This window comes from Hetaerina americana, unplaced genomic scaffold (genome assembly GCF_022747635.1).
Source record: "Hetaerina americana unplaced genomic scaffold, ioHetAmer1.1.p SCAF_3, whole genome shotgun sequence".
NCBI lineage: Eukaryota > Metazoa > Arthropoda > Insecta > Odonata > Calopterygidae > Hetaerina > Hetaerina americana.
Genome location: NW_027286874.1, coordinates 70,346,456 through 70,418,544, shown reverse-complemented (window position 1 = coordinate 70,418,544; position 72,089 = coordinate 70,346,456). Strand labels below are relative to the sequence as shown.

Here is a 72,089-nt window from a genome sequence, read left to right as displayed (position 1 = left end):
CAAGCGAGCCTTCCCTCCTTTCGTTACCGGTCGTCGGCTGGTCGACTTGAAAAAAAGGACAAATCGTTCGTCACGGTTTCATTTCGCCCGCGAGTGCGCTGGCTCGTGGCGCGCCACCCTTGGGCTGGGCGTTTCCATTCTGCAGTCCTTGAGACCGAGAGAGATTCCTTTGGAAGCGAGGAGCCCGTTCCGGGAGCCTTTCCCCGCCCGACTCTCCTACTGTGCAATATGTCACGGGGGGCGGGGGGCTTCCAACAAAACCCGAATGCTTCCTCCACCACACCCCCGCCCCCGTTGAAAAATCGCCCAACCCTTCTCGTCACTCGTCCCATCCTTCGTGACCCTTACGCCAGCCCCCTTTTATCTCTCCACGGGCTCCAGTCATCCACGAAAAAAATAAAACAATTTCTAAAGGTCAGAATCAAGAGGTGAACCTCTTTTTTCAGGGTGGGACTTTTCAGGGTGGAAACAAAACAGCTCCACTCATCCAACCGAAATAGAGAACACTGAATGTACTTTTCTACGTATACATTCTCGCCATCAACCAACCTCGATTTCAAAAGCTATCGCGTCATTTTCAAGGCAAAATTCAAAAAATATAATTTATGCGGCAATTTATGCTGGAGGATGGCCTTTGATAAGGGAGGGCGGAGGAGAAAGGTCGAAGTGGGAAGTAAAGAATGTAGTCAGGAAAAAAATAGAGTTATTTAGTGTGAAGTCCATCGGGAGGAGGATGATTGAGGGAAGGTGACGCCGTCTTTCGTTCTCTTCTACGGTCGACGCTGTCATCTAAACAAAAAAGCATGTTTACTCACGGGATTTGCGTGCGTTCATGCTGACTCTTAAGAGACCCGCTGCTCCTCCCTGAAATACCAAGCTGTGCCCATAAAGAACTGAAAACGCAACAAATTCAATCCCAGCCATGGAAAGTGTGTCCTGCTATTTTTAGTCATTATTTTCTTAGGTAGAACCATTATTCGAGCTATTATTTATTTTTCAATTAACCAACTCGACTTACCTACTAAAAATTCATGCTTTGACCAAATATTTTTGTTACCTATTGTATGTTGCATAAATAAGGATTTTAATGTTGATTTTTACTTTTGAAGATATATCTGATCATTCAATATTTCTGCTAATGATGACAAAAATGACCCCATTGCTTGTAATAAGGAGGACGACAAATTCCCACGAAATTGAAACATCAAATACGAACTGTTTAAGGAATTGAAATTTGACTGGCCTCCTCACTTGATTGAAATTAACGCATCAAAATTTCCATCGATTTACTGATTGATATTTTGAAAAACTGTGTCGAAAGGTGATTTTCACAGTCATTTAAGAAAAGACGTGGTAATGCCCTCATTTAAAAAATGCCGATTAACCCAAAAATCACAATTATGGACCAAACTCGTTATTTATTAATATTTTCCAAACTCATAATAATACTGGTTTAAAATAAGATCGCGGACATATTTTTGCAAAAAAACGGGTTTTAAGTTCTTTTCAATTAGTATTTTGGTAAGAAAAAGGAACAGATTGTGCTTTTGAAAGTCATTTCTCATAATACTCGAATATAAAGCAGCAAATGTAGCGTAATCCATCCCAATTTTCGATTGAATATTGATATTAAAATGGTGATCTATACACTTAATCACCACGTATTTTTGCATAAACTACAAAGGGCGAGGTTTCGTGGAATACCGATCTGTTCATTGCGATATCAGTGAGCAATGTTTGAAAATAGCCATTGTGAATTTACATTTTTTGAAATTGAAATCACTCAAAGTTCGGTTTTGAGATTATTTCTCTCTTATCTGTGTATCTCATTGTCGCAATAATACATAACAGCATTGAGGTAAATGATTATCAATTTAAAAGACGTGCCATGTACAACCTTTGTCGATGAATTAACATTGTGCTAATAAAGGAAGAAAGTACCCTTAATAAGTAAAGTCAGGTACCCGATGACGATATTCAAGATGATTCGCGCAAGTTGTTTGCTCACAAATACCTCGAGTTAGGCGACAAAATAAAGTGTGTGAGTCTAGGTAATTATTCTCGTCCAGATTTTATAAAAATTATCCATCATTCCAAAAATAGCGTAAAAACACATGCAATTGTTTAAAAATTGAGATAGAGATTAATATTAAGTATTTGGAAGAAAATTTAGACCACTCATTGAAAAGTATTTATTATGTTGCTTCTGTTTTTTCAGTTTTAAGGAATTGTTTTTTCAAAATTCTACTTCATTCTCACAGATTTTCACCATCTTTCCAGGACGTTATTAATTATGCATTTTTCAATCCGTTAAGTAAAGAACTCGCTTATTGAAGAAATCGTAATTAATTTCACAAAAAAGATAATTATAAGTATCATTTGAAAAACTCAGTTTACCCAGAAGTAATAATATGCGGACTCTTTCTGATTGTTCGTATAATTTTTGAAGAGAGAATGAGAAACTTATCGAACCGAATATCAACATATTAAAGCGTTAAAAATATGTTGGGATGTCGTAGCTATTCTTGACAACAATAATATTGAATAATAATAAACAAACAATAATGTTAAATTATAGAAGCGAGGCCCAAGAAAACTTAAAACCGTTGGAATATCTTATTTATACGTTAAATTAAAATAACCGTAGTTATGTTTTCATCCAAACTGATACATGGAGGTGTGAAACAACGATACACATTCAATTTAATATTGTTTCCCAGAGGCAAGAATGCCAGCCTCTCAGCAAATCCAGGTTCCCGAACTTTCACCACCCATGATTGCCACGCGCGCACTACCCGCTGTTGAGATCATGGAAATAATTTGTGCCTACGCTACCTCGAAGCCTCTTCAATCATCCCACAGGACATTTCATGAAACCTTGCCTCAAACCAAATACGACTGTAAGATATTGCATCAGTATCAATGTACATGATACTCGTGTGAAATAGAGTTGCACTGCGATGCGTCAATTAATGAAGTAAAATGAATGTTAATATTAAGGTTGCGTAATATTACATCATAAATGTCTACTCTCAATTTTGAACATTTACCGAGGAGGTAAAGTTGAGCATAATGAGCAACATCTAAAATATTGGAATCGAGAGTAATAGAGTGCTAGCCTATGCATCGTAAAGTGTCCAGTCTAAACGAATATGTACAATATTATGTACAAAATGCGACAATTCTTTATGACTCTATTCTCAGAAGAATGCTTGAGAAAATTTGGAAGATTTTAGACTTGTGCTACGATATTCCTTTATAGCTGTCCGAATTCAATGGCTTAACTGCTTCAAAACCTAACGGGAAACGAACTGAAAACGTCCTCTGTTACAAGTCGCGGCAACTGGGAGTTTTGCGTGTAACTTATTGCAAAGATATAACGGGACCTATCTCGGCAATCCGGAATGTTTCCTTCATAGGTTATTATACGGAGAGGCAAATTAATGTATGCGTATAATAATGAGTTCATTTCAGTCTATATTTTCCCTATATTCCCGTTACTTATTTTTCTCAAGGTCCAAATAAATTTCATATACACACTGTTTAAGTACAAATAGTGAAAGATAATATTTATGGCTGAGCTAACCGCTTCTATGATTTTAAAACACACAATTTAATCGCCACTAGCGTTTACCTCAAGCTACTAGGCAAAGTATCTTCACAAGTTGGAGTAGAACTAATTGTGTTCAGAGGCGTCAATCGATGACGACCCCGGTATGCCAGTGGCGGCGGTAGGAAGTCTAATCTGTTAAACCATAACAACACTTCACATGAAAAAAATACCAAATATCTCATTCGTATTTATGATTTTTCTTACTGTTTTTATGCTCATTTTTTTTGTTTGCATTCGTACGTCGAAACTCCATCAAGCATATTCAAGTCATTCTTATATGTATAATCACATGAAGGGTCGTTTCTGTGAAAAAGAACATTGTGTGCAATGGAGTATGTACAATGGCATGATGCAACAGAAAAATATTAGTAATAATGGAAAAGACGAAATAAAATGCGTACTTAAAGACATTTCATTATATTTTCGATAAAATTTTAATATTCCTTTGATCAGATCATCGCTTTAGTGTCGATCATTGCGTTCTTAATGGCTGAAAGAATGTCTTTTATTTTCACCTGATGTTTACGTTCCCCGTCATTGTCCGAGTATAAAAGATACCGCAAAAGGAAGGATAAGATGTATGCATAATATTTCGTTGTTTTCATAGTCGGCTACTGCGTTCCGTTTCATGCTATCGCGAGTTGTTTTATTTCTGCATAACCATACTACAGGTATTCTTCCTTACATCCGATTTGCCGGAGTCGATAATTGAGTCTCGTGTTATCCAAAGAGGAAGCAGATAGTAGATGAAAATAGCATGTCTGTTCAGTTGCAGTCATTGAGGTTTCATGAAAGTGACTTGAGGTATTGAAGCCATATTACTAAAGTAGACTATGCCTAGGAAGCGGAGAAGTGCACCAGAAAAGCAATACAAGTTTTCTATTTTGAGATACATGCATTCTTCTTTCCCTTCGTTGATTTGGTCACAAGTTCGCTTCCACAGTGATAAAGAAAAACTTCTCGTATTCCTTTAAGTGCAATGAATACAACTTCTGGATATTTTTTCGATTCCAGGTGGGAAGGTAACGTCGCTGACTGTGATGACAACTGAGTAAATCGCATTTGACGCAGAATGGTAAACGTTCAAATCGTTTCCTTCGGACGAAATGCGTGCGAAGAATACATTTTTCAGGTTTTTTTAAAATTCGATTTATCGCGGATGAAAAGCATATTAAATAATATAAATTTATTAAGTTTAAATTTCCATAGATGAGGGCCCGGTATTCAGACCTACCGTATCATAAAACCCCTAAATCAGAATAAGGAGGTGGGTAGGTCCTTTTCCTGCATAGGTATCCAGTTAATCACAGCTAATCCTGGAACCCTCTTCCGGTCAGCATTCGGAAGATTGGTCCAGGCTACCATGCTTCAAATTATCACTTGTGCCTATGATATCGGTTTATAAAAACGAGAGGTATTATTTGATATTTTAATAACCCGCAAGCCACCGCTAGGGTGTGTGGCAGAGTGAAATACACTCCAGACCAATTTCGACCCGAATATGTCCCTGCCGCGGTCTGATTGGTCGTGGAAAAAATGATATCTTAAATCTACTACTCTTCTACACTTAAAATGCGATCCACAAAGTAATTAGAAATTTTAATTTTAAACAATTGCATCTCTCTTATCACCAACTCTTTCCTCCTCGTAAAAGCTCCTTCAACTAGCGCATCTATTTCCATCCGTTCAAGAATTAACGTCAAACTTCCCGAATGCTATCAAGTGCATTACTCTAATGGCACGTGACCTAGACCTCCCCTGCCGAACCCCCTCGTCCCGGGCCTGCTGGTTAAGTCGGAGATGTTTCGTAGTATGAAGATATAGTAGTCGGAACATTCCCTTATTTGAGTTGCGAAAGTCGCAGTTAATACCCTTCTGGCTGTGCTATCTGACAATGTATCGAAACCCTGTTTAATCGGTATTGAAAAACATCGACATAAAAATGAAAAATATATTGATAAATATCTATCGAAAGGGCAATGTCGCTGGGCCACAAAATTTTATTGCTTTCATTATAAAATCACTGCCTTCCTGCAATGAGAATCCGGATCTATTTCCTGTGTAAACAGGAATGTCCAGCAATATTCCGGCCTGTTGCTGACGTATTTAGTACACTTCACTATACCACTCGGATAATTCTTTCAAATATGAACGCCTCTTGTTTATTCTGAACTAATACAAGGTCTGTCCCAAAAGTAGTAGGTCTGAGTCGATTAAAAATATGCATTGCCAGAATTGATACATTACTCAAATGTCTTCGAAGTAGCACCAATGTGCGTCCAAACACCACTGCTAGCGGGTTTTCCACGCCTTCTGGAAGGTGGTGCCTTGAATGCTACTAAGCATCCCTCGTAACGGCTTGTTGTAACGCTTCCGCCGAACCGTGGTGACGTTATTTCGGCACAAATTTGAGACGGGGGAAGAGGAAGAAATCTGGCGGGATATTGTTTAAAAATTTGGATCCTCACTCACATGGCGGAGAAGGTCTTGGCAAATCTGCGTGCTAGTTTCCTTTTGTTCCGAGAGCACTCGCGGCACTAACTTCGCACACACCTTTCTCATGCTCATGTTTTCGGTCACAAGCCGATGCACTTTTAAGGATGTCAAGTTCATTACAAACCATGCAAACACTAAATCTCTGATCCTGGTCCAAAAAATCCTTCACTCGTGCAAGATTTTTGCCACTTTTTGAGGTCGAGGGACATCCTGAACGTTTGGGTTTTCAAAATATTGTCTACACTTCCGAAACAACTTGCGCCACGCAAAAACACCAGAGCTAACTATGGCGCTAAAAGCACAGCAGGCTGTCTTAAGCATAAAATGAGTCTCTTTCCCGGTTTTGCCCAGTTTCACGTACAATTTGAAGGCGTAGCGCTGTTCCAATAACCGGTTCATGACGGAGCGAAACGAGGTCACGTTATAGATGTTTCGCAAACGGATGATCCGCACTTCGCAAAGGCTGGGAGCCAACTGCCACCGGCCTCCAACCTTTCCTGAGACTCTTCCCTCGAACCCAGCCAGAGAAACCGCCACCCGTCCATCCGTCTAACCGGGAAAAAATTAGTCCTACTTCTCTTGGGACAGACCTTGCACATCTACGCCGAGTTAGTCTTTACGTTTCCTACTCTCGCAAAATCCACACATGACCATCTGTTCTTACTGTCGAAAATGATCATAACATTGACCTTAACTCCTCATAATTATGAGAAAACGAACCCTGGGAGGAATAATATTTTTTACAAGTGTTTTGCTTTAATATTTACACACACAAACATATATTTCGAGAAAACGTTTCAGAGGAATTGAACGCAGTCTAAACACATTTCGCGGATCGATTGTCATCAAATCAAAAGCCTGTTTTCAATGTTATTATGCCTTCTCTACGAACACTTAAGATTTGCAATATCACCCTACGAGTCAGAAGTCGACAAAAAGTTAAAGTACGTTTATGAAAAAATGTGTACGCACAATAACTTTTGATGTTTGGACGACATATATTTGAGCGCAATTTTACATTAAAGCTGGGGCATCTAATACGGAACTTTTGGACCTAATCGTTGTCACAAGATGTCAATATTACTTCTGTACTTCGTGGCCTTGGGATGAAGGAAGATATCGGTGATTATGGTGGAGTATAGATTACAATGGACCCCATTTAACTCTATACTTGTAGTTTGTAAACTTTCATTATAGACGCTCAGCTGTTCTTGGCTGCAAGACAACCAATGTTTGAAGGTGCTAGATAGGTTTCAACGTGTTCATATCTCAAACTGCTTAGGCATGTGTGGTGGGTAGAGAGTCGGCATGGGCAGTACTAGGAAGAAGGCTAAGACAGGTGTGTCCATCATCAGCCGGGCTTTCCAAACTGTGTGTGGAGGAAATGGTAAAAGTTCGAAGAACTGCAGAATAGAATTAAATTCGGTGGGGAATGCAAAAAATTAGTTAGGTGTGCAGATGGCCAAGCCATAGTAAGCCAGTCAGCCAAGGAATAGGTTGCATGCATTGCTGAGCGCATTGGATCAGTATGATAGGCATGGGATGAGAATCAATGTAACAATACAAATTCAGAGGTTTTTGAGAAAGAGGAAAGCTATATTTAACGTTAAAATTGGAGGAAAAAACAAGAGCAGATGGAACAGTTAGCCTGTCTTCAGCGTGTTTTGAGCCACGATGGTTAAATTAGCAGGGGCATACGAAGAAAAATTGCGTTAAGCAAGGAAGCTTTCACAAGTAGGAGGGAACTGATGACAGGGATGGAATGTTGAGTAGTTATGTTCAGAAAAGACTAGTTTAAACTTTGATGTGGAGCGTGGTCTTGCACAGTGCGGAAACATGGTCATCGAAGCAAGACGATGGGCTCAGATTCTAAAATGTTGACAAAAGGGTGTGGAGAAGTATGGAAAATGTAAAAGAAACGGAAAGAAAAACAAAGGAAGAAGTACTAGACATGGTGGGTGGGAGGAGAGTGTTGCTGGAAAAAATGCAAAGGAGATTGGAAAGAAGGATGCAGAGTATTTTGAATGGCGATGGAATGCTGAAGACTGTTCTACATCTACATCAATACCCTGCGAGTCAGCAAAAAGGTATGTGGCAGGGGGTGCAGCACCAGGAGGAAAGGGTAAGGGGTGAGGGGGTAAGGGTTTTCCAAATGGGCGGGGCAAGGGGGGGGACCTACAAAAAAAATATGTATATAACCACGCGCAGTCCCTACCTTGTAGGTTAATACTTATTGTGTCGAACTGACTCCTGGGGGATTACAAGCATTCTGGTCTCTTATCTTTCTTGGAAAAAATGACTATTTTAAACCTGTCAGTCTTGCAGTCTCCCTGTCTAATCTTATATTCGTGACCCCTCCGACCTCAATACGTTGGGGTTCGTATTATGTTCTTGATGTCATCGGAAAAGGACCCATCTTTATAAATGTTTACAAAAAATTTAATCTATACTGTAAACCCCGCTGTGCACGGGAATCAGCCTAAATTTTCAAGCAAAGTAGGTACGCTTCTGCGTTGGACATAATAATGTTTGACAAATCTTTAAGACGGGAGAACGTTGTACAAGCGAGGTAGGGGGAAAAGGATAGGAATGCTGGATGGAATGAAGGAGCTAGAATGTATGGGGATTTGAAGTAGAGTTAATTGTAGTGTGGCGCGCCACATTGTGTCTTATTAGCCAAGAAATATTGACGTGTTCAGTCTGTGTCCATTGAAATCCTTCCCAAAGACGGTAGTTACTACTTTTAATGGAAAAAGATAAATCTAACCAAACACTTTGAAGAACCGAACCCTTTCAGGTAGGGCCCGCGAGGCATCCGAATTCATATCCTGGGTTAATTTTACCTTCCCCACAGTGAATATATTGGTATGCTTTTCCATGGTTTGCTTTCACTCATTCTACTCGACCCATTAGAAAATTGAGCCACTTCTATCAAATCAGAATGCATAGTTTCTTCTGTCCTACTCTTTTTAAGAATAAAGACATCCTTCTCCTTAGAGAAAAATGCGAGCTCATTACGCATCAGGGTGGTCCACTGTCACAATTGGTCTTTTCGGCTCACCGTGCCTCCAAAAATTCTTATCCTTTAGGGATTCGTGTGATGCTGGCAAGAAACGTGCCTGACCCTGAAACAGTTCAATAATTCAAAAATGAAGGTAGTTCAATTCATCACGACGTTTGCCTTTTTCAGATATCTGGCGGCGATTGGAATCATGACTGCAAGAGTGAAAGATAGATTCCGATGTATCCAAGGTTCATTCCTGCGCAGGATGTCCCGCATAGATATGAGGGAATACCTAATTACATAAATTGCTAAGCCATTGGGTTTAAACTCTGGGGTACCATCAGTGGTAGCCTCAAGCACCGAGAGTTACACTTAGACCCGTTATGGTAAAGCAGTAAAACCGTAAAAAAAGGTCAAGTAAGGTAAAGTAAAAATTAAGATAGGTAAATTTCCAATATTTTTACCAAAATTTTAATACCCATATATGCTACAAAGTAATAAGAAATCTCTGAATCATCATTGAACAATCATTTCCGAGAGTCCATTTGAATTGGATCTAATCGAATCGAGTTGCATCATCGGATTGGAATAGGAATTCATCGTTTAATTCTGAATCGGGACTGTTTTCTACCATTCGGAAGATGATGTAAATCGAGGATTGCTCGTCACGCTCTGATCTGGGTCGGAATTGGTTTGATTCAGAATTCTTGGAGATGGAATCCGAGTTTTTAATTAAAACAAAATGGAATATCGAATGAAATTAAACTTTACCGAATACGTGGTCGTCCCAATCAAATTTTAACGATCAAGTCAATTCGAAAAGTATTTTTAGATTCGTATTTAAACAATCCATGCCCATGCGTCGACGAAGCAGCATAGTAGGTAGAGCGTTCGTCTACTGTTCCGATGGTTCAGGGTCCACATCCCAAAACGGATCGGGTTGGTGCGATGGCTTGTGTCTTGCCTTCCCTCCCCTCATAGGCCCTGGTTCAAATCCCGGAGGAGGGAGAATGTTTCCGATGCATCCTGATCCCTACTAGGGCACCGTGTGGAGAGCACCTCAAAGTGGAGAGCGTCGTCCGTCGACTGGGATGTTACATTGAGTGACCTCTTGGCGTTTTTCGTTAGGAGTAATCCAATGCCGACACCCGGTTTCTATCCACCCTTCCCCATTCCCTGTAAATCCTTCCTCTGCCGCATTGCTCAACCATCTCCAAAGGTTTCAAATACCTCAACCATCGGTCGCCTCCCCTGATACTACTGCGATTTCCTGAATTGTGAAATTTCGCGGGGAATGGAATGGTAAGGATGCACAAGGAAAAGAACTGGTTCCATAACCCCGAGTACTTGAATTTTACATACCTCAAGGTTTATTTCGGAGTGAGTTCTACACACCCTTATTGAGACCAACCTTGCGGTTGATTTTTAAGGATAGATAAATAGCATAAGTGCCAGAGTGATGAAGTTGGCGGAAAAATCAAACTATTTCTATGCAACTCACGAAAAACTCAAACCCTACCATCAACATTTTCCTAGCACTACGAGTATACCAGTCGTTCAACCCCTTTTTGCTCAATTCCTCCCGTTGATCATAGTTTGGACTTTCACTTCCTCTTCTCAAGATATCCAAATTCAAAAATGCATACCAAATAATAGGCATTTATATTGAAAGTATTTTTTTCAACCTGTATTAGTACATATACATTTATTTTAATATTTTTCTGGCAGAGTATTAAAATTTAATAAGAGTAGAAATGTTGATAATATATCACAAACTAAAGAACATCACATTTAGCTGAATATTGGTCCTAACTCCCTACTAAACCTCCAAAAATTTCCCCTAGGGTTAGTTTATTATTAGTTGAGAACCCCTGGGCAGTATCTTTTTAAATATTCACTGCCTGTTTGTGCACGTGGGCAAATTACTATAAGAAGTAAAAACTATTCGTGGAAAGTGAAAATGTGTGGAAAAGAATTCATTTCTTACTTTCAGAGATCTAAGGAGGTAGTATGCCAAGCGATAGTGCAGTGGCATTCAATTCGTTTGCGATTGCGGGACGAGCTCGGCCGCCGCCTGTGCAGATGATTCGATAGAGGAGATCCCGAGCTATTCCAAACATTGACAAACCCTGCACCAACCTTAGAACAACGCTCTTTCAGAGCCCATGGGTAGGTCGCAAGCGGAGCGAGATGCTAATTCATCACCACTGCCCTACAAAGTCTTCCCAAAAAAACCTCACCCCCCCCCCCCCAAGCAAAAATATACGTATGATATCCCTGTTGGAATTGAATCCAGTAATAGCAATTTCAACTTTACTGCCCGACGTATCCAGTGCCATATGCGTAAAAATGTGAAAATCCTCTTCTCAGTAGAACATAGCAATCAGAATTTAACTAAAAAAAGCGCGTAGTGATGAATTTTTGGAAAATGAGCATTTCCCTCCCGAACGCCTACTGCATTAGGAACACCGAAATAGAAAGTATAGATCGATTAAATACTTACATTACCCTCACTAACGACCTCTCCTTGGTGAAACATACAGGGAATATGTGGGCAAGCTATAAAAAAATTAGGAGTTACGAGTATTAGAAGAGTGTTGGGGAAATGTGATGAAAAGTTTAAAGAGTAATGTTATATTTCGCTCGTTAGGCTTCATTTAGAATATGGTGCTAGTATATGGGGTCTTTATGAAGATGGATTAATAGCCAAATTGGATCGCATGCAGCGTAGAGGAGATAGATTTGTGACACGATGTTATGACAAACTGAGTAGCGTATCAAAATCATTAGATGATCTAGGTTTGGAATCATTCACGAAGCGAAGTTTTAAAGACAGATTAAATTTCTTGCATAAATTGGAAGGATGTCTCTCCAGCAATGATGTTGAAAATGTATAATTAACCCAATCGTACAACAATAGATAGACATCTTTATTTTGGGGCAGTTTCAGACTATGTAGTCTCTTCTACCACCTAACCCCTAAGGAGAGATCATGTCAATAGAATTTGAGCGATTAAGAGCAGAGCAAATAGATTTAAGATGTCATTTTTTCCATGAACGATAAGGGATGAGAATAACGTCCGACCACATTAGGGGTAAAAATATTAGAGTTAAAATTAATCTGATGTGTATTCACCCCCTGCCTCAGACCCTTGCTTGCAGGTTACTAAAAAAATACTAAAAATAAAGGTTTTTTTTGGATCAATGATAGTCTGGTAAGTAATCACCCCCTACCACATACCCTAGTGATGGCTTGCAGGGTACTAAATAAAACTAAAACTATAACATCTATTGTGGCCTTCCACATCCCACTATCTTTCAGTATTTTCTACATCCAGTTTTCTCTGCCTTTTTTCAGATTTCCCCAGGAACTTCCTCCCTTCGCCCACCCTATTCCTAAACCTCAGCGTTTGGCTCTCTCTCTCTCTCTGTGCAGCCTATTTTCCCCTCTTCACCCACATCTCAAAAGCCTCAAATCTATACTCATTCTCTTGCCTCAAATACCAAGTCTCATATCCATAAATTACTACCCAATTATAGTCATTACAAATCTTTTCTTCACATCTTTATTCAGTGTACCCATCATAAATTCTCTTCATCTTGTACATGCGTCTATCAATAAGGCTATTCCTCTCCTAATGACCCAATTGCAGCACTTCCATTGCTATAATAATAATTGCCCAAATATATTTACTGCTCGACCTGTTCTAGTTAATTTTCTCCTACTGAAATATTTGACTTGGCATTCGTACTTCTTAAGGATTTTGTTACTTTTGTTTTCTTGTGGTTAACCTTTATCCGATGCCTCTTGCATTGTTTCTTTCAAGCATTCAATAATATAAGCTGTCCTTCGCTGTCAGATGCCATTGTTCATTCATCTGCAAACTTTGCAAGTCCATTATATAGTTTCAACTTAAATTGCCTCAACAGAGTAATACTATAATAAATTATAATATACTTATTAAAGTATAGAATAAATAAACATCCTGCAGTTATTTTCCTTTAATTGTTGTCTAAATGCCACGCACTATCACATTGTATTGCGCACTAATCTCTTCCTCCTGTTTACATTTGTTTCAGTCCATTTTCCTCACGCTTCTTACTTAGAAATGTTACAAGAAAGGCAATGAAAAGAAATAATACATAAGAAAGTAATAACATTTGCTTACATCATCACTTTCACGTTAATTTTTCATGAAATTCTCCCTCGCCCTAATTATTTCATTTATAATTGGCACATTGCTAGTTTTTAAGCATATATTTTCTCATAAATGGCACGCTAAAACACACAATGTTTCACATCACGCAATAACTTCATGCTAACCACCCAACGAACTATACCCATCTAAATCTATGTATAAAAAATGGGGTGAATAAAGCTATGCATGATGCCACTTCTCACTGCTGGCAGCCTGGGAAGAAGACCTCAAAAGCTCAAGAATTCATGCCCTTTAAATAACAAGAGAGACATAGCTTGCTTCGGTTGAATGTAGTGTGTAGTTTGTTTTATCATTGAAAATCTCAAACCTTATTATGTATTACTATTAAGTGTAACTTTTTATTCTACCATTCCCTCAACAAATCAAAAATTAAATTAAAATTCCAGTGAATCAAAGGGAAGACAAACTTATGCATATTTATGCCACACACCAACTATACTGAAAAATTTTAAAAGAATAACATTTTAGGAAACCAAACAAAAACAATAAGATTCTCACCAATTTTTTTCACTCGTATCTATGACTCCAAAGAAGGAAAATTTTCCTAATAGATGTCGTTTCTGGGGCCCACTTCACATGGCCTTGATTATGTGACTTGATTGAATTCATTACCCTAAATATTGACACAATTCCTCTGCACATAAATTATCATTTTCCAAAATGATGCAACATGGATATAATAATACCTTAACTTTCATTGTTTCCAATAAAATTCGCATAGACAAAATGTGACCATGCAAATGACAGCATTATGCATTCAGAAATAATGGAGGAACAATTAGAAAGTACCGACAATATTCAATAATTTTCTTTAGCACAAATCTAAAGCATTTTAAATAAAATTAACTAAATTTAACCTTTTTGTGCGATTATTGTCCTGCATAGATTCATTACTTGTCAATTGTGTTTCATTCAACACTTTTGCATCAGGATGATGATTGATGAATACCAGCTAAATTATGTCCCTAATCTTAGCATCAGAATAACCAAATCAATGATCAACTTAAATACAGAGCGTAATAAAGCACTGTAGTGCACTTTTAAAGGGAAAATTGAATGATTGAGGGGGGATCGAGATGGTGAGGTGGCTATCGTACTGGCTTCCCACCCAGAGGGCCCAGATTCAAATCCAGGCAGTGTTGAATATTTTTCAGTGGTATCTCGATCCCTACTTGAGGTGTTTTGTGGAGGGCACTTTGTGTGAGTACGTCGTCCATTGGATGGGACGCTAAGCTGCGGACCCCTTGGCGCCTTTCACAAAGACTAGGCTAATGCCGATGCCGGGTTTCTCTCCACCCTTCATCCTTTCCTGTCCATCCCTAATGGGGCAAATGACCTCAGCTGTCAGTCGCCTCCCCTCAAAACTACTGCTTGAATGATTGATGTTTATTGGTTCCTAAAAGACATGTTTGAGACATGTATGGAACACTTCACATTGCTTGCAAATATTCTAGACAGACACAAATTCAGTTGGAGTTTTAATACAAATGATAGTCACAAATAGAAAAGAAAACAGTAAACAGGTGCAGTAACAGCGTATATAAATAAAATCATTTATCAGCTGAGAGAGACATGAATTCATCCCCAGTATAGAATTGAGTTCCCACAGGAGTTGATTTTCAAGTTTAGATTTTAATGACAACAAATTTTCTATTTCCTTTAGTTTGCTGTCACGTTTTCAGGAATTTGACACCAGTATAACAAGGGTTCTTAGCAACATAGCTGAGTTGTGAGTAGTTATCCTCAAATCATTACACCCTCTTGAGCTGTGCCATTGTACATCAGCATTGAGTTGAGTTGTCATACCGAGTTGTTTCGTTTGGCCTAGCCCAAACCTAGTTGATTGCAGTACTTTAGTTCACTTAATGAACTTGGTAGAAAGTTTCAAAAAGCAGAATGCAGATTGAAACAAGAACACAAAATTTCCAGGAGAGCATGTCCATTATCATTATGAACAAATGGTTATTTTGTAAAAAACCTTGTTAACTCTTGAAAATATTATCAAACCTAAGATCTAACCCCATCACCAGTTTTCAATATAAAGTGAATTACAGACAACCACGCTCATCAAGCAAATCTGACCTTTTCTTATGGCCGAGAGGCCCTCAACAGATGATAGTTTAAATGTGACTATCGGAAAAAATTTCCATATGTAGGCATTTTTAATTGAAGGTTAAAGATTTTTGTAGGGAACATGGGACCAAAATGCTGCTGAATGCTTGCTCAAATTTTCAAATAAATTTTTCCTTGTGAATTCTCTTCCACCACATCAAGGTTGTAGTCTATGTTTGTAGGATTTCTAATAATTACAACCTTTTGTTTGAATAAGAACCAAAATAAATGGGCACATACTATTATTTACCAATATCCAAACATGAATGTACAACTATTTCAGCACAGCATAATTTACTCAGGGTCTTTGTCATAATACAGATACAGTGAACTATGTTTGTTCAACAATAACAGAGACGAAAACTTTTGCAAGAGTTTTCATATCTGTTATTGTGGAACAGTTCCACCACATCACATCTGAATCTGTAATTTGTATGCTTGTTCACTCTAAATTCAATGTAATGTTCTTTTACTTTCTATTCTAATTAAAATATATTCCCTGATCTTTTAATAAATCATTCACTGAGGATCAAATGGGGCTTTTTAGCTATAACATTCATTATAAACTATTCATGCATACATCTATAATGACAACCAGATCATGTGAGATAGCTTCTAGTAAACAAAAAATACTAGAACCTCATGCCACTGTTCAGTCAGTGCTTGGGCTCACCCCAATTTCTTCTTTGAGGTCAGGACAAACCAAAGTCTTCTTCTATATTATTGTGGGAAATCTTGCAGTGGTTAAAAGGATGAGATTTTGAATTCAATCTTAACAAAGAAACTGCAGTGTAAAAGATATATCGCATTACCCAAATTAAGTTGGACGGAATGGAACTGAGTAACTGGAAACTTGAAATAAATCAACTACCTGGGTGAAACTTACCTCTAACCTTAGGATGTGCAGGGAAGTATAAGTAGATGTACATTCAGGAAACTTGGCCTCATTGGGAGTACGTAGATTAATACAATGAAAAATGATTGAGAGATATTGTTTTTCCACCTTAGCAAGGGCAACATTACAATTTGTGACCAATTGAGAAAATGTTAATAAAGGATATGGATAAAGTTAAAATAAGATTTACATTAACAAAAAGTCTTCCCCATGGACTATAATCTTGATGTGGTGGTAGGCCTCACATGTTCCGATGGTTCATGAAGCTGTGCTGGCAAGAGAAATGATAATTGCTTCTAGTGCAATGTCCTATGCCCTAAAGGTCGAAGGGTAAGAGCCAGACGAAAGGCAGTCCATCTGTTCCTCAGCGAGGCAACTGCTAAGGTGTGTGACCCCAGTGGGGCAGCCAATACAGTAATGGTGTCGTGTTCAAAAGAGCAAGATTTATGAGAAATTAAAAATGGCAAATAACAAGAAAAAATCTGGGAGGATAAAATAACGGGAGGATAAGAATCTGGGAGGATAAAAATCTGGGAGGATAAAAATCTGGGAGTATAAAAATCTGGGAGGATCATAATTAACAGTTTTTTCAACACCGCAGAAGTCGAAGGCACACATGAAAAAATGCAGAGAGGTACAGGAAAATATAAGAGTATATACAATGGCCAAGAATAGATTTAAGAATAGTGTGATCAGCTCGCATAGTTTCCAGGGAGCTGGATTGAAATTTAGTACCCATGAAGTATAAGTTTAGGGTAGAGTAGGGGGGATGGCTGAGCTAATCGTACCTCAAATCCTGTAGTTTTCCCATTGCCAACGAACCTTTGCGAGCAGGTGAATTGTCCTGGTGAAAGATGATTTTTCTTCTTCTTCAAGCCAGGCCTCTTCTCGCGAATTTTGGCATCCAGCTGGTCAAGAAGTTTGGAGTAATAAAAATCCACCCACTTCCTTGACTACTGTTTCGTTTCTGACGTATAGTGGTGTACCCATGTCTCAACATGGTGTCAAATCACCGCACAAAATCGGTCTAAACATTGCTGCGAAAATCGTTTGTACCTTTGCATTCAGCATATACGACACCCACCTTGCGCAGTTTTCGCATTTTTGGAGCAAGATGTTTCGCACCCTTTCTTCCGATAACCCCACGCCCTTAGCTATCTCACTCACCTTCACTCGCCCATCGTCCAACACGTTACCGTGCTACTTTTCGATGGTTTCCGGTGTGGTGGCGGTTGATGGCCATCCTTCACGTGGGTCATCTTCGAGGGATGTGCGACCACGTCTAAATCCAGCTGCCCACTTTTTAACGATTGACGAAAGAAGAAAGTCCCCGTACACTTTTGTCAACTTCGGTTGAATTTCCTTAGGGGTTAATCCATCCAAAACGAAAATTTTTATGACCAAATGAAATTCCAGTTTTTCTATTTTAACGAAAAACGTCTACTGCAACAATAGTTGTAAACAAACTTCTGGAGAGAAAAATTTGAAACTTGTCCTCCGAATTGATGAAACAGACACCCAGGTAAAACCAATAAATTTTCGCTGATTGGAACGCTATCTCTATGTCAGGCCGAAAACTTTTCACCTTACCCTCGTAAGAAAGTAGAAGGGAGAGGAATTCTGGGGCCAAAAGAAGGAAATACCACGTTGAATCTTGGGAAATGTTGCGAGGATAAGGCGACATGGTTTGGTAGAAGAAATACGAGAATATTTCAAACAAGGAAAACAAAAAATGCATGAAAGAATATGAAAGATAAATAGAAGGACTAAGAATTCATTGATTGAAGATGATATTTAGAAGAACGATGATAGACGAAATTTGGATGCGAAAATGTGAACCTTATAATTAGGAAGAAAGCACAGAGAACTAACCATTAAACAGGTGAGAAATTGATAAGGAAATGAAATTATGAAGGAAAAAGCAGTGCTATGAAAATGAAAGTTACACAGAGATAGGGCGAAATAAATACGCTTAGGAGAAAGCGGAAGGAAAGACAGGATCCAAAACTAAAATTATATTTAAACAATCAGCGTAAAATATCACGAAATACAGGGTACGTTCCGAAAGTGTTGCGATTATTTCTTTCAATGTTGTTTTTTGAACAGATTTGCACACACTTAAAATTCTTCAAAGTACTGTCCTTGGGACTCTACCATAACCGGTATGCGCCCTGGATGGCGTCTTCGGGGACCTCTCGCAAGGTCTGGCCACGGCTAATTGAATCTCCCGTATGGACGAAAAACAGGTTCCTTTCAGAGCTGCCTTAGTCCGAGGGAACAAAAATAATATATTCTATTGTTTCAGGCTTCACTTCGTGGAAGTATTTAATATCCATACTAAAAAGAAAGACTTGTACTTTTCCACAGATTTTATTATATGGCACAACGCGTTTCGCCGACTTGCGGCATCATCAGGTACCGGTACCTAATGATGCCGCAAGTCGGTGAAACGCGTTGTACCATATAATAAAATCTGTGGAAAAGTACAAGTCTTTCTTTTTAGTATGGAACAAAAATAAGTCCGCTGGGGCCACGTCAGCACTATAGATAAGGGAGGCGGGGCAGCGTTGGCACCTGGTGTTTGGCCAGGAACTTGCAGACTCGAAGCGCGCTGTGGCAAGGCGCGGTGCCGTGATGGAGTTGCCAGGTAGCGGAGATGTGTTTTCTCGTCCTGATGACCATTTTTCGGAGTCTTTTCAGCACATCCACGAAGTAGGCAGCGTTAAATGTCTATCCTTGAGAAACAAACACCTTATGAACCACTCCTTAAATGTCGGAAAAGACATTTAACATTGTTTCAGCTTTTGATTTGATCATTCTTGCCTTTTTGGGCTTGGGGGACTGTTCGGTGTGCCACTCAAAGCTTCAGCGTTTTGTTTCTGGGACGTATTAAAAAAACCCACGTTTCATCTCCAGTGATGACACTGTCCAAGCAATCAGGTTTATTTTCAATACGTTGTACAAGTTCTCTTTAAAGTTCCGCTCGGTTGGTCTTTTGGTCGTCTGACACCACCTTGGGCCCGAGCTTGGCGCACACTTTCCTCATTGCTAAATCTTCAGTAACGTGCGAAACACAGCAGTAGACAATAAGTTCAGTTCATTGGCAACCATCTTGATACTCAATCGACGGTCGGAGTCCAAAAATTGTCGAAGGCGAGCCACATTGTCGGCGGTTTTGCCGGTTGACGGCCGCCCAGAGCGTTGATCGTCGTGAACCTCTTCCCGGCCCTCCTTAAAGGCCTTTAACCACCTCAAAATTTGGGAGTAGGACAGAGCAGAGTCCCCGTAAGCCTCGCGAATTATTTTGTAAGTCTCTTCAAGAGATTTTTTCAGTTTAGCACAAAACTTAATCGAATAACGTTGCTCGATTCCATTTTTTTCGTGACACGACCGGCGCGCAGAGGTTTACAACTACTGACGTCCAGCCGCTTCCACCGCTTGAAGAGCACTGAGACCGGTTTCACGGCAATGCTTAGCATCCCCCCACCTACTTCAAGTGGTGTGATCCCACTCCGACCAATTTCCCCTGCGTAGGAAATTCAATTGCATTACTTTTGGAACGTACCCTGTAGGTAAAATATTTACTGCATAAGAAGGGACTCTGAAAAGATGGAAAAAAATATAGAGGGACCCTTGAAATTGTTTAAAACTTTATCTAATTTATAATTATTCCCGGATTAATATCAGACAATGTTTTGAAAATAAGGGAAGGACATGTTGGAAATAATAACAGTGTCTTTAAAGAGTCACATAAGAAATATAGGGAACTTTATTTACAGACCATAGAAATATTACATGTATTATTAGCCTCACTGTAATACAGCAGGAGAGAACACGTCAATAATATTAGAGATCAACTGTAGTAACAATAGATTTAAGATGCCATTTTGCCCCAAAAATATAAGGGATCAGAATAACACTAACCAACACTGCTAGGGGGAAAAGTGCTTTCCTTTCTTATTTCCAAGTAGCTTTGTATGTTTTCTTCATCTTATCTAGCTTTAGTTATAGTCCTCGTCACATACAGCTCCTCTCGTATGTGTAGAGAAGTGCATCACACTAAGATACCTGAATCATCATTACCTCCATTTTCTGAATTATCTTACAGAAATAAATCTATTACAACTTAAAATTAAGAAAAGCTTTTTGATATTCATGCCTAGAGTGTAATCACACCGTAATGGTCGCTCCACAGGGACCATGTAGATGTAATTACACATCAGGCATACAGGAGCAGAGGCAATAAAACCATCCATTTTGTCAATCACAAAAGGGGCAATAAGGCTCCACACTTCACCAATATGCCCATTGTGGTCACATGACATCATACACTGGCAAGAATAACAATTCAATTCATACCTTCCCTGCTCACCCTGAGAAGACAAACATATAATAATTACTAATGGTGCCAAATGCAAGGATGCAGCTCTAATGGGAAGCTTTTGTCACCATTCCTGTCCTGACCACCTAAGTCACCGAAAAAGAAGACATAAGATGGAAAGTGTGGGCATATAGGTGGGAAATAAGACTGCGAATGACAAATTCAAGAGAAGTAATTTGAGTACAGTGAAGACCACCTAAGCAAGATGAATGGTGGAAAACACTAATAGTCAGTTTGCAATAATTAGATCCTTTTAATACACACATCACTTTCATTCTCCCTTTGGACTGTTAAATTCCCTAATAATGCATCTTTGCCCTTGGCACATGGGCTCCTACAGCAGACCAAGACTATGAATCCAATCCTGATACTGGAGTAATGTCAAAATAAATCCCTCCATTGATGCAGTTGTTTTAAATTCACAAATTCTGGACCTTTTGTACTTTCATCTTTAAATTATCACAGGCAATACATAGGACAAGTAATTCAACATTTAATCCTTATTTTCCTTTCAATGTTCCTCAATTTTCTTCGATGAATCAATATGAGTATAATCACTAATATAGTGGCCATCACCATCCAAAAATGCTATCATCATAGTCATCTACAAGTAATATTACTATGGTTTACAGATAATTTGGATTTTGCTAACTTGCACTTTCTGATGCCACAGTAGGTGACAGGGTAACCCAATGGGTAGAGCAATTGGCTAAATACAAGAGGACTAGGTCCACAACCCATGACGTCAAAGCCAATATTTTAAATGCAAAGGTGTTTACCTTACACAAATTTAAAGAACTGTGGGCCAGTTCCTTTAAAGCTTCCAATATTTCAGAGCTTAAGAAGATGCCTCAGTGGCTTACCTGGCTAAACCAGCCGGCCAGACACCGAGGGATCCAGGCTCAAATCACCGCCAAGGTGAACAATTTTTATACTTTGAAAGTTCTGCATTTTAATGATATTTGCAGATGACTTACTGGCACAGCATCTCCTGCAGTTCATTGAATAATATAGTGTTGATACGATGAAACCCAAAAATCTTATCACAATAAAAGTTTGTCTTGTAAAATATAGGAAAAATTTCATCATGAATGGTGAATAAAATATGTATTCTGAAATCGGCATTGAATAGTTAGTCTAGATACAATAACAGCATTAGTTATAAGGTGCTGGTGATATGATTTGGTTCCATGCAATAACAGCCGATTATAAAGCTGTACTCTCTCTTAACTCCTGACATGGAGATTAAAATGGACCCAAGGACTACACTTCCACATAGCAGAGGGCCAGGAAATTTAAACAATTAGGTCCACGCAATAACAGCAATAAGTATGTCATTGTGTTGCACAAGCAATAGGTCCTGAGTTTCAGTCACAAAAAAATGGGAGTGACAGACTCGGCAAAAACCTGTCAGCATTACACCAACAGCACATTAAGCCTGAAAATTAGTCTTGCAGGAAAACTCCCCAATTTTAAAAAAAGGATTATCAAATGTATCTTTATTATTAAGTCTGTCTAATCAATATAAAAATATATAAAAATTACACATTCATTATTAAATAAAAAAATGATTAAATTGATTATTAAATCTCAGAATTAGAAAGTTTACTTTTTTCAATGAATGATTTTGGACTCATAGGAAGAGTAAGCTTTTTATTTGCAGGCTGAATAATCATTTCCTTGTAGTGCCTGATAGGGTTGGCCTTATGAACCATTTCTTTCCTTATGCGAGCAGCCTCATCTTCTTCCATTTGTTCCCTTTCCCTTTGCCTCTGTGAGGGAAAAGAATGCAATAAGCTACAGTTAAAAAATGTCTTCTGAAAACTCTCATCTTTTATATTAAAACACTGACCCAAACTCTAGTCAGACAGCACCAGCAGGACCCGTCGCTGTGGTTCACAGGTTTGAATAGACCCCCTCCGGAGGGAGACAAACCTAATGAACTGAATCTGCTAGTACTGATATTATAAAAAATAGTTTCTAACCAATACAAGGATTGGCTTTACATTATTTCCACATGTATTTTTCTTTAAAATTTACATAAAATGTCATTCAATTCCATTTGGGCTGTTGGGATAACTCATGGTCTAGTATAATACTCATCTCATGCCACTTTACCGTCTTCAGTTTATTGTGAATAAAATTATAACATATGCAGCAAAATGAAGAAAATAACAGAGAACTCTGCCCTCTGGAACCACAGATTCTATTGAGTTCATGCTAGCCATGATTTTCACTAAATTCAAGTAAATTACATTGATCTGCTTCATTCACATAATAGAAACAATAATAAGCACAGCCAATATTTCAAGAGCTCTTCATATTTGGCAGAAACTCATCACCAATAGAGAAATTATGGCAAAAGGGTACTTTGCTCTAAGATGATCATCTCTAAAAATCTTGGTTATATTAGAATAGAGGTGCTATGACCTCAAATGATCTCTTCAGGCATTTTTTTACTCTGTTATTTTAGTTAGGAATGGAGCAAATTTCTGTGTGTGCTACACCATGAAAAGGTTTGGAAAAGGTTGCTCGCCCAACAATTGTTACAGGACTAAAAAAGATGAGATTACTGTTGACATGGAACCACAGACTCAATTGCTAAATGCTACAGAAAAAATATTAAGTTCACAAGTACGTCGACATAGGAAAAAAGTACAAAAAAATGAAGGGTAAATTTTAATATATTAAACTTAAGTAAATAAAACAGTTTCTAGCGTCACTCAGTGGAAAATCTCCATATTGAACATGAAATTAAATCACTTGGCTTTTCCACATAGAAAAAATTTTTATTTACTACATAGGTTTCGTTCTTTTCGTTTCGAGTTCAATATTAAACTAAAGCTTGTTTATAAAAAAAGAAATAGATATCAGAACCGTGAACTAACATTTATGAATTTCCTTTTCCTGCACCATTATTTTTGCCACTTGATAGACTAGAAGAAGAATATTACATTCCAAATTTTGAGAGCTTTAATTGCTAATGCAAGAAAATAAACACTTCCTTGAAAAATGGTCACTCTCTAGAGAGCAAACAAAAAGGATTCAATGCCCACGCAATTATTATGAAAGTGATGAATTAATACTCACTTGCATCTTCAATTCCTCAATTTCTTGCAGCTTCATTTGCATTTTTAAATCATAAAGTGCTCTCTCTTTTGCCCGGATTTCTGTGTTGAGATGGATATCTAGGGTCTGGAATTCATGTTTTTCAGTTTTCAAAGGCACAAAAGGTTTCTTGGTCAGGACCACCGGAGGTTTGGCTTTAAATTCTGCTGCTTTCTTCATCATCATTTTTTCCTCTTCCAGCTGTTTTAATTACAGCGAATTATAAGACAATTTTTTTGGTAATCAGTTGACAAGTAAAATAATTCAAGGCATGGAAGTGCATTTAAAGTATGATAGAATCAATTAATTGTGATTGTGCACAATTTTGCATTTGACATATCATTAATGATAGAAAAGTACAGATAATGATGATAAGAATGAAGAAGTATTATCAATTAAAGTAAAATTATTAATGAATAAATGTGCATGCATGCAAAACCATAAATACAGTAATCAACCCAAAGGTCAGTTAGGTAGGTAATGGTAGAGTTTATCTAATACTAAGCCCAATGGCACGTGAAATTCACACAACAGGATAGGGGGGCCTGTTCCTTTCTTTTTTTTTACATAAGTCTCTTCTACTTTTAAATAAATACCATATCAATAAGATATTTTACAGGGTGGCCACTCATAATAGATTCTTGATCTACACTTCGTGCAGATGTTCTCCATAATCATCCCTACCTTTTTCCCTGATCTCTTATTTAAAATGAACATTGTTCTAATCAGGAATTCCTGTTTCCCATACCACATTCCCAATTTGGATGTCAAACTCCTAACTCATCCAAAAAGTCTAGCCTTTTTCCTCAAATTCAGAGGAAATTGAGCAATTCCATTTTTTTCTTGTTCTTTCCAACTGAGTGCTTTCAATGGATATAGTTAATACATTTCAACATGTAATCTACATAAACAATGCACCTTATTAAATAAATAAACCTTACTTTACTCCCATTCCCTAATTTATAATAATACCAAAATAACCAAAATTTAGCTGTAAATAACTTTGGTAAACATATATACTAAGAGCCTATACTTCAATGCAAACAAACAGGCCTGGATTCTCAAGACAGAGCGTCCAGGTTTTACATAAAATTTATTGATAAAAAATTCTTCCCATACCATTACTGGCCAGTAAATGATGACAGATATTATTTTTATTTTTTCACAACTGCCTACATTGTAATGTGTACAGGTTAGGTGGAAGAAGGGACTATGAAGTCTCAGTCACGCTCCAATAAATTTGTTCAATAAATAATCATTGTCACAGGACAAACAGGCCAACAACTTTATATTGAATTGCAAAAGAAAAATTTAGCCATGTGTATTCAACAGATAAATTTAGGCATAACAGTATTTAGTGAGCAGCATTGTCTTTGGAATTGAAAATAGGAGAAAATGGTTACATCCCATTACTGATGAATACTCTAGCAATCTTACCTTTTTTTCCCACTTTTCTCTGTTGGCTTTTCCTTTATCATCAGCACTTAATCGAAAAGGTTGCTGAATGGTTGGAATAATTGTAGCCTTTTCTTGGAAAGGCTTCTCAGGGAATTTTGGAGGAGGGTTTGCATGGAACGTATGTGCCTTTTTCTCTTCCTCCAGGACCTAGAAGTAATTGTCTTATTATACACAGGATTCATAATTAGTGAAACAAGAAAAGTAAAGCATTCATAGTTTTTCCTCTCACTTGTTTGATCTTCTCCTCTTTTTTCTTCAGCAACATCATATCCCGATCATAAAAGCTGAAAGGAGCAGTCGTGACAGGGCCTTTCCGAACAGGCTTCTGTGCAATTTTATTCTCCTTTTCGTTACGCTGTGGACAAATTTCAGAGTGATTAGCAACATATTTTCAGGTACACTATGGCAGAACAGGACATTTTACAGTTATTCCTTAGATCCAAAGCAAAAGACATCACAAACATTAGAAATATATTGGAACCAAATCTTGAATTCCAATCTCAGTCTCCTCTGAGAATTTAATGGCTATAGTTGGTATCTCAATGAAGTTGAAAATGAATAGGAATGGGAGTTCACAAATTTTAAAACTGAAAACATTAAATAATGGCTTGAATGAAGTTAAGCAAAAGAAATGCATCATACACTACGGAAAATTCACAAATTGTTCTAACACATTTCTAACTAGAACTTTTCTCAGATTCCCTCCAAGAGATACAGAGAACATCAGTATCTCGATAATATAAAAAATGATCTTTATAACGTGGATTTATGCCTACATACATTAACCTTTATTGACCGAAAGGGAATTTTTGTGCCCACCAAAAGGCGGGCCAATTTGCCAAATGGGAACTCAGGGGCCACTTGATTTTGCTTATCACGTGCTTCTTTTATGAGGATGCCTGGGGTGCCTAATGATATCTAGATTGTTTAATTTTCATCGCTTGGCATCTTCGAGGCGCTGAGTGGCCAGCCCTTATCTCGAAGGCATCATATTGCATAAACATTGCTGTGTTCCCCTCATTTTGTGTGTTGATTCTGCTAGGTCTAGAGTTTCGTCAGTCTCCCTGGCGTAGAGGTTACTTGCAGTGGGAGGTTTCTTTCTCAGTGGTCCCAGTGGTAAAAGAGCTAGACAAGTTTTTTAAAGAGTGTGAAACTTATTTACGCCTTTTGTTGATCCTGGTAAGCATTGTACAAGTTAACTGGTACAAAATTTTTATTTGAAAAACTTTCTAACATGGATTTTTTAACAATTATTTTCTGTACTTGAAATTAGTACAAAAAGCACTTCCCCTTTTCAATGGATCCCCAGGGAAAATTGTTATTGAGAGAAATAAGGGAAGAACTTTTGGTAGACAGTGATTACAACACACTTGTCAATGAAGAGAGTAACTTCTCCACGGAGGCAGATGGTAACATCGACGATGATAAAGTTCAAAATGTGTCAAAGAAGTGGGTGAAAAAGCACAGGACAATGGCTTCCATTGCGGATTCCGTTTTTCTGGGAGTGATGGAGGTTTGGATACTCCAAAAGCTCCAAATATCACGAAAAATTCCTCACCTATGGTTGAGTTTTTTCTGTATTTTGAAGCAGTCGTACAATTACTGGTTGAAGAAACAAACAAGTACTATTCTCAAATTCTCCACAAAAAAGACTGTTTCATCTGCAGAACCTGAAGCAAGTCATTCTGAAATGTGTAAATTTTTGGCCAATTCAACCAAGACTCACTTCAACATCGATGGCACTATCGTGACGCACGATCGATTCCTAAAAATTCTTAGATTTTCACAACCTCCAAATAATGACAATAAACAGAACAGAAAACGATTAAATAATGATAGGCTATGGAAGATCGGGGATCTTTTTGATATAATAAAGGAAAATTATATGAAATTTTATAGATCACCAGAATATCTTGCAGTGGATGAAATTATAGTCCTTTTCAAGGAGTGAGTTATTTTCAAACATAATATTCCAAATAAACATAAGAGGTTCAGCATAAAAATCTATGAACTATGCAACTGCGGGATACAGCCTAGACATGGCTGTTTAACTTGGGAAATACAGAATAAATGGCATGAAAGAAATGACAGCCACTTATGCGACTGAAAAAATTGATGAGAGGAGTTGAGGGGAGAGGCAATAAATCTATCATGGACAATTTTTTTCCTCTCCCAAGCTCATTGATGGCCTAAAGAAAATAAAATAAATTGCTGTGGTACTGTTATATCGAATCGCAACGGCATGCCGAAAGTATTTAAAAATAAGAGATTGAAACTAAAACATAGGGATATAAAAGCAAGGACCACAGGAGACATGGTTGCGATGATGTGGAGAGGCGAAAGAGATCTGTGCATGTTGACCAATATGCATGATGCACCTGTAGGTGGAAACTTTTGTGATGATCAGGGGAAATTCGTGAAGCCTGCTATTATAAAAGATTTTAACACGCACGTAGGTTACATGGACAAATTCGATAGGATGGCTAATATTTATTCAATTAGTTGAAGAAAATGGAAATGGACAATAAAGTTTTTCTTCCAACACCTCAGTTTGACAGCGCTGAACTCGTGGATTTCCTTGACATCTTTTGGGGTCAATTTGAGTCGTAGGGATTTCCACTTGACTCTCATTAGAATTCTTTTGGAGGAAGACCAGGAGAGGAGTCACTCAATTCATTGCCCTCAAGGTCATCCCCATCCTACATCAACAAATATTGTTTACATTGAGGCGAAAGATAACAAATATTGGACTGAGAAGGGGAGAAAAGCTAGATACCGCTTATGCTTCCTCCGAGGCAAAGAAAGGCTAACTGTTTTACATTGCTCAAAGAGGAACCTAGGAGTTGATACTTGTTTCAGGAGTTACCAGACGAAAATAAATACAGGTTAAATGATCATTAGCAGGGATAGGACTAACTAACAGGTCAAAACCTGAGAAAAACAGTCATAAAAAACCAAAATATGGTATATCTTGTAATTTTTATTAAGGTTTACTAATATAATTCAATTTTTTAAAACTATTATGGCAAAAAATTATGTAATATTTAAACCTAAATTTCATAATAATGCATACATTTTACATTTTATTGCCTTTTCTTTTTTCAAAATATGAAGGCGGTTCAATAAGTACCTGCGTTTGACAACTAAGGGCGTTCCTGAGGGAAGTTTACATTATCATCATGTGCTGCCATCTATCAAATGGAGGTAAAACAAATTTCAGACTGATTTAAAGGTTAGCTTGGATTTGGCAGCCATTCGAGTAAGATGTGTTTCGTGATTTTCGCTAAGATGGAAAAAGAGCAGTATCGTTCGGTAATTTGCTTTTTGTTTTTGGATGGGAAGAAATGCGAGGAGATAATAGCAAAGTTGGATAATTGAAACTACGTTATGAATTGCTGCCGCACGCCCCGTATTCACCCGATCTGGCTCCCTCTGACTTTATCTTATTCCCTAACATGAAGAAATGGCTCGCAGGAAAAAAATTTAGCTCAAACGAGGAATTTATTGCCGAGACAGGCGTATTTTGGAGAGTTCGACAAATCCTATTTTTTGGAGGGGTTAAAAAAATGGCCGGAACATTGGGAGAAGTGTATCTTTCTAAAAGGGGACTATGTTGAAAAATAAAAAAAATGTTCTTGAAAAAATGGTTTCTTCATTTCTAACACGGGTACTTATTGAATCCTAATATCTCTAAATTTGACTAAGAGCCTGAAAATTGTCTGGATATTCGAAATGAAATGTGTCAAAAAATTTTGGCCAGCAGTCATTGCAAATTTAAATCCTAATATTTATGGTTAACAATGGCAAGGTGGTTTGTGAATGGGAAATTTTACATAAGCCACACAAAGGTATACACATAAAACCAACCTTTCCCGCTGGAACTCTTAATCTGACTGGCCAGTCAGAACAATTGTGTGTTAACGATGGAGCAGAAGTATTTTTGACGTCCACTTTCTTAAAAAGACCCTTTGGTACTGGCCTTGCAGTAAACTTAACCAAAGAAGGTCGAGGCTCCTCCACCTGAAAGATAAAATAGGAAAATACAGATTAAGCGGCCAGCTAAGTATTTTGTTTACTTGTGGCACTCATTTTAAGAAGTATTACTAATGACTAAAACTACCAGAAAAAAGTGTACTACAAGAACTGAAGCAAGCAAAATGAGCTAAAATATTAATTCTCAAATGATATCTAATAAGAACTAATGCAAGTTAGACATAATATAATCTCTTCCTTGGTAAACTTAACTTTGTGATTCCCTTTGAAAAGATTATTTTTTTACAACTATATAACAGATAATAAATGATTATCTGAGCTTATGTTTCATAATGAAATATATAGTATAAGCAGAATATTAAATAATAGAGAACATATAATTTTATTTTAAGTCTCAAAACACTTGGCAAATTCAACCAACAATTATTTCACCTTTGGAGTCATATAAGGAACCATTTGTTAAATCTGTACATGATGTGAGTATTCAAGTTGTAGGTAAAAACACTGGGCCATAATTATTTATGCAATTCATTCTTATAAATTGCTGCACCATGAATATTTCATTGAATATCACAAACCAGATAACCATGAACTAAAATACCTCTAGGATCGTACATTTTATGAAAATCCATCAGAAAAAAGTATCAACAAATGTTATTTTATACAAAACTACCATTCACACTCATCACCGATGTCAAAGTTAAGTGAAGTATGCAGGAGGAGATATGTTCAACTATTATTCTGGCAAATTACCACTCTCAGGGAGTTTTTAACATTTCCAAACAATTTATATGAAAGCAGTTGATCTTATATCTGATATTACATTGTCCTTAGTATTATTTCTTTTTTCAAGAAAAGAATGTAATCAACAGCAGTTAACCTTAAAGTTAGATTGGTTGATAGTTCAACCTGCCTCGAACAAAGCCCTAGGGCAATTGCAATGCAAACAGTATAAGGGGACCAGTTCCTTTCACTGTGCTGAAGTACCAAAGGCTTCCCACACAGTTTAATTTAATTTAGAAAATCACACTGCATGTAATTTAAGGGAATGATGCTCAGAGTTACCACCTGGTTTGAACCCTGGGACCCTCTTAGTCATTAACAACATACAATTCTATCGGGATACAATATCTTCCTCTCTTTAACCCTTTACACACTCAGGTGCTTTTTTCTCGATTGCCTTAGTCTACTCGGGATTCAATTTTTAACATACCCCAAATTGGCTAAGCGTGGTACTAGAATGAAAAACTGGAGTTTCTTTTCATACAAACTTATTTATTTGGATTTTTTGACGTAATTATTGATAATTTTTTTGATTAACCATAATTTAAACTCTATAATTTTTCATGGTATGATATTTTTGGAAGCATTCACCAACATGAAAACCTGGTTTACATTCACACGTCTCACAGATATATATATTCTCTCTTCTTCCTCCTTTGATTTTTCGGTTAGAGCAAACCGCACAATCTTTATGTTTTTTGTTAGGGTGAGGTGTGATTATATGGAGTTTACTATCTAAACGTTGCTCTATGTTTGTGGATGGTAATCTAATCCTGGAAGTTTGTGTACCATTTTGGAATTCTCCAACGAGATCGTGTACTAGTTTCCTAACAAATTTCACATGCGAGATCGGTTTTTCATTTTTTTTTTGTTTGCATTCTTTATACAACATAAATGAATTTACAACACTGACCTCAAGCCCCCAGAAAAACAATTTACGCCACCATTTCAGAGTTTTCCTTATAAAACAGTAGGTGCTTGGGTAATGATCCGCTACATCAACTCCCCCCATAAACTTGGTATAATTAGTCACAACCTTGGGTTTGAAAACTATTTCATTCCCACTACCACAAACTCTCCTTTCCATGGACTCAGTCTCTGCAGTGTCCCACGTACTGAGCATTGTGACTATCCTCTTGTCTTTCCATGCAAGGAGCATGATGATCCTCAAACAATGACTCAAAAAAGCTAGACTCCAGGAAAAGGCCTAAGGTTTGTGTTTTACTATGAATATAATAGATCATATCTTGGACCCTCCTACTCAAGATTCCTGACTATGCAATAGACAGGAAAAGAGCAGGCAGAATATTTGCCAGCGGACACTAGGAAGAAAAGGAAATGAAAGAGTCCAAACTAGAAAGCAATGAACTAAGGATCAGCTGACTGAGGTAACTTTACATTCTGGCGATCTTTTTTCAGAACCCGATAATCTCTAAAAGACATTGCTTTACATTTAGCTGACTTCCAAGTAATGAAAAGCAAACAATACAAATGAAAAAGAACTTAGAACACAGTAAATAGATTACAAAAAACATCTGCGTAGGTGGTGGCATCCCTTGGGAGACGGCATTTATGTCGACACGACATCATGGGTCTATACTATTCATTAATAAAACTAGCCATGCTATAAATTAAGCTTTAACTTTCCTTTTCCTTTCATACAGATGATTACAAGAAAAGTTATTGGAAAAATAGACAAAAATCCCAATTCCCCTCGTGGTGAAACTCTGTGTCGAGTGTGGCTCGACATACGATCTGCTGCCGTTGCTAACCGTGTCGAGTCACACTCGACATCCGAGTGCAAAAGGTTAAGGACTGCATCACTTTTTGAATATGATATGGTAAAATAAGCATAATATTTTCAAAATATAAAATACAAGCAGATAAAAGTTCAATTCTTGAGATCTTATTCTTTAAAAGCAAATTAGAAAGTTGATAATGCAATCATGTAATGAAGAAATATGTATTATTTGGTCATAACTAATTTAAAATGATAGCTATGGTCATAGATAGAACATCCTATTATTTTATTTTTCTTTCTTAGATATCACCATACATGCATAAACTACAAAGAAAATTCACACAATATTTTCATTGATGACCTGAATGAGAAGAATAGTCACCAGAGCAGGGCTACACAAGAATTTTGACACAATCATTCAAAATAATCACTGGTTTTGCTAGTGAACCTCGTGGGTAATTGGATGACGAGTCAAATGTGATGACAGGGCAAGGGCATTTCTACTATCAAACATCCACATTGTGTAAACTAAAAATTAATTACTTGAAAAATACAGCAAACAACTGCATTTTGTGCAATCATACAACTCCCATGCACCTCCATGACATTGAAAAATTACATTTGATGGAAATGTGGATTTAAAAATAAAGCTACCAAAATTTTCTAGAATTCCTTACCTTCTTTTTAAATTCAGTGAGGTTGAACGGCTTAAACTCAGTCACCTGGAAACTCCTATGAGAACAGTCAATGCTTGGAGGCTTGAAAATTTTCTCATTGATCGGTCTTGCCTTCACTTGATGCCTAAAACAATAATGAATTATGAATATGTTATAAGACAAAAGAAGTGTGCACTCCTCAAATAAAGAGACATTTTGGCCCTTCAATAAACATACAATTTCTAGAAAATGTTTTCAAATCTGCCATGACCTTTTGTTTTATCTTATGTTTTTAGATACCCTCAGCCTCCACTTACTTTTTCATTTCTTCTACCTCTATATCTTCCAACTGTTTCCTTGAAAGAGCATGATTTGGCCGGTTGCGATGAATCACTTTCAAGTGTGGGCTCATAGGAATTGTACATCTCGAAGTACCCACAGCTTTGCTAACCTTGTGAAATTTCTCATTACCTATAAAAGATGCAAACAGGAGACATATTGAAGCGGAAAAAAATATCATTATATATTTAAGCTGATCAAAAAAATAAAAACACCAAGGAAAATGTTCACTGCTCCTTGTGTAGTTCAATTTTCTACAAAAACTCAATAACAAAATTCTCTTTTGAACGGTGAAAATAGATATGTACACATGAAATGGGTCTAGAAACCATTAAATATAGCAATTAGTAAATGCTGGCCAGATAATTATTTAGACTAGTGCTTCCTCAACAGTGTCCCGTTTTGGGAATGAAATTTAGAGATTTGCTATAGATCAACAAGTAGAACTTGGCAAATATCAATGGGAGTGAGATTATCAGATAGAAAATACACTATTACATTAGATTCTTATCGGCAGGGAAGGGACAGAAAAGTTTAAACTCAGTGAAAACTCACTTAACAACCATCTTGGATAGAGATTAATTCACATAATGAGCACAACATTTTTCCAAATATTATTTGAGAATAGGGGGATTCCCAAAATCTTTGCATGCCTGCTACTTCAGTGCATGTTTCTGCACGACTCTTAGTGTCAGTAATGATCACACATTTTTCAAACTTGCATTCGGACAGTTTTTTGTGCCAAGTTCCATAGTATTTGGGCATGGGGTTTTTTTTATGTCCCCAAAGAAAAAGCGGCAAGAAGACAGCCATGAGCTGACACAAAGGCAGCACAGAACTTTATTGGTGACTTCCGTGAAGCAAACCTATATAACAGCAGAGGACAATTAATACATTGTTCAGACACAAGCTGATGAAAGGCTGTCCCATGCAGTTATTTTGCGCCAATGCAAGACGTGATTTGTAAATTAAACCTCTGCTTCTTTACTAATCAGAAACTCCATGGGTCTTCAAAGGGTAGGAAGCATGAATGAAGAAGTTGCCATCTGCGCTACAAATTTACTTTATCAGAATGCTGTTCTGCATTTTGGCAAAATTTTGGAGTGTCAGCAAAAACAAATGTATCTAGAGAGCTTTCTAGTGAAAAAATAGGAGTTTATCATAAATAACAAACTAATTCTTTCCATGATTTTTTATTTTCTAAAAATTTAATTTTCATTCAAGATTGGTTTATTCCTTGATAGAAGAAAATATGAAGATGACTCATGATCTTGAACATAGTTTCTCGAAATAAACCTGACACAATTTTTTTGATGTGAAATGCATTATTATATTTTACATGAGCTAAAAACCTGATAAATACACATGTTTAAAGGTACTTCCTTCCTTAACATTTCTTAAAATAATTGAAACAAGGTTGACTTCCTCGGTAACATAATTGACAGATAAAATAGCCATGATATTATCATCCAAATACAGCATCATAAGTATTTAAAGTTTTTTTAATTCAAACCCATTTTTTTCTTAAGTCCAACTTTTTCTAGAAATCACTTCTTTAAAGAATAATGTTTTATTGACAATATATATATATATATGTTAGGAGTCACTAGACCACACGTCCCTGTGGCGGTTTGTGGGATATAATATGTAGATGTATGCACCCCCAAGGATTGCCCAAACACTTATTGAATACAAGTTCAAAATCTTGCAGGAAATCAGAAAATATACACCGGTAAGTATATTAAACCATATGCTTACTGTCTACCCTTAACTGATAATAATTAAAAGCAATGAAAAATATTTAAGGGGCTTATATAGGACATTAATAGGGCCTAAAAGTTTAAAAAATTTCTGGACTAAGCTATATCATTGATTCCTCATCTACACCAATTGGTGTAAATTAAGAATTCACCATACGATGTGAATCTCTAAGGATGCATGATTCAATCAAGAAGAGGGAGTGGGTTTCAAAGAAAAAAATAAATTATTAACTACTTCTTTGGGAGTCTCTGCGTATTCTTTGATGTTGCATTCCACGGAAGAGGTAGGAGAGTTAAAATATAGCCTCCATCAGTGACAATATTAAAATGATAAGCAGAAATTCAATGAATAAAAATTACCTCCAGTCATACTCATATTTAATCTAACAGCAAATAACCTTTAAACTAGCAATGGAGGCAAGTTTCACAGATATTGAACAATAATCACTACTCACATTGCAAAATAACACTGCAGTTCAAAGAAAATTTAAAATTAAGAAATTTCAAAGTTAAACATAATGCTTCATTTCTGTAAGTTTAAGTCTACGTACGTGGTCTGGTGTGAAACCTAGCAGGAGTTACTTTATGAAACTTTTCCACTGCCTCTGCCATGCAAATGTACTTCTCTGGTTCTTCAATATTTACAGAATGCTTTCTTTTCCTTTTCACAGCTTCTTCAAAAACTTTCTCAGGGGCCACTGACATCTTAAAGGAAACAATATATCTCATTAGAAACCATTTAAGCACAGTGCAGATATATTTAGGGCAACCATATATTTTTTAGTTTTGAAAAATTATTAACATGCGTGCATTCCCTCTCCAACTTACATGCATACCATACTATGCAAACATTATTAAATGATACTGATAAAATTCAGTTTTGTCATCAAATTAAGTTTTGATCATGCATGCCATTGTCAAATTATAGATTAATATTAGTTACAGAAATCTTTAAATATGAAATATTTTCAACTAATATTTCACTTTTCATTCTTATTTTTCATACTTTTAATGATATTTTTCTATTTTAGTCCTCCTAAATATATCAGAATAAAAGGAAAAATGTGAATTAGGATATTGCTTCATAATTACAGTTTTAACTAATCCCCCATTTTAGTTGGTACTGGATGGACACTAGCAATCAAATGGTACAGCAAATTTTTCCTTACCTATCCAAACAAAACACAACCTGATATCCAAAACTGCAATAAGCCCCTCATCAATTCTGCATACTTCTTCCCTACCTTTATCCCGTCCACCGTCCCTTATCCTATCCAATGCACTCAACAATGCTTGGAAACCCTTGGCTGACAAACTAAAGCTTGATCATCAGCAAACTTAACTGATTTTATTAATTCCCCACAGACTTTCATTCTTATCCCCAGTTCTTTCCATGCCTCTTTAGCCATTTCTTCCTCATTTATATGTTGAACAGCACAGGAGATGATGGACAAAACTGTCTTACTCCTCTTCCTAACACTACCCATCCAGACACTCCATCTCCCACTCTCAACTGAGTATTCATCTACTCTAAATAAATATGTAAAATATAAAATAGTATGCAGATCATGTCAATAAATTTTTAGGCTCCTTCAGCCCATGTGAGCATTTTATGGAGTTTTATTTTATACCCTTACATTTATTTCATGGAACTTGTAATTAGACCATGAGGAATGTAAATAAATAATATTGCTATATTATTATAAAATCATACCCGCAAAACACTCCTCGTTCGAAGTACCAGTGGTTGATTATTTAAAGTACAATCCAGCCGAGTTTCCATGGCATGAAGTTTTCTTGGTGTTGTCAAACTTAACTCACTGAAATTTGTCAGGAGTTCATATTCACTCTTCCTTGGAGTCTTTTTCGGAGTTTTAAATGTTGAGGTCTCTCTTTCAGGCACATTATTGACATCATAATCAGTTTGCAGACCTTTATAAAAAGCATTGTGATTTAGTCATTATATTGCGACAGTTACACCTTATTATAAAAAATTTGGTGGAAAAATAGAATACGGACTTTATTAAATTTGACTTGTTTTAAGGCATTATGTCAGAAGGTTGTCATTCATAAATCCATTGCTCATTTATTATTAATACAGGGTCAACCGATTTCTAGGAAACTAACTTTGAATTAACATTTCAACTAACATATTGCCATTGGTAAAGCAACGTGTTCTTAATGTACTAAGAAAGGGCTACAAATTTTTAATTTATGTCTCCCTCGGTTGTTTATATTGATTTTGGATATATTTAAAAAATTATAATTTTTGCGAGAATGTACCCAAAAAAACATACCTTAATCGGGAGTTGGATATTTCAATGACAAAATCATAATACTGAACTTAACTGCATAATTTTTTAACAACAGTATGCTAGTTCTCATTATTTTAAATTTTAAGGTCAATCACAAATTCGAAATACGGTTTTTCAATGTTCAAAATGCAAAAGTTTGTTATATTTCACTTGTATATAAACAAAAATATTTATGTTGGCATGTCAATGGTATTATATATTTTAACCACTTTTTTGCAGCTACATATTATTTATTTTTTTCGGAGACAAACCATACCTGTTAAATTAGTTTGATACAATGCCTTAGTAAACAAATTCAAAAATATTCCTGAATGTCAATAAAATGACTTTAAATGCATGAACCTGACTAGATAACAAACCAATTATGAACACCAGCAATCCGTATAAAGCTTAAGGGGTGAACTAAATCCTATCCTTTCATGGTTAAATGAAAAATTTAAACTGAAACAAAAACCTCGGGGAGAATAATCAACGAAGCATTGACGTAGAAAGTTTCAAACGAAGCATCGCTTTCAATACAAAAATACCTGTGGCAGCTTCATCGTTATCTTTTCCCTCAACACCATCGGGGTGACCTACTGAATTGAACTGGTCTTCACATTCATGGTCAAAATCTGAAAACAATGATAATTATAAACAAAAAGACGAAACCATATTTTCACATTTCTTTTAAAAAGCATTAAGATTTCCAACATTACAAGAATCGGTATCATTTCGGAAGCTATTTCAAATTGCATCATATTCAGATATGATTTCACGCTCACAACAATATTGTTATTTACAAGTAAAACAGCTGAAAAATATTTCATGTAATTCAAATTTTTGGGCCGTGGTAAACACTCAAATGGGAGTGAAAATTGTCTAAATCAGCCTCACCAAAATACTTTTCTACCTCTTCCTCGTCCGAATCTGAGCATGAATTAAATGCAGTAAATCTTGGGACGTTGAATTCAAACTGATCCATACTAAGCTAGTTTCCTGAAATAAACGATATCATGAATGAATATTCTCTGTCTACGATGACATAGCATATTGCGTTAATTGCGCACAATAATATTTTTTTAATTTTTAGTTTCTTACCTGACATGAACAATCATGAACACCTCAATTCCACGAATTATTAAAGCGAACACATACCACCATTACCTACACAAATTTTAACGGACACTTTAAACTTGAAGCTAAACGGTTCCACCAATGGAAGACCATGAATTATCAACCTAGAAATTGTCATTGATAATTACTGGTAACTAATTTATATAAATACTTTTAGCCTTAAAAAATTGTATTTTAATATTAAAAAAACTAATTTACTCATTATATAAAATATTAAAGGTCGTTCTTAATTTCACGGTTTTGAATTGAAAACAAAACAGAAATGAAACGTTCGTGTTCGAAATAACATCTGTTAATTACTCAGTAGATCATTTTTGATTAAAAAGACACATGATATAAGGCACATCAGAAAAGCGAGATGAATCACGTATAAAATGTATGCAGAGTGAAAGTCTTAGAATATAAAGCACATTCAAATATTTCACTTTAGACAATGGACTTGTCGCCCATGAATTCTACAGAATAATACATTTTTCTATGTATGTACTTCAATTTAGTCTTAACAGAGTAAATACTCTCGTTCAGTGGGAAGTCTATCATAACCATAAGCCCCTCTCATGAGGTCCAAGTTTCAAATGTATCCTTGCAGGAACAAATAATTACGTCCTCTTAACTGTTTGTATACCGAATCCACTTCTCCGTCCTTATGATTGCTTGGATATATACCTTACCAATAACTAAGTCCGCCGTTTCTGCTTTTACCTCTACTAGTACTATTCTATCCACTTCTTACTCTATGTTGACTACACTTCTTCCTACCTTTTTATTCAATATTATGGCAGCCCCTTGTTGACTCTCTTTCCCATGACTGTATTCTATAACTATCACTCAAGTAATCCCCACTATCCTTCTATCTCACCTAAAACTGAAATATTTATATTTCCTCTTTCCATCTCTTGCTTAATATTCTTTAATTTTCCTGTCCTCGACATTTTCCTAAAATTCCAAGTTCATATTCTAACTGATTTGGCCTTCTTCTTCGTCTTCTGTCCTGCCTATGTCGGTTTCTTTTGCAAGGGTTTTGTGAGATGACGACCGTGGAAGCCTTGCCTCTCTCGCTGCCGGGCACTGCCGATTGGGATGACTCCAATAGTTGCCAGGACTCATATTCTCGATAGTGTCCATCAATATATTCTTGGGAATGATAATTGAGGTGGTTTCCAGTTGCCTTTCTCAATAGTGTTTTTAACGTGACACCATCACTGGGGTCGGATTCCTTTGCAGCTGCCTCACTGAGGAACAGATGCTGCACGGACTGTTTTCGTTTGACTCCTAACCTTTGACCTATCTGGATGATCTAACCAGGAGCAATTACCATTGCTGCTGCCAGCACAGCTGCAGTGGTCATCAGAACACACTAACCCTTCCACCACGTCAAGGATGTAGTCCATCGAATGGCATTAAATAATACAGGGTCCGTACAATAAGTATCAGTACTGGCTCGCTGTAGCCTCAACGGAGCAGTGAATGGGGGTACGACCGGTCAGCTCAGTAGAGGGGTCCCCTACCACTCAGGCTCACTTTAGTTCAGTTGCCTCCAGGCATGCGTTGAGACAGGAGGTGGATTTTTGTGACGTGTCATTGTTTGTGGTGTCGTCGCGCCAGCATGGAGCGCACCGTCCAGCAATGCTACGCTGTGAAGTTTTGTGTTAAACTCAGGAAATTTGCATCGGAGACCTTTGAACTCGTTAAGCAGGCTAATGGGGATGATGCCTTAAGCTGTACAAGACTTTTCGAGTGGCACAAAATGTTTAAGGAAGGCCGGGAGCTCGCCGAAGACGATTACTGCGTCGGATGCCTGACGACCGCTTGAACCGATGCTCAGGTGGCCAAAATAAAAAAGATTTTGAACTCTGACAGGCGTTAAACTATTGCCCTTATCAGTGAGGAGATCGGCCTTTCAGTCGGAACTGTCTACACCATTGTAACTGAGGATATTGTGATGAGGAAAGTGTGCGCGAAGCTGGTGCCGAAAGTCTTGAGCGAGGAGCAAAAACTGTCTCGGGTGGAAATTTTGCTAGATATATTGGGCTGCATCCAGGAAGATGAAGATTTTCTCAACAGCATTATTACCCCAAAGGATAGCTCAAAAGGAGCTTCAAGGATATCGGTTCGACTCCATCAAGGTTGTTCAATCGGCGACGACAAAGGCTCTCAACAGTATTCCGGAAACCGACTTCCAGTGGGCTTTTGATGAGTGGCAGATGCGCCGTACTAAGTGTATCGATGCAGGAAGAATGTATTCTGAAGATTATTAAGTAATTGCAATGAAAACTGCAATAAATTTTGATTATTGGAACCAGTCCCGATACTTATTGTGTAGACCCTGTATATACATCTAAATTACATTTGCATACACAAAACCAAGAATCTTTTCTGCCAACAGTTAAAGCTATTGGTATTGCACTAATAATGCCAAAACAACAACAGACGAAAAAAAACCAGGTGTTAGTGCAATCAAGACTGACAAACATTTTTTTTAACATACCGTGCCTTCATGACATCGCAATATTAATTTTCAATGAGAGACCAAATTAATCTCTTTCAGGCTTTTCTGAGAAAAATTGGCAAAATTACCATCTGATCCCAATGCTCTCAACAAAAAATATTTTATATGGACCCACACAAAAAATTAATTAAAAAAAAACATTCAGCGCGGGGCACCCTATATGACAGAATGCATTGGTGCTAAATTGAATAATATATAATGTATTTAATAACATTAAAATGAAAATATTATATTAAACATAATTTCATCCGGTATTAATGAATGAAAATAGCAATATGCACTTCCCTCTGATAATGGCTTGCCTGGAACATAAATACCCATATTTACCTAGTTCTACTCATTCTCATGTGAAACCATTTTGATGTAGATGCAGTAAAAAAGTCTGATTTTAGATTGTACGATAAAATTATTTATTGAAAATAAGTACTTGCAAAATAATACATAGAAATGAGTGACTTGAATAATACAGTAATGATCTTGCTACTCCCTCAACTTCTGCAGCTTGGGTGACCATGTTTACTTTGAATAAGCACTATTGCTACGAAAGCTTTAATGAGCGAAAGAAGCATGGTGATCCATTTGATGCAGTTTGTTCTTTTAAATAGTCAGGGGCATTGCAATAGCAATGGCTAAGTCCAATATTTTAGGATGAATTTCCCTTGCAGAAGAGCAAAAAATACACTAAATATCTTTGATTCATAAATTTAGTGCACTATAATTTTTTAATCTTTGGTCATTTAGACAGTGAATTTTATCCTTTGACTCACTGAATATCATGTATCTCTGTGTTGCAGTTAAAGCTGAAATAGAAATTAGGAAAATTGATATTTTGCCTATCAAATTCTCATTGAGAAGATAAAAACAATTCAAGACATCCTTCCATATTTTAACATCAATGACATTTTACTATTCTTACCCCGCCATGTGAGAAACTCTGAAGTGAAGCCTAATTATTAAGCAATCGTCTTTACCACATAGATTAGTACAGTGGCTAGTGTAATGGCTTCCCATCCCAAGTGTCCCAGTTTGAATCCCGGAAGTGATAGAATTTTTCAGAGGCAACTCTCCCTACTTGGAGCACTATTTGGGGAGCGCTGTGATTGGAGTACACTGCCTATTGAATGGGACATTTGTGTAGCTCTTGGTGATTTAGTTGACCGCAGACTAATGCCGATACCTGGTTTCTTTCCACCCTTCTTCCATTTCCAGAAAATCCTGCATCTACCAAATTACCAACATTACTTTAGTTGCACAAATGACAACAGCTATAGCTTGCCTCCACTCAACAATTACTACAGTTAAATCTTACGTATTGATCTATTGGCCTGGTAAATTTGCTAAAAAACAATTTGTATGTCAACAAGGTCTTCCCCAAAAGTAGTTGGATTGAGTCGATTAAAAAAAATATATTGCCAAAATTGATACATTCATTCAAAAGGCTTCAAAGTAGCACCTTTATGTGTCCACACACTACTTCCAGCAGGTTTTCCATACCTTGTAAGCCTCCGGGAAGGCAGTGTCCAGAATGCTGCTAAACTCCCTCTTTGTGGCCTGCTGTAAGGTTTCCACCAAGCCGTGGTGACGTTCTTTAATCGCGGATTTGAGATGAGGGAATCGAAAGAAACGTGGTGGGCCATTATCTAAAAAATTTGGATTCTCACTCACATGGTTGAGAAGCTCTTGGCAGATCTGTATGCAAGTTTCTTTTTGTTGGTCCGAGAGCACTCACGGCACCAACTTCAGATACCTTTCTTATGTCCATGTTTTCAGTCACAAGTCGGTAAAAATCACTTTCAGGGATGCCAAGGTCATCCCAATTCATGCAAACACTTAATCTCCGATCCCTGTTCACCAAATTCTTCACTCGTGCAGGATTTTTGTCACTTTGTGAGGTTGAAGGGCATTTTGAACATTCCTTGTCTTCAAAATCTTTTCTACCCTCCTGAAACAACTTGTGCTACTAAAAAATACTTGAAGCTGTCTTAAGCATGCCATGAGCCTCTTTCCTAGTTTTGCCAGGTTTCACGCAAAATTTGACGGCTTAGTGCTGTTCTAATAACTGGTTCAAGACAGAGCATAATGAGGTCACATGATAGAGATTTCACAATCGAACAATTCGCACTCCGCAAAGGCTGGGAGCCAACTGCCACTGGTCACCAGCTTTTTCTGAGACTCCTATCCCTCGAACCCAGCCAGAGAGACTGCCACCCATCCATTCATCTATCCAGGAAAAAATGTCTTGCTATTTTTGGGACAGACCTTTTATCCCTAAGTTAAAATAAGGAAACATGTTTTCAGGCTGATGAAAATTGATAACTTAATACATAGTCAAGACACCCAATTTGTACTTTTTCTGTTTCGATAATTCAATGCAGCTATTAAAAATTGAATGATTTTGCTTTGCAAACCTGCTAATGAGATTACTTTCCTAGAAGTTTGAAAGGATGAACTACCATGTAAGCATTTTATTAATTAGTTAAGCTACTTAACTTTGCATGCACTATTTCAAAGAAACTGCAGGAGATGCCACAACAGTAGCTTTTAATGGAGTCACCCACTTATGCACATTACAATGCAGCAAGGTATAAAAATCATCCCATTCAAGGCAAATGATTTTTACGCTCTGAAATTGTTTTATTTACATGCACTACACTAGTGCACTTTATCTGTAATTTATGATACAAACTTTTGCTCAACCGCCAGTCATTAATTTCTAGTCAATTTGGGGATTTATTAATAAATGTTTTAGGCTAAAAATACACTTCAACTTTCACCTCCACCACTCTAAAAAATTTACAGACATAAGTAATCTGCATCAAATTGAAAATTAATATTAGTATTCGACTATAATTATCCACAGCCTGATCAAATTGTTCACTTCAAGTTTCTTTCGACCTCTAATTGTTTTGTTTTTTTAATGTAACACAGATATTATTTCATAGTACAAACAATGCAAGATGGGGTGAGCAGTTTGAATGTAATTACACCCATTTGAATACTGGGTAATCGCCAAAAATACCTTAACCGTATACCGTATAATTACCTTAACTTCAACATTACCTGAGCCATATGATTCTAATTTCATGATAAAGCTGACAAATAGATTACGGTACATTTAGCCTTCACTACATCCTCTATGCTTAGAATTGAAGTCAAAGTATTATCAATTCCTTCTGCAAGGTAAGTGTTTCAAATCAAGCCAACAGAAAGAAAACAATGTAATGGGAAGGACTAGACTTAAAGCAGAGTCCTAGAACCAAAGTACGAAGCATATTTCATTGCATAATGTTGCTAGCCGGAGAAATCTTAACAACGGAAGATAGTACACAAGTACACAGTACAGCCAACAGTAACTCTGAAGAATAGGAAAGCCACATCTTTCCACTGCGTGTTAAGAAATCTGAATTCTGTGTATGCATTGTAATGGTTCCGAGGTAAATGGTATTTTCCAAATCTGGAATTTTAAAAATTAAGATTCCTATTGAATTGAGTTACTTTTATTAATTATCTATTAATTAATGGCTAAGTTTGTCTTAACATTAGTTTAAATTATGTATTTTATTTTTGAAGTTGCAAAAATCATCATTTAACATTATTCCTCAGGTTTATGAAATGAAGCGTTTTTTACTTTATTTATTTACCGACTTTATTGGGGCAAGATTGAGATTTTATAGTACCTTCTACCACCTAGCCCTCTCATATCGTTGTCCCCAAATATCGTGTTGTCATATCACACCAGGCCAAATCTGTAATCCATACCATAACTACCAAAAGAGTGGTTATCATTCAGTCCCCTCACAAGCCTCTTAAAAAAACCAGTAATTAACCCACAGGTTAGCTTGATGATTAAGGGTAGAGCTCCCTGATACTTCCCAACATCATGTGAAATTCACACATGAGAGAAGAAGGGGTCAGTTCCTTTCCCTGTGCCACCGGAGGTTTCTCAGGGAGATCTGGTATTCTAAAACCATACAGCTTGGTTGAAGCCGAGGACCCACAGGTTATAACACCTTGAATCGCACCTGGGCCCTCCAATAAGTAGTCCAGTGCTCTACTCACTAGATTACCATGTCCTCAAGAGCCTCTTATGTGGCTGTTCATGTATGTTTGCCTGACTCGGTAGGCTAAAAAAGTAAAAACTATTCAAGTTGGTGATTGGAGATTTCACTTTTTCAGACCAAGATTCTGACAATGTCATGCAAAAAAGCAATGTACCAATAATTTACCATTCCCTGAAATTACAAAAATGAATCCCAATTAAAAATGATGAAAATTCAACTACAATAGCTTTTCCAAATCTAGTAACTTACCGACTTTAATTTAATAACAGCATCTTGCAAGGCATCTTTGAATTCACCTGATATTAATGATGCAGCAGAAAATGTGAAGTTTTCCATAAAAATGAATGAGATGTAATATTTTAAAAAGTGATGCCAAGTTTATAGATATGCTAATATGAGATCATAGCATTTATAGTACTCTTACCGATCTGTTCACAGTAACATGAAGAGGAATAACTTTCAGGTTCCACCAATTTATCACTCATTGATGGAGTACTCTCCAATTTCTCCTTCACATCACTAGGCATTTTTCTTTCTCCTTGAGCAGAGTTGGTGTTCAAATACAATAATTGAGAAAACATATACTCTCTTTACAATAACATATTATTTCATATATACTATATTTTATTTAGGTAATCTACCGGTTAAGGCAGGTTTTTGGATGGACATAATTACTAATTTAATAATTTGTGACCCCTAGCAAAACACAACATCCTACTTTACATCAGGTCCCTCTTCAGCTCTGAGTACTTTCTTCCTCCCTTCATACTGTCCAACATCCCTATCCTGTTCCTTCCCTTTCCTCGTTTGCCTAACATTCTCCCCTCTATTACAGTCTTTAACATCCCGCTGCCGGTCAATACCCCCTTCAGCCACTTTTCCTGCCTCCATAGGATTGCTCCCAGCAAACCCCTCTCTTCGCCCACCATACCAAGTACTTCCTCGTTTGTTTTCTTCTCTGTCCATTTAACCTTCTCCATTCTTCTCGACACCCACATTTAAAATTTTTAACATTTTATAAATAAATAATATAGATATAACAATCATAGGGAGGAAGAGTAGACAGGGTATATGATCAATTAGAAGAAATGATTGCGGATGTTCCTAGAAGGAAACATTTGATAGTGATTGGGGATTGGAACACGTTGATATGCAAAGAAAGATATAGTATTGAAGTAGGGGACCACAGTTTATGAACAAAGGAGGACCTCAGGAGGGAGAAAGCAACAGTTCTGCAAGAGACATGGCGTAATCATAATGTCACTCGGTTTAAAAACCACAAATGCAATTACAAACCCAAAACCAAAATGCATTTACAAGAATGTAGCTGCTTTCTTAAGATGTAGGTACTTTAGGGAGATGTTAGCAGAATAAACATCAAAATTTAGGGGTGCATGAGTGAACTTATGCTCAATAATGCATTGCTTATTCTAACCATTGCATTCAAATACTCAAATAACATCAAAATATATATTAAACATGGGTACCCAGTACCTTCAATGAGGCAAGGTTTATGGGGTGTTAGGGATCACAAGTAATGAAATCAGCATACTGGAATTTAGTACACTAAAATTGATTACATTGAGGACTAAGAGTACATGCAAGCAAAATGAACAAACAAAATAGCAATCACAAGACTTGAACAAGAGACAGTTTAGCAAATGTGTTCAGCAATTCATTACATGGAATGTTCATTCCCCCATTAAAGTAATAGATATTTACCATTGCCTTCACCCATTATATTTTTCCAAATGTGCTCATCATATGCTATTTCTTTTGCTGGTGAAGAAAATGATAGAGCCTTTATTCTACAATTTAAATGTTGTAAAACCTTGATGCTCCTTTCAGAACTTATCGGCAAACACATTTCAACATCCTGAAAAGAATAAATACAAGAATATTTTGATTACCTAGTTAGAATATATATAATTACAATAAATAGTCACCTGAAGTTTGTGTGAGTGCACGCAGTGTTACATATTTTTAAAAATTTTAGGTTCACAAAGAAATTTGCATTGATATTATAGTCCTTAAAAAAGTGCAGCATAAAGGTACCTTTATGTTGCTAATTAAATTACGGAAGACTATTTTTTTAAACAAGCATGAACATTTTACTGCAATCAATTTGGGTTTTGAATTCAAAGATCACTGGAAAATGCAGTATGACAGTAACTTTTTTAAATGGAGTCATCGGGTAATATGAATCAAGTATAATATGCAATATAAAATACATGCAAGCAATATATGCCATACGTAAAATATAAAATATAGCATGAATACATGCAATATATAAATGTATGTACATGTATAATGTGTATGCCGGTCAAGGAGAATTACTTTTAAACTTTATAATTTGGGTTTTGAGGTTGAAAAGATAGTGTTAATTAAAGAATACCATATTCCACATGTCTACTGTGCAATTTTCAGCAATAAACTTGTTGAAAACCCATTTATTTCAACAGAAAATGCATTTGACACAATAAAGCATGATGTTGTTATGGAAAATTTAAACTAAGCACATGTTCATGGCACGGTGGTTGACTGGCTCAAAAGCTATCTGATAGAGGATCATAGAGTGGATTTCAGGGTCACAAATCAGTGTAAAGTTAAAGTTTTATTACTCCCGTCCACTTAAATCAATAACTGGAATAACAACCAAATATCAATGGCTGTTTGCCTGATTTAACTCATTATTAAAATACGATATCATATATTAACCTGACACATACAAATTTCAGTGAGGAAACTAATTCCAAAGCTTTAGGTATACAGGTATCCATAAGAACACATGCTAAGGTGCACATATTTTAATGCAGCGCGGAAATTTGACAGCACATCTCATATGCAAACAGCAGTCATGAACTAACCAGAGTGATGCATACTCTTTTGAGTGCACACCCTAGCTTACCTCTCTCGCTTAAATTACTTTTTTTCTTTCTTCACATATATGGTTACTTCCAAGAACTATTAAAAACATGGAGTGGGCCACTAATGGGTTCCCATGTACTTGTACACTGTTAACGAGTTATCCCCTGTACACACTAACAGAAATATCCCATTGGGAGATTTTACAAGAAGTGCATTAGGAATATTATTATTATTAATTTTTATTTACCAAGAGATCACAATACAAAAATACCAGGTGGGTTGTGTATGTACATGATATAAGGCACGTCAAAAAGGAGCAAAGACATAGGCTCAAGTAAGATACATAAAAGAAATGGTGCTCACAGTTACATAATGTTTGGCACAAACCCATGAACATTGGCAGTAACATGCACATGAAATATAAAATTCAGAAAAAATCATTGATTACCAACATGAATTGGACCATGACCATTGCTATAAACTGAAAGTATAAATTTACTGGTCGGGAATATTGTTGAGATATTCGTCAACCAAGGAGAAGGGGATCGAGATGGTGCGGGGGCTAAGGTACTGGCTTCCCACCCAGAGGGCGCAGGTTCAAATCCTGGCGGTGTTGAATATTTTTCCGAGGTGTCTCGATCCCTACATGATGTGCTTTGTGGAGGGCACTTTGGGTGAGTACGCTGTCCGTCGGATGGGACGATAAACTGTGGACCCCTTGGCGCCTTTCGTAAAGAGTAGGCTAATGCCGATGCCGGGTTTCTCTCCACCCTTCATCCTTTCCTGTCCATCCCCTATGGCGCAAATGACCTCAGTTGTCAGTCGCCTCCCCTAAAAACTACTACTACTACCAAGTAGAACATATTACGCTGTAGATATCTTTTTAATTTATGCCTGAATGCATCAGTTCCCTTTGTACCCTTGACATTTTTGGGTAGTTTGTTTTATATAATCTGATGCCCATTTCATTGTGTCCTAATTTCAATGCTTCAGTTCTTATATTCCCATAATAGATGTCATTCCTTCCTCTGATGTTATGATGATGATAGGCAGAGTTAAGAGAATAGTAGCCAATGTTATTTTTTATACATAGAACTAAAAACATAATGTAGATGCACAGGAATGGTAGCAAATTTAATTCATGGAAAATAGGCATTGATGAAGCATTGTGAGGTTTCCTGGTGATGATTCAAATAGCTTTCTTTTGCACTTTAAAGATGGTTTGAGAAATAGCAGCTGATCCCCATAATATTATGCTATAGGTTATATTTGAATAAATTTCCCCATAGTATAAATTGAATAGTACAGTTTTACTTGTAGTTAGGGTGGTGGTAAATAGGGTGGGATAGAGATACATACAAGGAAAGTAAAAGGGAAGCCAAAAACGAGTTCCCAATAAAGATCAGAATGTGGCATGATTGGTGAAATTGTGACTCTATGAGGCTGAAACTAATTACTGCTCTCCCAATTTTTACATGCTAGTTTTGGCATAGTCAAACCTTGATATCTGCCCCCATTGATAGCAGGTAAAAATTTTTTATGTTGAGTGAGCACACCAAACCAAGGCATACATGAAGATATTTGTTTGACGTTTGCACGAACCAAAGCTCATGTCAAATAATAAAATATAACCCTATTATGGCTCTAAATATATGAATATATACATATATATATATATATATATATATATATATATATATATATATATATATATATATATATATATATATTCTTTTTAAGGTAATCTAACGGTTAAGGTAGGTTTTGGGATGGACGTAATTACTAATTAAATTATTTGTGGCCCCTAGCAAAACACAACATCCTACTCTACATCAGGTCCCTCTTCAGCTCTAAGTACTTTCTTCCTCCCTTCATCCCGTCCAACATCCCTATCCTGTTCCTTCCCTTTCCTCGTTTGCCTAACATTCTCCCCTCAATTACAGTCTTCAACTCCCGCTGCCGGTCAATACCCCCTTTAGCCACTTTTCCTGCCTCCATAGGATTGCTCCCAACAAACCCCTCTCTTCGCCCACCATACCAAGTACTTCTTCGTTTGTTTTCTTCTCTGTCCATTTCACCTTCTCCATTCTTCTCCACACCTACTTTTCAAAAGCCGCCAGTCTATGTCTATCCTCCTGCTTCAATGACCACATTTCCACGCTGTACATAGCTATGCTCCATATCAAAGTTTTTACGTGTCTTTTCTAAACATCCTTACTCAACGTCCCCGTCATCAACTCCCTCTTCCTCGTGAAAGCCTCTTTGCCTAGCGCAATTCTTCTCCTTACGTCCCTACTACTTTGACCGTGTTGGTCAAAAACAGTACCGAGATACGTTAATTGTTCTACCTGCTCTAGTTTTTGCCCTCCTATTTCAATGTTAAGCTTAGCCTTTTTCTTTCTAGAAAATCGCATAACCTTTGTTTTATTGATATTCATTCTCATCCCATACCCATCGCACTGAATTTCCAATTCACTAAGCAATGCTTGCAGCCCCTTGGCTGACTGGCAAACTAAAGCTCGGTCATCAGCAAACCTAACTGATTTTACAAAATCCCCGCCCACTTTCATTCCTACCTCCAGTTCTTCCCTTGCCTCTTTGATCATTTCCTCTGCATACAGGTTGAACAGCAACGGTGATAATGGGCAACCCTGCCTTACACCCCTTCCTAACACTGCCCATCCTGACTCCCCGTTCCCTACTCGTACCTGAGCAGTCTGGGACATGTACAGGTTGCGGATTAACCTCCTTCCCCTCCAATCTATTCCTATTTTCTGCAATATACTCATTAGTTTTTCCCAGTTCACTCTATCAAATGCTTTTTCGAAATCTACGAAACAGGCAAATACCTCCTGGTTGTGTTCTATATTCCTCTCGATTAATAATCTCATTACCTCAATGGCATCACGCGTAGCTCTCCCCTTCCTAAACCCAAACTGATCATCCCCTAAGTAATCATTTGCCCTACTCTCTATCCTTTTGTTTATGATCCTGAGAACAACTTTAGCTGCATGGGATATCAAACTTATTGTCCTGTAGTCCTCACATGATGTAGCCTTTACCTTTTTCGGAATAGGAACTAAAACTGATCTCACAAAGTCTTCCGGCCAGATTCCTTCCTCATAAATACTACGGATCAGCCCATATAGCCTCTTCCTCCCACATTTTCCTAAGCATTTTAAAAGTTCTGCTGCTAGGCTGCAAGGAATGCTATCCACCCCCACGGCCTTATTTAGTTTCATCTCCCTTAATGCCCTTTCTATCTCATTTTCTAGTATGCCTGGGTCTAAGCTGTCTTCCTCTACATCATGCTCATTTTCTATGTCTAACTTTGTTGGTCTAAGCTTTTTACTATACAGTTCTTCTATATATTCCTTCCATCTCTCTTGGATCTTTCCTGCGTCAACTATTACCTTACCCGCCTTATCTCTAACTACTATCGTTGATCTCCCTTTCTCACTTCCCTATAAAGATTTAACTTTGCTGTACAGCGCACCGATTTCTCCCTTCCTCTGCAGACTTTCCATATCCTCGTACTGCGTCTTCCACCATGCTTCTTTTGCTTTATTTGTTGCCCGCCTCAATTTATTTTTTAATTCTTTGTACTTCATTTTGCCTAATTCTGTATTTATATTCTTCCATTTTCGCCGCTCATCCATCTTTGTAATCATCTCATCCGTGATCCATGGTTTCCTAGTCCTTTTAGCGTTAATGGTTCCAATAGTGTCTTTTGCGGCTTTAGACAACCCTTTCTTGATACTTTCCCATTTTTCTTCGATAGAACTTAGCTCTTTACCATCCTCCATGATTTCCTCTACCGCCTGTTTGTATTCCTTCCTTTTCAAACCATTTAATGCTTCTACATTCCATTTTATAACTCGCCACCCCTGCCTTATCTTTTTGAAACGGACATTACATTTCATAACAAATAAATTGTGGTCAGAGTCCACATCCACTCCCGGGAAGCTGTGCGAATTTATCACACTGTTCCTAAACCTGTATCTAACCAGGATATAATCTAGCTGATACCTTCCTGAGTCACCTGGCATTTTCCATGTATACCTGCGTCTTTTATGGTGTCTAAACCAAGTGTTGGTGATGACTAGCCCGTCTCCTGCAGAACTCAACTGCTTTCTCCCCGCGGTCATTCCTCGTGCCTAAACCGTAGTCCCCGACCTCGTCACCATCTCTTCCTTCGCCTACCGTCGCATTCCAATCCCCCATCACTATCAAATGTTTCCCTGCAGGAACACATGCGATTATGTCCTCTAACTGATCGTACATCCTATCGACCTCTATATGAATATATATATATATTTTTTTATACATATATATATATATATATATATATATATATATATATATATATATATATATATATATATATATATATATATATATATATATATACATATATATTTATTATATTTAAAATATATATATATATATATATATATATGCCGCAACCATAATTTTAAGCCGTGTTCCCTAAAATTCACCTTAAGCATATCAATAAGGTTTTACTGTATTTGATTGACCAAATGAATAAAAATCTTTCGTAAATGATTAGCTTTAATTTACTAATGCCTGAATTAATTTTTTTTCAAAAATATTATTGAGCTTAATTAGTCCTGTATCAACCTTAAAGATAAATATCATAGTATGCATTCCTCATTCTCAAAAAAATGGTGCAAACATCCCGGCTGATTCAATTATGAAAAATTTGGATAAACATAACATTTTAATTATTTATGTTGGAAATTTGGACAAAACCAGAGATTTTGTTAACTTACACGCTTATTTGAATGCTGACTCTCTAAAATGGTTTCCAAATCTTTGGTACTGCAATCATTTCTGAATGGCTCCTCTTGTTCATGAAATAAAATCATAATAATAAATGAGATAATTCAACTGTAAATAACAACTATACCAAAAACCCACAAGATTCTATTTATTTGTGGACTCAGTAAAGGTTTAAGATTATTTTTAGGAATGAAGGAGTCATCAATTTAACTGCCTGATACCTACATCTCTATCATCTCTTTCCTACCCAAAGTCAAGTCACATACATTAAAAACATATTTTAGATTTCTGGCTTTCCCAGCTATTACATGATGATAAGGTGGCTATTTATGGTAAGAAAACTCTAAGACTTTAGATAGGACTCTGCTTCCAGAGTTACCAGCAGATAGTTGTCACTAGGCTTCTGAAAAACTTCCAGTTCCCACAAAAAATAATTTTTATATCAATGGGGATAACTAAATGGCCAAAGAATTTCAGTCAAGATGAACAGTTCTATGAGATATCTATGATAGGGTATTTAATGGCATCTCAAAAACCCTGATTCCGACAGTGGAGAAGTGAAAGTAGTTGATGACAAAAACAAACAACAGCATTAGAGCCAACTTGCATTAGCACAACAAAATATGAAATGGAGCAAAAGGGTATAAGGCGGTAAGATAAGAAGAAAAATAGAGTGCAAAACATATTTATTATATTTAATAATTGACATTATATTTGAAGAAGAGTGAAGGGCTTCTAAAAGAAATGCTTCCATATTTAGGTTAATCATAGATCATGAAGCTTTGGCTTTTGAGGTAATGCAAAATTTGATAGGGCTGAGTAGTTTAGAGTAAATAACATAAAAATGTGCTCACCATTAGTGTTCAACTCTTTTACATAGAAAAACCTGCACATTACCAATTTTTGTTCAAATATTCCTTTGAAATAATACTTTTAATGTTTCTGCATTAGCTGGCCATTCACTTATCCAATCTATGGTTTCCAGCAGCCTTTTATTTACATCCACTCTTAGAGAGCCTGTCATCAACTCCCCTTCTTTATAAATGCCTCCACCTGAGTTGATTCTTCTTTTAACGTCTTTATTGCTGCATTCAACCTTTTCAAAACCGCTTCTTAAATAGGTGAACTGTTCTACCTGCTCTAGTTTATATCCTTAAAGTTAAATGCTTGTCCTTGGATAAATAAGTAGGAATAAAACGTCAAATCTTAAGTTACTTTTTTCTGAATAACCATGTGAGCAAGGACCCCAAGAATGGGTCAATAATTACACAATATTATTGAACAAGTATTTCACTTTTGGAAAACCACTTTGGAATCAATACATGTGTTATGATCCATAAGCTTCTTCTAACTTTTGTATGGGGACTTTAAATTTAGTATTAAGCCAAATTTTTTAATCATAGCCTATATTGGATAATTTTTTGGTTGAATGCCTTTTGAACTTAAGGAAACGGTTAAAATTTATCTGGCATAAAACAATGAAACCCATGCCCATACGAGAGACGTGCAAGAAGTTTTTTTCCAACTATTATGGTTTCTTTGTTTCATAAGGGATACATTTTTGAGAGTGCGATTATGCGGACATGTTTAAATATTAGAAAGCATTCATTCCATGATTTCCATCAGTAAATTAATTTATTTGATCTTTTGAAATACCTTTTTTATTTTTGTAATTGTGTAATTATGTGTATATATAAATACATGGGTATTCATTCATACACGCGTTAATACCTGGACAGTAAAATGACTGTATTCCCGGAGACTTTTGTCGACCACTCTGATTACTATCGCACCGCTTCATTCTTCGTGGAATTTCCTCTTCCAATCAGTTTGTCACTATCTGAATTAAAGACACATAGAAAACAACTTTGGGCGCCAACAATGCGGCATTTGAATTTGTATAACCAAGAATAACTTTTGTTTGCAGCTGCGAAAAATTGTCTTCTTATACTTCTTAAAAACCTTAGGTTAATTTTGAAATTCGATTCAGACCCAAATTTGGATGTAAGTGACGAGCTGCACTAAAATAACTCTTAATATTATAAAAGAGCTATATTTAGCGATTTGCATATCTGGTGAACAGAATGTAAATACCACGCTAAACCTAATGCCTCATACGATAACGAGTATTATGGATTCAAACCGTAAACAAACAAACATTCCGAACAAACATATGACATGCGATTGTGCCGCGCAAACGATAGAAGAGTAAAGAGGTCTGCAGCTTATCAGCCCGTACTTTACTACTTCCGCCGATAGCTACTATATATAATTTAGTGAACTTCTTGTGGACCGCTGGGAGTGACAGCAGTACCGATTTGGAAAGTGAATCTTTTGCATTTTTAGAATGGCATAACAAATATATACTTCATTGACACGTTTGTCACTCTCAGAAATTAAATTCATTTAGAAGTGTGTTGACGTCGTGGAATATTAAATTTCGCTATAATTCACTCAGAGCTTGTAAAGTTCCAGTAAGTGTTATATGTTTAAAATAGTACATTTTTATTTTATATTTTTAATTTTCTACTTCAAACAATATCTAGGCAACATAATGGAGAATCGACAGAGAGCACCACCCCTTCTGGGGAGAATATTAGATGTTGATGAAGCGTTAACAGAAAAGTTCTGCAGATACAGTAATCATATACCGCCCCTGAGGTGGTTGAAAAAGTATGCAAAATCGTTGGAGGTTGGTGTCATTTCCTCTGTCTGTGTATATACTTTTATTTGGTGTAATTTGGTAAATTTACTTTCTTCGACAGCTTGGCTTTTAAGGAGAGAACCCTACTAATAAATTGACATTTTTCAGTTAGAATTTTCACCTCGTTTTAGGTATCATGTCACGGGCTTCCCTGGTTTACAGGTGTAATTTTAATGATCGTGATATCTTCCAGTCCAGTAATGCACGAGCATCAAGTCAACTTACTGTTTGGTAAGAATTAATTAGACTTTTATTCATAAAAGCCAAGCGGATACAAGTTTTTAATGGTATTGTCTAGTATGGCCTGAATAATATGTTTGCAATTGGAGTAGAATGCAGTATTTTGAACAATCATTTTTTAAGTATATGTGGCACATTTAGGCATATGTGGCACCTTTGACATTTGCGTATGAATTTGGTTCCCTCAAATACTGAAATAAAAATAAAGCCTTATTATAATTTGGGATATCCGAAACGAGTTTTTAAAAATCAGTTCAGCCGGTATAAAAGCTATTTACTATGGGTGGAACAAACTTTTATACCTAATATTTAAACTAAAATAAATAGTTACTCAAAATTAAAATATAGTTACAATTTACAGAATTATAGAAAAGTTGCATTCAGAAATATTGTATTGTGTTGCAATCAAATTCTTTATTAAAGAGAGAGTGATATGTCGATAATTAAGAGTTAATTTATCCATATTGTAACTATAACAGTAAAATCACAAAATACATTATGAAAATTGTAATTCAGTATATCGGGACATAATGTTATTGGTTTAAGTTAGAGAATGCACCAATAACTATCTACAGTTTACTTATGTCTATATGTTTACCTTATGGGATACATTGAGGATTATCTATAAGATTCCAAGTAAAACAATGTTTTAAGATAATGTACAGAATTGCACCAAGTGGGAATTTTCATCTAAGGAATCAGTAATGTCTTCTATTGTTGAACAATGGTCTGCTTAATTCTGTAGGGGAACCTACTTGGGGAAAGGTATATAAAGCCAAAGTTACAGATCGATTGTGGATGTGAAAATTTACAAACCTGTACACAAAAAGCCGTTCAACTGAATTTATTGACTTTAATTTTAAGTCGAGTCATTTTATTTCTTCAATGTAGCAATTAAATCACTCTGTCTGATTAGAGAAGATGGTTAAGACAGCCAACACTGTAATTAGGGCATCACATTTCGAGATTTCAAAATCCACAAATGGGTGCTACAGCTAGACTAAGATGATCATAAACACCTTTGAGGGAAGGATCAGCAACGTATCAGAAAGGCTCATACTGAAACCTTTGCGGTTTGTATCGGAAGCCTTTGTTTTCGGCTGAGATCAGAGTATCACACGTTTAAGATAGTTTAAAGAGTGGCTAACATTTAATGCTCCTTTCATGCATAACAGTAAGACACTGAATATGAAACATACAAGCACTGGGTAAGAAGACAAGGAATGCCATGAGGCAAGCAAAATGCATGTAATGTTTTAAATGTGAAAGACACTATGTGTAATTTTAATTAATTTGGTTTGTTTGCTAATATTTTTAGCCAAAACATTTCAACAATACTGCTTTTTTGTCTTTCCTGTAGTAACAGGGTATTTACTTCTTTTCAGGTTTATTTGTCGATGTCATCCTAGTCGCCATTATTAAAGCATATGTGAGAAGACGAAGACCTTTGAAGAATCGTGGGGATATGTTCGCCACTTTCAGTATTGATAATTTTTCTTTTCCATCAGGTCATGCATCCAGAGCTGTTATGGTGGCTTATTTTTTTACCATGTTATGTCCTTTGCCATCATTTTGTGTTTTTCCATTGCTCATGTGGGCTATTTCAGTATGTTTGTCTAGAATATTATTGAACAGGCATTATCTTTTGGATGTTATAGGAGGTGTTACTCTTGGATACCTAGAAGGAATAATTTTGAGTATCCTTTGGTTAAGCGAAGGTTTATCATGCTATTTGATCTCTTGGATGTCTTCCACGATGTATGATGAGGGCTAAGAATTATCCAATTACCTTTAGGAATATCAATTATTTTTCTCGCAGGGAGAATTACCATAAATGTGTAGGATGAGTTTAATTGTCCTATTCAAGTGCATAACTTGTGCCTGCTGACTAATAAAATGTGTGTATTTATATTGTCTTTTATTTCTGTTATCTATTTGTTAATTTTTGGATACATTACCTAAGGGGGGATTAGGGTATTAGCTTCCGATATTGACTTGAATAACCCAGATGATGTTAAGATTTAACATTCCATTTCCTCACAATACCTCTAGCCACTAATCAAATCCTCTCCGAATGTTCTCAATGTACTCCTTTATTCCCTTAGGGTGTTCATTAATTTGTATTCCTCTTTCTCCATCTTGTATTAGCCACGTATGCATCTTGTTTACAATCAATGTGCATCCTCTTTCCTCAAGGGCAAGATTTTTGGATGCTTGATCATCTGCAAATCTGATTTGAATTCCTCTCTTATTTGCATTCCAGTCGATTTACCCTAATAATTATGAATTTGTGTTCAAAATACTTTTTATTAATTGTTTGTTAACATAATAAGAACAAATATTTAAGTAATTTGAATTGGGAAATCAATTCGTAGGAGTATGCGAAGTTACGAAGACCAAATAACAATTTTCAGTTTTATTTAAATTCAGGGTAAAAAAGAACTCTCAGCTGTTTTACTTGCAAAAATCTATTGGATATCTGGCAGAATGGTTTTTGCATCCTACTTTTATTTGTGGGAATCAAAAAAAATGTTTTTTTTCCTCTAGCCCTGCTTCTAAATTGTCATTCAAAATGACAGTCTTTAGTTAGGATGAGAATACCAAACATGAGTTGCAATTGACTTTTTGGTGTCATTTGATGTTAAAGTATAAAATTTCACCTTCTATTATGCCTTTTCTAATTCCAACCTGAGTATAGTGTGCACCATATGATTTGTGAGCTGTGTAATTTTCGGCTACCAGAACTTGCAGGGAAACCATAGGCGATGCATTGACAGGATCTGCCTTTAAGCTCATTATTGGGTGAACTCTACCATAACCTATCAACCCAACCTTGGGTTTGATAACTGTGGTTACGTTTCATATAATGTATGCAAAAACTCCACAAATATCTAATCCATTCTTGTTTCATCAAAATGTGCAATCAAATATGATAAATTTGTCAGAATCAGCGAATCATCCCTGGCATTTGACCGTCTTTTAACATCTGCGAATAGTATATGAGAGCATCTGCAATTTCTCCTGAAAAGTCACTAAGTTATAGTCTGGAGCAGTCAATTGGAAGAAACAATGACTAGGCCCTTCAAAATGCTATGGAAATAATCTATTCTCTTGTAATGTGCAGGGGTTGAATAGCAAGACTCACCCTCTGGAAGCAATTTCTCGAGATCTTGTGATGCTGTTCTAATAAGTGAGCACTAGCTATTGAGTGAAGAAATTCTAGTTCTTCATTTAGAGGTCTTCAGTATCATCTCCAAATATTATCGGACAAAATACAAGTTTGGTGGAGTTAAAAAATAAATATGCTAAAATGCATATCTACAATTATGTTATAAAACAAAGAGAGCATTGACAATGATTTTAAATATTTCCCTGCCATCCTAAAAGTTCTTTTGTAGGTTGAACCTTGCATTATTATGCATTTATCATTGCTCACCCATTTGATTTACAGGGTCCATACAATAAGTATCAGGACTGGTTCCAAAAATCAAAACTTATTGCAGTTATCATTACAATTACTTAAGTCTTCAAAATACATTTATCCTGCATCGAAACTCTTAGTTCGGCACATCTGCCACTCGTCAAAAGCCCACTGAATGTCGGTTTCCGGAATACTGTTGAGAGCCTTTGTCGTCGCCAATTGAACTGCCTTGATGGAGTCAAAGCGGTATCCTTTGAGCTATCCTTTGAGGTAATAATGTTGTTGAGAAAATCCTACTCTTCCTGGACGTAGTCTGAAATTTCCACCCGAGACAGTTTTTGCTCCTCGCTCAAAACTTTCGGCACCAGCTTCGCGCACACTTTCCTCATCGCAAGATCCTCTGTTACAATTGTGTGGACGGTTCCGCTGAAAGGCTGGTCTCCTCACTGTAAGGGCGATGGTTAAACGCCTGTCAGAGTCCAAAACCTTTTTCACTTTTGCCACCTGAGCATCTGTTCAAGCATTCGACGCGGTGCTTGTATTCGGCGACCTCCCGGCATGTTGTGTCACTCAAACACGGCGATAGGACCTTTGTCACTCAAAAACTCTTGTGCAGCTTAAGGCATCATCCCCATAAGCCTGTTTAATGAGTTCAAGGATCTCCGATGTGGATTTCCTGAGTTTAACACAAAACTTCACAACGTAGCGTTGCTTGACGGTGCGCTCCATGCTGGCATGACGACACCACCAACAATCACACATCACAAAAATTCCACCTCCTATCTCAACGCATGCCCGGAGGCAACTGAACTAAAGTGCGCCTAAGTGGTGGGGGACCCCTCTACGGGTCTGACCCCCATCCACAGCTCTGTTGAGGCTACAGCGAACCAGTCATGATACTTAAAATGTGGACCTTGTATTTTTGTCATCACTTATTGTTACAGTACAACAAGCTTTTGCAAAAAGTGCAGATACTGATCTATGGTGATTTAAACATAAACCAGCCAAAGACCATATAAAAAAGTATGGCACTCATGAATATACTGGCAGGCCTGGGTCTTCACATAGTTAATTTGGATCCAACTCAGATTATGGCCTTATAATCCATGCAATTAGCACTGATCTTTACTGACATCTCATGGCAAACACTTAAAATTGATTTCTCAGATTACTTGGTATAGATATTCATACGAAAACTCATCATATGGTTCAGGTTCCCACATTTTGGCTGGCATAAAAGTTCTATCATGCTAACTTTAAAAGAGTGGGTAATAGATCGATTAATTCAAGAAGAGGGTGACTGAAGTTAAAAGATTCTGTAGGAAGCTCTTTTATCCAAATATGCCATTCTGTATTAAGGTTAAGAAGTTTTAAAATGCACATTCAACAAATTGTAATGCCATATTCGTCAGGCTTCAAAGGTATATTGTTATCTAAAAGGACATCTACCCCTAAAGACACCAATTGCTCATTAATTGTCAAATTCTCTCTATGGGACATATTGCTTTCCTTGGTTATTACTTACTTTATATGTCATGAATAGGAGCAAGATTATCATTTTTCCTTGCTCCCTGTCAGTACTGTTATCATTGCAAAGTGCAAAAATCAAACCTTTTTTGATCCATTGTCGCCCAAAAAATAAGAGAACCATCCCATATAATTTTCCTCAAAGAGAATCATAATTGGAATAGTTGGATTTAGAGTGGCCAGCGGTTAGCATTAGTCCAAAAAATGTGTGCACCACCTGACTGTAATATGGCTTCCTTGGATTCTCATGTTTTTCATCAGAAATTTCACAAACATCCCATCTCAATATTAGTAACATTCAATGTAGCAACAACTTTGGAGTCATTTTTGTGGATAAGAAATGAATCTGTGGGGTTCCCAATTTGCACTCTTGGGTGAAGTAACACTTTACCCATGGGTTCTTTGATATTGTTTGCACGTATATGCCCAATACAGGTAGGAAGGTATGATCAAGCTATTCGACTCTTATTCATGCACTTGACCAATAGCCAGCTCTTCATCAGTGTCTGACTCTTCTTGAAAATTAGTTACTTTTGATACCTCACTTCCATAGTCACTCTGGGAGTCAGTTGATTCATTATTTACTTCAAATCGCCATCCAAAGAATTTCCCAAAATTCCTTAATTTTGTAACAGCTAATCTTTGACATCCTGTCGAGCAAAAATAAGAATATTATCGAGGGTAAGCATTATTCCAGTTAGTTTGTGAACAAATAAATTATTACCTTTCACATTTCAATCATTACCTTGAAACGCATTCCGCTCTAGCACCAGGTGACACTGAATGGGGAGAACCAAGAACAGCATTCCTCTTACTCTACATGAACTTAGGTGAACATTATGTAAACTAATATTACTATAGGTGTATAATAATTTTGGATAAAGTAGCTTGCAGAAATAAAAATGCAAATATTATTAGTAAATATTGAATGAATCTATGTTCTTACATAGAGAAAACATTGGTAAAAATTGCTGGACATAAATATAAAAGAAATACTGCAATATTCTTCAAATAATGAAATAGTGGATTGTTAAAATGTCCTCAGGCTACTCCCTCTTTGCTGCATATGTGGTAAAGCCCTTACTGCAAGATCATGAGCCTGCTGGATTTTTATCCCACAAATGAGTTAGGGAGAAGTAGAAGAAATGAGATAGGACTTACACAAACAAAGAGTAACATTTTGCTAATTGAAATGACTGGATGTGCAGAAGCTAATGCAAAGACCATACCTTACATTGAATTCCCGTGAAGTTTGAGGGACAGCAAGTTGAAAAGCTTGTATTTCAAATTCCACTTTAAATTAAATAGAGAAAAGGATATACACTGAAATATATAATCAATATGGTGACAAAGAAGAGAGACACATTGAATGTTGTACCACAAGTCCCAAATAAAAATTACCCAGCTTTCCATAAATGAGAAAAAAAAATTTTTTTAATTTTTAATGAAGCAAAAATTGTTGAATCTGCCTCCTGATGTAAGCATAACATTAGACAGCCAAAAATTCTTGAAGAATTACCATTTCAATAAAAACCTAAGTTGGAAAAAAATGAAAAATTGGATCTGAAAGACTCCTGTTACCTGAATTATGGTTAATGTTGTCCTTTTTTTTTGAATGCCTCCTTGGAACCCACAAAGAAAAGAATAACCCTGCAATCATTATATTCTTTTCAGTAGTAATATGGTATAACGCTTCCTCCTGTCTTTCCTAAATACAAACTTGATTGTTTTTTTGACCTTTTTTGGATGATTCCTACTACTTATTTGCCAAAAAATTGAAATTACGATCCCAAAACATAAGTCAATAGCCTGATATTAATCACAATTGAAAAACTATATGATTATCAATGCTAGCAACACTAATGAACATCATTTCAATCTCCCTTACTCAATTTTTCAAGAATACCCCATTTGGTACATCATGGTAACTAGCACCTTGCTTCTACAAACAAACAAAAAATCTTTGTTTTCAAAGTTATTGTGGATGCAATAATAATTACTACAGCAATATAGAATAGGCATAGGTTTGTAAGGTTATTCAGGCAACAATAAAGTAATTATAGATTGAAAATTAAAGTATGCACAGATTGAAGGCTATTGAGATGTGGTAGTGGGAGAATAATGAAAAGATGAGATGGGCAGAGGAGAACAAATGGATAACTAGTAGGGGAAGAGAAAATACAGTTAGGAGTTTGAGGAAGGCAGGAAAATTGGATGTAAGAGATATTGAGAGGCAATACGATGCTAAAGACTGTCCTGTTTATGAAGAAGATTGAAGAATACTATATACTGAATTAACCTATAGAGTAAGGTGGAGACTGAAAAATGATTGGCTTTATTATTTGCCAGCCTACATTTTAAGATACGCATAAACATAACACCCCCCATTTCTTAGCTGCATCTAACGAGAAAATCTGACACCCTACATTACATAATATTTCATCAATTCTACATTCTTCATTGTACAATAAGCATATCCTTTTCCTCTGCTTCTGTTACAAAACAATGGTAAACAAATGGCAAACATAAAATGCCTAAAGCAGCACTTCACGGTTAACACTTTTCTTGATAGATTATATAGCTACTTTATTAAATAGCAAAATGCCAAGTCTTCAATTGTCTACACACTGAATATAATTCACTTAACTAATAATTTACACGTTGAAAATAAGGTGGTACTTACCAGGACTTTACTAAACTATTTATATTACAAGTATTCAAATGAAAGCCTCAAAGTCTGTCGTACTTAATTTCATCCATACATGCACTTTGTCAAATAGTATTATTAATCCCTATAGTTCACACTGAGTATCCAATTCGACTGCGGTGTTGTCTCAACCCACAGCCTTCCTCCTTCGAAGTGGGTTGTTCCAACCCACAGCCAGCCTTCCTCGAATGCCCCCATTTTCAGAATCAATGGTTTTCATAAAGTGGTCCCATGTCTTGCATAATATTCACATAAAAAAAATTCCTTTGCATTCACCATCAAATGTAATCAAGTATTCACAATGGAGCATTGGCTGCAATTAGTGGAGTCTACTTATTGGTCATCAAACCTATCACCTGTTCATTCATTTGGACAGAGACCTTCCTTGGAATATAGAACCTCATGTGGCAATCTATTTTGACTGCGTCAAAAAACCATGCCCATAAGATGTGTCGAAGTGTCCAGGCTAGACATTTTAACATGGAGAACAGTTTACTAAGGATCCATTTAAATTCCCATGTTGATGAATCCATATGCAACATATTAGAATAGAGAAAAGAAAAACTAAAATATGACATATTGAAACCATGAAAATGATGGAGTGTATTGTTTTTACTGTATTTCTTTTCTATGCAGATGTTTCTATCTATTACAACACCAGCCTCGCAGAAAACAATAACTGTTTAAAAAGAGGTTACGGAGCTCTAAAATTTTATCTAGATACCACAGATAATGTTGGACATACACATTGATTTTCAGTACAGGGAATGCAAAAGTAATAAACAACAGACAAGTATATTAGGCTCAAGAAAATAGTTATTGGTATTTCAAATGGAGAAGAAAATTTAACGGCTGCTGATAATAATGTATTGACTAGGAAACAAAGTCTTATTTATTTAGGACACTAAAGGTTATAGTTAGGAGGATATTTGCATCATTGCTGATTTAACGTAGAGCATGAAATCACAAGAGCATTCTATTACATAGTAGCAATAATATTCAATGACCTCAGAAAAAAATTAGGATTAATTATATACCAATTTCAAACAAATTCTAAGCCTATTTAAAGATACAACTTTCCTTCCTCACCAAATAAATGTAAATATTGTGAATTAAGCTGGAAAGCCTCTAGATGAAAGGCTTACCTTGTTACCTATGAATTAATATCAAAAACAGGGAAAAATTTATTTCGACAATAGAACCAGATAAATAATTCTATGGACTTAAAATTACAGGGTTTGGGGAATACACTGTAATTTTAGCTAATTAGCTTTCAATTTGCCCTAATATGAAAAGAGTAGACAGGATAAATAAATGGTGAACCGAGTCAAACTTACCTTGGGATAAACTATATGCACTCTCAATGATACACATGATTGGCTTTTCTTTCCTAGTTGTGGTAAAAATGAATTTTGAAGGTTACAGTAGTATAAGGCTATGCAGTACAAGACTTTGCTGTTGGGTATCAATGCATAAATACTTATGAAGATATTGAACATTGAACCTAAAAAAACTACTAGCTGAAGTAGAAAAAGCATGAAACTAGTTTCCTAGTAACAAATTATGCTTTTTTAATACTTACGTGCAATGGAATGCTTACATAATGAAATGAAATCTTGAAATAACTATTTGAACAGACTGCCTTATAAAAAAACTACTAGCTGAAGTAGAAAAAGCATGAAACTAGTTTCCTAGTAACAAATTATGCTTTTTTAATACTTACGTGCAATGGAATGCTTACATAATGAAATGAAATCTTGAAATAACTATTTGAACAGACTGCCTTTTGTGTAATCATTCTTGAGGTTTTCACAAAGCCACCCATACGAAGTAATCCAACAGGACATCTAAATCTATAGTTTTTATCAGTAAGAGCAATTCAGTTCAATGTGAACTAGGTTGCAACATTAAGTTTTGTAGGGCTCTACTCAGCTGGAAGAAATTTCACTAGCTAAACAAATGAACACACTTAGCTACTTATAAACAAAATATAATACTTCATAGTGGGTCATGGTAGTTGAGAGGTAGAGCATTGCACTACTGACTGGAGAGCCCAGGATGGCCTCTCTAGGCACCCTGAGCTCCAATCCTACTGCGACTTTTTGGGTGCCAGATCTTCCTTGGAAGCCACTTTAAGGAACTGTCCCCTTAATTCGTGAATCTTGCATGCCATTGGGCTTAATACTGGGTGAACCACCCCTCTTGAATCAGCCTTGTGAAACTTCGAAACCACATTTGGACCATTCATTGTATTTCTTTAAATATGACTAGTCTTGAGAATTATCACCCAATCCACCAATTAGATACTTTCATGTTAAAATCGAATCTGTCAGCAGGCTTAACTTAGCAGACATAAGTTCATTGGCCCATTCCAATTTCAGGCCAATAATATAGGTCATGATAAGTGCATTGCTGATACAAGACTAGATTTAGAAATAGGATTATAGTTTAAATATTAATACGGATTTAAAAATTAAAATAAAAGATCAAATTGTTTTCAGAATTTAATGACAGTTTATAGTATCATAGGGTAGAGTGAGTAGATTATTGGGATGATAGGGCGTTACACCATGAAAACCTAGATTAAGCCATCTGTAGCACCACCAAGCTGCCATCATATTAATACTTTAATTCGGCTTGGAAAGTTTACTTTCGTTTTTTACATGCACAAATATTAACTACATATCCACAGTTAACATTCATCAGGAATTATATAAATATTACTTCCAAGCAATTACCCAAGCTCTGATTAGTCATTACTGTACTAAAATGAATCATCATATTTTGCCACCTCTTCCCAACTGAACAAAAAACAACAATATTCCAATTACAAATTTTTTTTTATAAATAAATTAAATAAAAATAAATATACACATTTAAAACAATAATTAGCTAGGAACATGTTACTTTTCCATGATTAAAGCTCTTTACCACATGGTAATTACTTGCAATAAGAGTGCATTTATAGTGGGTGAAAAAAAATTAGTTTTAGCGAGGTCATTAGACTTGACAAGTCATTTTTGGTTTAACATATTAACACACAATTGATGCACACAACAACCAAATTAGACAACACTAACCTTAGCATAAATTAATAAACTTAACATTAATCACAGTTGAGTATTACTGTATCAATTATGAATACATTTGCAAAGAAAGCCATTGAGTTAAGGGGATGGTCGAGGTTAATAATTAATAAATTATTATAAATACATCACAAGACTCCTGGTAACATCATTAATACTTAATGCACTCTGGAATGAGCATTTTTACGATAAATTACAAATCATGAATGTAGTATTATTAATATGTTTTGGTAAAATTTATCCAAATGTTGGTCAATGAGTTAATGGAAAATCTATAGCACCCTTACTAAGAATATGATTTGATTGCAATTAGTGAACAAACTATATCACGAATATATTAACTTACTGACACACCAGGCACTTTGTTTATTGAGGATTTTTTGATGAAAGTAAAATTTTACTTTGAATTATTAATAAAATATTTTATTTTATTTGCTCACGACTTTGTTTAGCATAAGTAATAAATATATAGTATATTTTTTTACAGAAACATTTGGCATGATTCATTCATGATATCTAAATTGTTGTATTATCAAAAACGACTAGCACAGCAATATAAAAAAAAAATCAAACAGCTATATTGATGTCAGTCAAAAAAAAAACAATGAAATGTACTAGGGAAAAAAACTTTCAAATAATTTATGGTGTTTCCAGCAATGTAAATAAAAGGGTTTTCACAACTCAATGGCTTTTCAAAATACTGTGCGTATGAGGAAATTTTAAGTATCATATGGGAATACTAACAAACCTAACAGAATTAACAAGCAACATTTCAGTAGAACTTTAGCACCAAGGAGAATCAACTTTAAAACAATCTGAAGCTGATGATTCTGAGCCATAACAAACATTATAATCACAATTCAGGGCATAAAACTACCATCATTTGGAATGATGAAAATTTGGAAAACATGAAATACTTTTTTTAAAGTAACTTTTAGATGTTGTACAATAGTCTGGCCTCAAATTGTATAAAAGTAGCAAAATGATTACCAGAAATTGCCCCATGCCTTTTTTTTCCAAGCATAGGAATTAATTATTGTAATTGGTAAACAAGAGCACACAAAATTTACCACAATGGCTCATGGTGAAATTTCAAATCTCGCTTGACCACAGCATGAGGGTCGGTATCCACCACTTGTTGGGCACAATTGGCGGCAGCATTTGTGTTGTTAATCAGTTGGATGTTCTCAACTTCTTGACTCAGCTCCCTCTCTGGTGTTTTACATGGTGACGACGTGAGTACCTTATCCTGATAGGAAAGGTTTCCATTTGTAGTAGAGATTGGAGCTTGCTGAGTGCTTTCCTGTGCTATGGTGCCATTTTCTGGGGAAATAATTTTGTTTTCAGTGGCTCTTGGAAGCTTTGGTGTATGTTCTCTGCTGGAATGTGGAGTACTTTCCTTGGTAACAATAGAGAGCTGAACATCTGGCTCCAGTTTGTCGTTGAGCTGGTTTTGAGGCTCTAGGTTAGGTGTGCTGGAAGCCAAGAATTAACCTCACATATGGAGCCATCACAAGATGAACCATATTTATACAGTGCCATTATTACATTTACTCAATAAATTACATACTCTGATGATATAAATAAGAGATGAACTATAAAACATATTAAACAGTTAATTAAAAGTTGAATTGTAAAAAGGATTAAACAAAAACTCAAATATAAAAAACCGAGAAATAACTCTATATTTTTGGGAAGAATGAAAGCTTCGGTCTAGGACAATATACTTCAGAGCTTATTCCAATTCCTCCTTAATATTTACGGCTAAAGAAGAAAATAAAAGAAACAAAAAGAAAAAAATAATATAAAGTCAACCATAACAAAACGACGATACCCATAGTAAAATAATAAGAGATTTACCTTAAAGGTTGATTATTAGCCAAATTTGCAGAATGTTGCAATATCTGACCAATACTGGAAATTGGTCTTTGAGCTAATAGTGGTGCCTTCCAGTTATATTGCTCCGGGACCCTCTGCTTTGCTTCACTTTCACGGCTATGGGGAATCATGATGAATTTCAATATTTTTACTTATCCAAGATTTTATGCAACTTTAACAATGATTTTCTAGTAAATCTTACACGTATATATATTTTTAAAGAATATCTCACAATCTATATATATATTTCCAAACGTTTTATAATTTAATTTAGCAACACAAGGCATGTTATGATGATGTTATTAGGTTCCAACCAACCTCATTACTTATAAAATGTATTCATGCTAGAAAATAAAATTAGTATGCCAAGCCTAAATATGCTTCTCTGGTTATGCCTAAATTCATGCAATATGAAATATTTACTTAAAATAAAAGTAGAACTAACGCTATGTTACAGCAATTATAAATATACCTGCTACTGCTGCAAGATGAATTTGTAATTCCAGCTTTGGGTGAATATACATGCTTAGCTTCAGAAGAATTGTTAGTATTTCGTGTATGTGATGGCGAATCTGCCAAATTTAGGAAAATTAGACAATGAGAGCATATTCAAATGAAAACTACAACTCTTGCCATGTATTTTGCTTACCTGATATATACTTAAAAAATATGTCATACACTACGAAATTATTCATTTGAGGTATTATCGTTTCCAAGCCATAGTGTTTTTTTAGGAAGGAAAGGAATTTTTGTGATGGTCTATCAATTGCCAGTTGTCCCGCTGACAAATTTTCTTTCTGAAATACAAAACCCATTTAATTACAATACTTATTACTCTATATTACAATGTAAAACATGACAAGAAAGGTTAACACACCTGAAGCATGTAATCAAACAATTTCTTTCCACAACCCATTCTCTGCTTGCTCTCATGCACATAAAAATCTAGTATGCATTGTGGCACTATTTCATGATGAGCTCCAGTCTGATCAAATACATACAACTTCTTCCTTCCAGTTTTTAACATTCCAACAACAGTACCTTTACCGCTGGTATAAAAGAAGTTAAAATTTAATAACTCACTTGGACACACAAATTCTAAATATTTAATTATGTTACATAAAAACTTCTAATGACTCACTCTTTCCCATTCTTATCGACCAACATATACACAATTTGATCCGAATTCTTGAGGCGATCTCCAGTGGTAATGGCCACATTCAGACCTTGAGCAGCAGCTGACGCTTTGCCCATAGCATCCAATATTGTAGATATGTTTTCCTGGCAATTCCTGGGTAATCAAGTAATCAACACATCCTTAATGATGAGAAGTTGAAGCAAGGTGTTCCACTACCAAATAATTATTATGTGTCGGGTCTTTCAAATAAATCAATACATAAAACCTTTACTGGCAGCCGGTACTAATAACGTTAATGCAAAACTCGTAAGGCAAGTCAAAATAAAATTAATCATCTGGTATTATAAATAAGATGAAAAACAATAAGATTCAGAACTAAGCAACAGAGACCGCCAAGATAAACTTCCTCGATACGAATTGCGAAAAACATTATCACGGTAAATGAAACTAACGGCCATTGCAGAAACATGATAAACAGTAAAATTATTAAAACTGACGTAAACTTAACCGGTAAATATTTCCTGAAACAACTCACCATACAGTTCTTCTGTCTCCAGTATAACCCTCTGGCAGTAAAGCATTATCGATCTTGGTTATTTCGTACTGAAGGAAATCATTCACCACAAAAGGAAACTCCATTCCTATAGAAATTGCTGAAACTGTCGATCCCAAATAACGATACCTAGTTGATACAGTATTCTTGTAACGAAATATCACATTTGTTCAAGTCTGTCTCTCCTGTGCCATGGTCACCGCTGATCTTCTGGGAACAACCGCAGTCGATTGGTGTCGACGGCAACGACTACTGGCGTGTACTGGCGGTCGGAAGAACTAAAATCCTTAAAAACTACGTCACATGAAGAAAAAATGGCGGTGACTTCACCTACTGGCAATGTTAAGAACTAATATCACCGCGGGCAAATACCTGCTGAGCCTGAGAAATTCGAAACAAACGTTAGCAAAAGCTCTAACGATTCTGTTTATGCTTTTTGTTTTATCGTATTCCAATATACTCCAAATGCGCAATGAATGCGCATTTCTTTGCATAGTGCTTTTTGTTTCCTCAACTTTTTGCTTCTCTAGTGTTTACGGTTTGTTTCTCATGTGTGAAACTGTGTAACGGTTTATGGCTTCCGGTGACTGAAGTGTTTTTTCTTTCTTTTCACAAATTGAGGTTCAAATAATGTGTTTCGGATAACTGAAGAGGATTATCATAGTTCAATAACAAGCAAGGATATATCACTTTAGTCAGGGTTAAATATTCTAAATAAAGGGGAGGGCAGTTAACTGGTTATACGATTGGGAAGTAGGTATTCGAGTGTTGGGATTGAGTTAATGCTAATAGGATCAGCAATTGATTACACGAATAAACAGTCACCATAGGAGTTGTTAGAGTAACATGGTAATTAGCAGATGAGTAGCGTATGGATATTTCTCTAAGTCCAATTGTCAAACCGAAGCACAGCTTTTTATCCCTTTTATTTTCGAGATTCATTCATGCCAAAGATAGTGAAAACCATTAAACATAATGCTGCTGGAAATCCGAAATGTTAATGTATTCGAGCAATCCGATAAACAGGTCGCCGTGTGCAAGTTACGCATGCTTATATCAAAATTTCTTTTCTTAATTGGCGGAACGAACCCTACACCGCACCTCTCGCATGCATGAAAACCAAGGCTAATATCTTTTAATTCAATTTTCTACGCTGTGTGCCACTGTCTCGCCTTTTCCAAATATCATTGCAAAGGGTGGATTCTATTTTTATAGCAGAATTTTCTCCATCCTTTACATGCAGCCAAGGATAAAACGGAATTGTGTTTGGATGGGATGGTGCGGCGGCTAACGTACAGGCTTCCCACCATGAGGGCCCGGGTTCAAATTCCGATCCCTACTTGAGGTGCTTTGTGGAGAGCACTTTGGGTGAGTACGACGTCCGTCGGATAGAACGTTGAACTACTGACCTCTTGGCAACTTTCGACAAGGGTAGGCTAATGCAGATGCCGGGTTTCTCTCCACCCGTCCTCTCCCATCCGTCCCTAACGACCTTAGTCAATGTAATTGTCAGTCTACTAATTACGTACTCTGAGTCAATGTAAATAAAGTCAGCGTAAATGACCTAAGCTGTCGGTCGCCTCCCCTAAAACTACTACTACGGTATTCCTACGCATAAAAACGAGCGGTAACAATGGATTTGATTAGTATCGGCCGCTGCAAACTTGTCCCTCAAGAATTTGGCCACAACCGAAAACTGCTTTATACTCACGGAGCTGTTTAGATGAACAAGTAAGGAATGCATATTTCATAACACATTGATTAAGTAATTATTTCTCCATTGATAACAAAATTACCCATTTTCTCATAAATGCCATTCAATTGCTGGCAGAAAATCCTTCCAGGTCAACAGATGCATCACTCCTCTCTTGGGTTTTTTCCATGTAATCATATAAAGTTTTTAAATTACAAAAAAGACTTCTCGAAGTTATATAAAAATAAATTATATCGGAAAAATCAGCACCAATTAGGATATTTGTTCTTTTATATTAAATGTGCCCTTATCTTTTCACTTAATCTTTCATTCTTTACCTTTCTTTTTTTAAGGTAATCTACCTATTGAGGTGGGTTGTGGATAGACGCAACTACTTAGTGGATAACTTGTCCCTCCTAACAAAATAAATGTTTTGTTCCTCCTATCTCTTGCACAAATTGGAAAGATGTCTCTTTGGCAGTGATGTTGACAATGTTTTATTACCACCATTGTATTATGGTAGGAGAGATAATGCCATTAAATTAAAGAGATTAAGTGTAGAGCAGATACATTTAAGATGCCATTTTTTTCACGAACGATAAGGGATCAGAATAATATTGTCCGACCGCAGTAGGGTCATATTCGGGTCAAAATTAGTCTGGTGTGTATTCACCCCTTGCCACACACCCTAGCGGTGACTTGCAGGTTAAAAAAGTCAAATATTTTGGAAATAAATATAAACGCTAATATTTACCCCCTGAAAATCTCTAATTAATGGCGATATTTCCTAAATAATGACTCAATAAAATATATCTTATTTATTATCTTTTAGATCAACTTATTCGCATATTCCTATCCACAGATTTCACCTAATGAAATTTAAAAATAAACATTTCGGTCAGTGTCTTTTG

General features: G+C 36.3%; 3 protein-coding genes and 1 long non-coding RNA gene across 7 annotated transcripts; 1 reads left to right on the top strand and 3 right to left on the bottom strand.

The window, feature by feature from the left end:
- Nucleotides 1-22,304: 22,304 nt before the first annotated feature.
- On the bottom strand, nt 22,305-38,027 carry LOC139690427 (targeting protein for Xklp2-like). Its single transcript, XM_071587877.1, has 12 exons — nt 37,955-38,027; nt 37,751-37,852; nt 37,402-37,488; nt 36,274-36,491; nt 35,111-35,264; nt 32,778-32,931; nt 32,482-32,605; nt 29,155-29,307; nt 25,517-25,642; nt 25,267-25,434; nt 23,812-24,030; nt 22,305-22,493 (listed from the first exon to the last, which is right to left on the bottom strand). Exons 2-12 carry the CDS (start codon nt 37,836-37,838, stop codon nt 22,305-22,307), a joined length of 1,680 nt encoding a protein of 559 aa, XP_071443978.1. The 5' UTR covers nt 37,839-37,852; nt 37,955-38,027.
- Nucleotides 38,028-46,291: 8,264 nt separating this feature from the next.
- On the bottom strand, nt 46,292-54,167 carry LOC139690980 (uncharacterized). The gene is made up of 3 exons (XR_011701546.1): nt 53,963-54,167; nt 52,222-52,295; nt 46,292-46,436 (listed from the first exon to the last, which is right to left on the bottom strand). It is a non-coding gene; the product is annotated as an uncharacterized lncRNA (long non-coding RNA).
- A 264-nt stretch (nt 54,168-54,431) lies between these two features.
- LOC139690239 (polyisoprenoid diphosphate/phosphate phosphohydrolase PLPP6) lies at nt 54,432-57,084 on the top strand. 4 transcript variants are annotated; one of them, XM_071587567.1, is made up of 4 exons: nt 54,432-54,553; nt 54,779-54,923; nt 55,067-55,166; nt 56,561-57,084. In XM_071587567.1, the coding sequence occupies exons 2-4, from the start codon at nt 54,786-54,788 to the stop codon at nt 56,947-56,949; spliced, it is 627 nt and encodes a 208-aa protein (XP_071443668.1). In that variant the 5' UTR covers nt 54,432-54,553; nt 54,779-54,785; the 3' UTR covers nt 56,950-57,084. The 4 variants fall into 4 exon arrangements, with proteins under 4 accessions (XP_071443668.1, XP_071443670.1, XP_071443667.1 ...); XM_071587569.1 differs by having other exon boundaries at nt 54,432-54,556; nt 54,778-54,923; XM_071587566.1 differs by having other exon boundaries at nt 54,432-54,643; nt 54,778-54,923.
- An 8,237-nt stretch (nt 57,085-65,321) lies between these two features.
- Nucleotides 65,322-69,736, bottom strand: LOC139690272 (alpha-tubulin N-acetyltransferase-like). Its single transcript, XM_071587620.1, has 7 exons — nt 69,468-69,736; nt 68,936-69,085; nt 68,672-68,843; nt 68,444-68,591; nt 68,267-68,366; nt 67,777-67,911; nt 65,322-67,391 (listed from the first exon to the last, which is right to left on the bottom strand). The coding sequence occupies exons 1-7, from the start codon at nt 69,569-69,571 to the stop codon at nt 66,983-66,985; spliced, it is 1,218 nt and encodes a 405-aa protein (XP_071443721.1). The 5' UTR covers nt 69,572-69,736; the 3' UTR covers nt 65,322-66,982.
- Nucleotides 69,737-72,089: the final 2,353 nt, after the last annotated feature.

Bases quoted from the DNA above. Each gene is read 5' to 3' on its own strand.
- LOC139690427 (XM_071587877.1), bottom strand. From the start codon at position 37,838: ATGGATCAGTTTGAATTCAACGTCCCAAGATTTACTGCATTTAATTCA. The intron at 37,489-37,750 runs GTGAGGCTGATT...CATTGTTTTCAG, and splicing joins AGAGGTAGAAAAGTATTTTG to ATTTTGACCATGAATGTGAA. The intron at 25,643-29,154 runs GTTGGTTTTATG...ATTTGTCCACAG, and splicing joins TAAGAGTTCCAGCGGGAAAG to CGTAACGAAAAGGAGAATAA.
- LOC139690272 (XM_071587620.1), bottom strand. From the start codon at position 69,571: ATGGAGTTTCCTTTTGTGGTGAATGATTTCCTTCAGTACGAAATAACC. The intron at 69,086-69,467 runs GTGAGTTGTTTC...TTGATTACCCAG, and splicing joins GGAGACAGAAGAACTGTATG to GAATTGCCAGGAAAACATAT. The intron at 67,912-68,266 runs GTATATTTATAA...GATTCCCCATAG, and splicing joins TCATCTTGCAGCAGTAGCAG to CCGTGAAAGTGAAGCAAAGC.
- LOC139690239 (XM_071587567.1), top strand. From the start codon at position 54,786: ATGGAGAATCGACAGAGAGCACCACCCCTTCTGGGGAGAATATTAGAT. The intron at 54,924-55,066 runs GTTGGTGTCATT...ACCTCGTTTTAG, and splicing joins AGTATGCAAAATCGTTGGAG to GTATCATGTCACGGGCTTCC. The intron at 55,167-56,560 runs GTAAGAATTAAT...ACTTCTTTTCAG, and splicing joins TCAAGTCAACTTACTGTTTG to GTTTATTTGTCGATGTCATC.